The sequence below is a fragment of the Haemaphysalis longicornis genome, unplaced genomic scaffold (genome assembly GCF_048455015.1).
Source record: "Haemaphysalis longicornis isolate Haplotype H1 unplaced genomic scaffold, Haemaphysalis longicornis Haplotype H1 scaffold_10, whole genome shotgun sequence".
Classification (NCBI taxonomy): Eukaryota; Metazoa; Arthropoda; class Arachnida; order Ixodida; family Ixodidae; genus Haemaphysalis; species Haemaphysalis longicornis.
Genome location: NW_027526204.1, coordinates 102,056,062 through 102,128,150, shown reverse-complemented (window position 1 = coordinate 102,128,150; position 72,089 = coordinate 102,056,062). Strand labels below are relative to the sequence as shown.

The following is a 72,089-nucleotide window of genomic DNA, read 5'->3' as shown; positions in this document are numbered from 1 at the left end:
ACCAGCTGAAGACGTCACTTTTAAGGAATCAATGACATTGGTCATAGCATGGTAATGATGCGACGGCACACTTGGAAATACATAGGGCACACTTGGAATTGTTCACTTAAAATTGTTCACGGCACATCTGCGGGTTGGCAGCAACCCGCAGATGTGCTACTGCAGCCCCCTGTTTCACAAGTGCGCAGTTTTAGAGCGCTGCAAATTGGCACGTCCAAAAAAAAAATGAGTAACGTCCGCGCTATATTTAAAAGAAGCAAGCTTCCATCACACAGACGTAGTTAAACTAGATACTTCAACAGCAGCTTCAAAAACATGTCGTGTGAGCCTCTTTTGGGACGATCGTATATGCTAAAAATGTTAACAGGGATTTTTTTCCGAGGTCTTTATCTGTACAAAGTTGCCTCGATTATTGCCAGTCATTCTCTGTTTATCTGAAAGCGCGTTGCTACGCCGTTTAAATACGGAGCCCTTAACCGGCGATATTTTGCCATTTTACAGTGTTTGCATGCCTTCTGGTGTACTTCATTTTTATTTAAAAGTCCTGCGAATACTTGGAGTCACCATGCCAATATGGAAGGAGAAAATCAGATGGAGTGGATTGTAGGAGCTCTTGGGGAGGTTAGCCCGAGCTTTATATCGGCGGCCGAATTTGGTTGAAAGTAGCGGTGCCTGTTTGTTCTTTGTTGACCTGCCATGGCAGCTGCGGGCGCTTCCTATGTGGTAGTGTCCGCCAAACTCCAAGAAAAACAGCAGGCATTTTCACTCGTGCATAACGATGCGTAGAAATCTACGTTGTGTAGTATTACACCTGCTTTAGATTGGTGGAACACTTGCAGTTTTGCGCTGTTGAAGACGTCCCTTGCTTCGGGAAGTCTGTCTAGTTCTCGCGCATATGTGGATGCGATTCCCTACGAAGATTGTACAAAAGCCTCGTCCCCTGATTGGCGAACGCGCTGTTCAGGTTTCGGGCTGTGGCTTGTTGGGTGCCTAGACCTCTTCATCGTAGGTTGCTACGGCGGATGCGCATGCGCACTGCACTCAGACTACGCGATAACAGTCCCTCAGAGTCAGCTGCGTATGTTTGTCGAGCACACACATAGGTAGAGTTGATGATGGTTGGATGTTTATGGCGCAAGGCCAACATAGGTAGAGTTGCGAGCGCCGTTGCGAACACCTCGTATGTGCGTGTTCCATATTGTGTTGTGGGCACCTTGGGATCTTGTGCCATGTGGAGGAATGAAGGGACGAATTCCTCGGCCTCTCACGTCCATATGGAGGTGGTAGAGGGGATACGGGAGCAGAGGGGTATACCGGGCTTTGTCTTAAAATTGCATGATCGGCCTGGCTTTGTCGCTTGGCTTGGTTACGTTCACCATGCCGGCCTCTGCCTTCTGCCCCTGTGGTCACGTGACATTTCACGTATACTGTCAATGTTGATACCGCTTATGCTCCGGCCCAATGAACAAGCCGTTCCCAGTGAAACTGTTGTTAAGAGTTGGAGAAAAAAAGCGAACAGTGCTCTTACGCATGCTCTCCTTCCTGGTAACTGGTGCTGTCGTTGAAGTGTACAAGACGACGCAAGCGGTCCTACCTTGGAACTAGCATAAAGATTCTATCAGACCAAGTGTTCTTTAGTGGTTGCGCCGTGTCGGTGCGACTTTTTGACGCACTGAGTTTCAAGTGCTCTGACCAAATGAATTGCAGGTTTTTGACTTTAGACACGTTTAAATCCTGCTCAGAAACGACAAAAAAATAAACCTACCACGCGGAGCGACAGTTTTGGAAGCTATTACAACTTAATTTACAACCAAGATACAGCACGAGCTCCCGACGCAAACAAAGAGTGCTTTATTGTATTCTAGAAGAGGTGTCAGCAACCTGCAGCCCCCGTCACGAAGTGAGAACACCACCTACCCTTGTAGCTTTTTAATTGAAGGCCGTAATGGTACTTTTGAACTTAGATAGGGTTAGACAAGAACGAAGAAAGATGGCTTCCTTTTGGCATTGTCCCCAATGTTCATATTTGTCGAGATAACGTCCTCATTTACTTTCTTTGAACAGGTCCATAGCAGGGAATCAAACTTTAAACTTTTAACTTAAAAAACAAAAATTCAGAATAAACATTTCTATTATAGTTTTGTGCGGTATAATTGTAAATTAGCAGAATCTATTCCCTTTGACTGCAAAATGCACCCCTCCCCTATTTGCTTCCGGCCACCGCTGTGCGGCTTCATTTAATTAGGCCCTCCGCCTCGAAAATTGCCCACCACAGTTCTAGAAAGTTGTGGAGTTCAGTTGACTGGAGCGGCCCTCTTGCTCGTATAACCTGCAGCGCCCAAAAGATATCCAGTGGGCGTGGCGAATCAGCCTTTTAATAAACTTTTATAATAACAGGCTTCGGTGTTTTCTTTATAAACAATGACAATCCCAGGCACGAGTTCATTCTATTCTTTAACGCCAAAGACATTTGGGGTTACGAAACAACGCTCCAGGCAAAACGAAAAGCAAGCCCTGGCTTTGTATGAGGGTAATGCATACTTGCTTTTAGCATTTCTATAATCGACACACTCTGTCCCATTCGCCGAAAAACTTATTTGTGATGCAAACAACACAAACTTGTATTATAATCGGTCAAAAAGACATCCCAACTCCGCTTAATAACTGGTAAAGAAATCATGGAAGGCAAAGTACACGAGTAGTTATTGAATAACAAGCACGACTATGTCAATTAGCGCGTGAATAAACAGTCGCAACATGCTTGTTTCGAAGTCAAAGAAGTCACAGGTAAATATTTTCCTTGCGAATTCAAAAACAACCATCAACAATAAGTTTTGACTCAAGGTTTTTTCCTCCGCTACGTTTTAACTTAGTTATGCTGCAACCCGCCCCCACTTTCTGAGGCCGTTCGATGATTGCAGCATACTCTATAAGTAGACGATCTTACCATATGGACCACTGAAGAGGGCATAGGCTTGATCAGCAGAATTCCCCATAAGAGGCAAATAACATGCCGAATACAAACATCCGCGCCCGCGGTCTACGCTGCGCGCACGACAAACCGAACCTTCTAGGGTTGCACGCCCTCAGGGCCGACGTTAAAACCACGTCTCAGAACATTAGGTTCCCCTACTGGACACGCGCGTCCCGCAAAACAGAACTACCTTTGTCTTATGCTTTAGTCTTCAATAAAACGGGGAAGTCATGCACACTATCTATGAAATGCACGGAACACTCCAGAAAATTAGATACCTTGTAAACTGCATCACCAACTCACGTGAGGGACGTAATTAAACCGATATAGCTCGTCACATAAAACCGCTACTTGTGTGCTGGATCGCCTATGGCACCCCTATAGCGCTAAAAATTATCGACGTCACAGACTTTAAATTATCATTCGATGAGCCCACAAACTAGGTTTAGAGGTTCCCGCAACGTCTACCTTGAGCAGAATCCCGGTTGTTAGGGTTCAATACTCAAGGTACGAAATACAAGAGGACCACCCTGTGAACCAAAACGAAGTACTGAAAATCACAGTAAATGGCTGCAAGCTAACTCGCATTAGTCATGGTTTTCAAGGTACCGTAAGCCTAATACGACGTGTCCCGCTTCACCTCCGCACAAATCGATCTGTTCCCCTTTTCCCCAAAACATGCAAACCACCCTGTATACGCTACTGTACAGGCGCCCGCAAACTAGCATGTATACGCGCTACTCGCAAGGCCTCAGCCACCAACAAACAAAATGTCGGTTACGGGGGCGCCAATCGCCATATAAGCCAGCCGGACTACCGCAGCGCGGTGACCGATCATCAAGGCAACAAATTTACATCCGCCACTATGCTCACCACGAGTTCTGCTACCGTTGAGAAATCGCCTGCTGGCTTTGCGCCAGTCATCATCATCTTCATGTAGACTTCCCGTGTCATTATATCTGTCATCCCGCTAAGGGCACCCATGGCCCAGGTATGCCTTGCGTCGTTCTTTCGCTGTATTGTTTGGTGCCGAAACCCGGGAAGATGACCGCACGCGACGAAGGAGACCACCGACGTCCCCTCCGGCTTGAGGTTCGCAGAACCCCGTGCTTTTGACTGTTGGTTACCCTGCTCAGCCCTGCCCTCAGCCGGAGGTCAGGCTGGCTGGCCATGACCAACTAGTAACGACCGATCTAATACGGGCGATGGATAGGCTGCGCTGACAGCAATGTATCCTTCGTGGCACAGTGTAGAGACTGCTCAAGGCAGCGACGATTTTTCTGGATGCCACCTCAGCGTCTCCTCATGACGTGCAAGAGGCCATTGACCAGCTGGAGAGCCAGTACACCGCACTTCATGAGGTAGATCAGAAAATCATCGATCTTCTTGAGAGTGATAAAGTTGAATGTGACATCTTCGAAGCCTTGACGTACCAAGAAAAGATATTTCATGCCATAAACCAACTGCGCTCTGCCTTGAAGTCTCCGAAGGCAGTCGGCCTGAGACAAAACTGACGTCACTTTCGCCAATACAGATGACCCTCGTCAATGCGGCTCACGCACATCGACCTCGGCAGTTGTCTTGCCGAAGCTACAAGTCTCTGCTTTTGACGGCGAGCCACGTGAGTCCACGTAGATTGGGGTCCATGTGGAGACGACGCCCGACAGTAACCCGAACCGTCCTGATTCGTCAACATGAGCACTACGAACCGTTTCGAGCTCTACTTGCCGTCCCTAACAGGGAGTCAACGAAACAAAGGCAGATGCGAGTGCTTTGCGCCCACCATGATGTCCGCAACCTCGCCTCAGGCTATTGGGAGGCCAGAAGCGCCTCTCGAGAACTATTGCTCTATTGCAGTGGTACAAAAACCCGTTCCCTGCAACGCTACGCGCGACGCAGAGCAACACTGCCTACCTCGGACAGAACAAGATAAGACGATCAAGAACAATTTGTCTCGTAACGTCCCGCAAGGCTTTGTGCAGGACCAAGCCGTCGTTTCAGCGCAGTATTCTTCATACCAAAAGGCCAAAGATTGGGCTAAACTCAAGAACATGGATGTTGGACCCAGAACCGAGATATGTTTCAGCGTCCCAATTAGAGGCATTTGTGAAGAACGTGAGGCTACGGCAGCCACAGACAAGGACATCTCAGCTACTTCGGTGTAACTGGAAGGAAGACAAAAAACATGAGGTTAAGTACGGGAAAGAAAAGATACAGCCTCCTCTGTTTGTGTTTAAGTACATCTTCGTTGCCGACTTCATGAAGGGCAGATCCTTACCGGAACTTCTAGTAACTCGACTATTAACAAACGTTGCATCTTTTCTGGCGCTCTTTGCGCTCGTTGGCCTTGCGCCATGAAACACCAACCATCATCATCAACAAACGTTGCAGCAGCGGGCAAGGTCGCACCCATCCAGGAGTCTGAGCCGTGTCATCCGCCTGAAGGTCTAGAAGCGGAATCACCCTCGCTCATCGAAAAGTCGTATTGTGACCTGACAGCAAGAACGAAAATAAATTCTGCGGAATCACAACAAACTATCGAAAAGCGAACCCGAGGCATGCGCAAGAGCTATTGGGGAACACCGCTATACTCGCCGCTCAGAGGCTACCGCAACAGCGAAAATTTGATACTTTCCCGACACCCCTCCCACTACACTTCCTACCGACGACCTACTGGATTCCAAACGTTTCAGCGAGCTGGACGCATAGTTTTGACCCCGTCCGCTTGGGCTTGGTGACTCCAAGCTCTGCTGAAAGTTGTTCGACGGCGGATGCACCGTTGGAAACGCAAGAGGGGGCAGCGCTTCACGACTGCTTTACACGGATTGAAGTCGCGAAACGAAACCCAAGAATTTAGGGTTGTGGGCTTCTTGACATCCTCGCAGCAATTGTCTCGCGGGCGGAGGGAGGGATATGATCATGTCGTTTATCTTAAGCGCAGAAAAAAAAAACAGAGACACACTAGACAAGGACAAGGAGCGCTTGTCCTTGTCTACTGTGTCCCTGTTTTTTTCTGCGCTTAAGATGAACGTTATGGAATACCAACTAGCCCTAACGCAAGCCCTTCTTCAAGGATATGATCAGGCGTTTTGAGCAGATGAAGCATTCAGCGACCTTGGGCACCATCATGATCGTATCAGCCTCTGCAGCCAAAACAAAAACGCGTTCTCTGCAGGTTCGAGACACCGGGAATGGAACAGTTTCCTTTCCGTCGTACTCCGACCGCTGCGACTTTCTTTGGAGTCTGTAGGAAGTTGAGAAGTGAAAAGAGACATATAAAAGCAGACTCAATGAACACTGGCCAGTCTAGATAGGTGCCTCAGTGTGCAGAAGCCGCAAACTTCTCAGGAGTGGAGCAACAGCTCGTGTCTCTGCAAGGAGCCCGATCATCCACTCAAGCGTTTAAATGGACGGCGGGACTCAGTTCGCGGATCGTTCGAAAAGAGACGCCTGAAAGAACACGACGAAATTTGGTAGAGGCGCAGTAACGGTGCCACGTGGAGAAGCCAGCGACTAGCCGGCATGTTTTATGTGCGATACAGTGTGTGTACAGCGGCGGGCACGAACGTTGCGCGTGCGGGAGAATGTTAAATCTCCCGCTGGCTATGTGCCAGTCATCATCATCTTTATGTCGACTTCCCGTGTCATTAAATCTGTCATCCCCGCTAAGGGCAGCCATGGCCCAGGTCTGCCTTGCATCGTTCTTCCGTAATAACCGTCGGAGAAACTGCCATTGTTTTCGCCCCAAGCAACGTCACTGGCCTTCTTACGATCGGGACCGACTCTCACGAGACGGGTCGCCATTACCGTGCTGCCTCATCCTTTCCTTCGCATTCTCGTGTGTGCTCTTGCTCCTCCCAACTTAAACCTCATCTGGACCCTGGGAGACGCGTCCCCGGAAGGGAATGAGGCCACATGCCGCGGTCCATGCGCATATCCTCCGAGAATATATAAAGACTATGGAAGACTAATTCATTTAGAAGCATTGTCTATTGCAGAACAATGAATGCAGGGATGATTTTGCACACCGAGAAAGCAAAATTCTCTGAAAGGGCCAGGAGAAGATATTGGAATACACGTCACGAATCAATTGTCTATAGGTGCAATTCAATTGGGTTCTCATCAAACTGAGTGTCTGAGGGACCGAGCATTGAGGTGTGTTTGTTCTTTCGCTAGTTTTAGTTTCTACCCACCTGTATTTTAAACTTGCTCTGTTAGGGATCGGCGTTCCTTTTTTGTATATTGCCGCATTTGGCTGTAATAATGTCTTTTAACCAGTTAATTTCCCGTTATTGGGACTCGACTAGTCGCTTTGATGAGTCAGGGCTGTCGTGTTTTGATTTCATCATTATGGGTTATTTTCTTACGTCGTCATCCTGAAATTGCAGACAATTTCTGGTTTTCGAGAGGCTAGCGACAACGTTTGCCGGAAATACCATTACAAGGAAATTTCTTTCGCATCCAGGAACCCTACCATTTCCTTCAAGCGGCAAATAAATGTTTCCAAAAATTAGGCTTACATTTACCCAATATCCTGTATTTCACACAAACCACTGTTGCAGAAGGAAAATTGGCGAACAGAGGAAATCTTTCTGTGGTAATCCTCAAACAAGTACGGAAAGAATGTGAAAAAAATGTACGCGTATGTAAAGAAAGTAGTAAATTGGAGTGTCGTTGTTACAGAAGCGTTATGTGAAAAATATTAACGTAATTCACTGATTTTTGCTAATGGCTTTGATTTAAGAAATTTGTGGTATCAGTTGTAAGAATAACGTTTATGAAGATTGTTCTGCAAATCTTGACTTGTGTCTAAAAGGTCATTCCAAATGGCAAATACTTACTACGTCGTTTTTGGGAAAAAACAACGTCCCAAAATTAGGGCTGCGTACATTACCGGAACCAATAAACTTGAAATATCCAGTGAAAACATGCGAATGTTTCGAATTTCATGACAGCTTGGATGACACATAAGTGGAAAAGAATTCAAATTTAAATGTCAGAGCTACTATTTAGAGCTACTCACACGCCATAAATGCCTGCCAGGTTCTCCTTATGTTTGTTTTGATTAAATATCACGGTATATTATCCTTCTCAGAGAATTATTTGTCCACACTCCGTCGGCAACCTCGGCTAGTGAGACCGGGGTCGTAGGGTCTGTGCAGAGCAGCGTGCCTTCCCACTGCTCCTCGTTCGTAATTTGTAATAAAATGGGGTGCTTTTCAAGAGTTTCAAGGAGCTTTTCTTCTCAGAACCAAATCACATGTGGTAGGCCTGCATATTGATGGCAAAGAGGGCATCGATTAGAGTGCAACTCGGGGTAGTAGAGTGATAGGAGGGCAGGGGTGGGAAATTTTGATGTTTGAAGTTGGCGCCATACAAAAGCGTGGCGACGGGAAAGGGAGGGGTCGGGAGGGGGGAAGCGAGCTCTGGACAGTCGGTAGTGATCGAGTGCCATCGGTAGGTCAAGAGGTGGTCCCTATGGGAGAACGGTTGAGGAGATTCTGCAGCGTCACTGCGCTCTCGGATTACCAGTTTTCGAGCAACCTCGTGTGCGAATTCATTTCCTGGGAGTTCGAAGTGGCCCGGTGCCCAAACAATATAAATTTTTCGTTTCGGGAATTTGCGTGCCTGCATGAGAAGGCGTAAAGTTCGGGGGTCAACTCGCCCGTTGGAGTAATTGGCAATAGCCGATTTGGAGTCGCTTATTATAGTAGTAATCTTGGGGCTGGAAATAATGGCAAGAGCGACAGTCATTTCTTCGCCTACAGTTGGAAGTTGAGTAGGGAAGGAGGGGTCGGCTAGTGCTCGGGGAGATGAATCAACTACGACAGTTGCCATGGCTTCGCGTCCTGGGTATTCTGCAGCGTCCACATAGGCTACTTGTGGGTTGGAGGAGTGTTGCTTGTGTAAAGTCGGCGCTCTCGCTCAGCGCCTTTCCCCGTTATGAATCGGGTGCATGTGTTTAGGGAGGGGGTGGATTACCAGTTGGTCCCGAATAACTGGGGGAATGTCGACGTTGGTGTCAGAAATAGTCTGGTGACTGAGGCCAAGACTCTGAAGAATGTGGCGTCAAGTGTCACTCCTCGTGAATCGCTCAAGGTGCGAGACCCGTCGGGCTTCGATAATTTCGTCTAGTGTATTGTTATGACCTAACGATAGTAGTTTGTCTGTTGAGAGTGTAATAGGGAGAACTAGGGCCTGTTTGTAGGATTTAGGTATCACAGTTTCAATTTTGTGTATTTCGCTGATTTAGAGGTTTAGGAAGGGGGTGACGTATGCTATGCGACTGATGACGAAGGCTTGTACGAGATGCATTAGATTGTTTTCTTTCACTCCTCGATGTTTGGTAGCTATACGGAAGATGAGTAGTGTAGTCTGGTAAACCCATTTTTCTAGGGAACGGAGAGTATCTACATTATGTCCGTTTGCCAGTATACGGAGACCTAGAATCTTGATGCAGTAAACTATTGTGATGGGTTGGCCGTTAGAGGTAGTGATTTGGATGAGGGGGAGCGGGGAAAGTGCTAGTTTTCCTGGTCTTTGAGGTCTGAATAGAAGAAGCTCGTATTTATTTGGGGAGCAGGGCTGACCATGAAAGGCAGCATATGCTTCGACGACATCAGTTGCCGTTTGGAGGGTATCTTGGATGTGACCATCAGATCCTCTAGTAACCCACAACGTGATGTCGTCGAGCAGCTGGGGTAAACCTCGTAGGGCCATACACGGTGTTAGATATATTTTTAGGTGTGGACACAGCAGCCCAAAAGTATGACAAATAGAGTTGGTGGCGCCGTGGCGCCGCGCGTGGACCTTTGATTGAAAGGACATCTGGTGGCAGAACTCTTAACTAAGCTTCGAAGCGACCGAGGCTTCAAGTGACTTGAACAACGACTGTCCGAAGCCAGGTGGTTCGCAGGCACCAGCGGCATGCGTGTAAAACAAAATTGTTTGAGCTCACCGTGTAAGCTCACACAACGCGATCTTAACGCGTAATTTATTGTATTGTTTAAACAGCTGCGAGATTTCGGGCGTCCTAAATTTATTAAGACGCGCGCGCAGCTCCTCAGAACATTGTACACCGGCAGTGAGTTTGACAACATCGATTCATCGCCGCTGCTTCGTGCATGGACTTACCCCAGTTGTGCAACGTCATTTACGACGAAGAAACATCAGCGTACTCGCCGCCAGTTTAATCCATTTCACCAACTGCCTACTTTCCTTGTATGTTGGGGCGTTCCGGCAGCGGACGCTTTCTTTTGCCGCTGCTTGTACGGAGTAGCTTGGGGGGGCTGTAGCCAACGGTAAAGTCGACGGCACTGCATCGTCTGCGAGCGCGCACCTCTTCATTCAGTGTTACATCCCCTCAAAGCACCAAAAAGAACCCTTTCGCGCAACCGCACTCTCAGAAAAATGATGACCGCAAATAGCATCATTTTCTGCTGGGAATGGCTGCAGAGCACTCATTCATTCGTTTAGGATCGCAGGTAACGTTAATTACTGCAACGTTTTCTTGCCATCCGTTGCAGTACGTACTCAATAAGACATTTGTGCGCCATTTTTTCTTTGCGCAAGCATAAAAAGCGCAGCATAAAATCTCATTTCTGTGAGCGCTCAACGGCTACCGCGGCACACATTCCCTTCGGATTAGTGTTTTATACCTTCTTTTGATTGTTACCGACTCAAAACGCATGCTTAGAACACGTTGAAACACTGGGGCGAGCGCAAAGGCTTCCGCACGGCTTTCTTCAAATTATTGTCTGCACCCCCGGCCGGCGGAACCAGCCAAGCTGCGGCGAGCAGAAATCAAGCAGACGACCGGTTACGGAAGCTGCCGAGAAGGCCCGACAAGGAGCCGAAGGGATCCGAACACCTCCGAGTGGGCGGTGCTCGGGCAGCTTCTTTTCTCTGCCGCTGGAGGGCGCTGTAATCAACGGACTCAGCGGCGCCAGTTTGGCGACTTTATCAAAACGAAGAGCACACGTTCGTTTTGTAAGCTGTGTCCTCACCTAATAATTTTTCTTACACCGTGGGGCCATATTAAAAATTTCCCCGCATTTCCCCGAGGGGAAGAATGTGAAAGTGCGAATGCAGGAGTTGAATTTGCGCGGTTCGGTAATGTTCGCGAAAGAGAGATCACACACACACACACAACTACAAAGAAAGAAAGATGAATTTATTCACAGACATCTAATTGTGTTGTCGTTGTACTTGATTGCTAGAGCGGATCTCAGCTTTGAAATTTCGTGTCAGTACTCCTTTAAGCGGTTGCATTAGCCCTTCTCACGCCCGATTCTTGGCCAATCGCCCTAAGTGGGTATGTGCTAAAGAAATTACGAACTCTTCTTGGCCAATCGCCCTAAGTGGGTATGTGGTGCGGACGGACGGACGGCGGTAGACGCGTTATTCAGATTACTTGGCCAATCGCCCTAAGTGGGTATGTGCTAAAGAAATTAGGAACTCTTCTTGGCCAATCGCCCTAAGTGTGTATGTGGTGCGGACGGACGGACGGCGGTGGACGCGTGATTCAGGGTCGCTTAAGAAGTGCATTCGCACTTAAAAGAAAGGGGGAAAGAACCGATCCTTGGGGGGTACCTTTGTTACCGAGGGGTATGGGGCGTGTAGTCAATTGTCCAAGGGTGAGTGTGGCTGTTCGACCCGTGAGGAAATTACTGATGTAGTTGTATGCTCGCGCACCAACTCCAGCAGCGGCTACTCCTTCCAGGATTACTGAATGGCTAACGGAGTCGAACGCTCACGTTAAATCGAGGCCCAAGATCGCCTTGGTATTATGTGTGGAACTGAATCGAGCATCTACTATGTGGTGTTTTAGTTGTAGCATGACGTCCTCAGTAGAGAGCTGGGGTCGGAACCCCAGCATGGAGTGAGGGAGCAGGTGGTGCTTTTTCATATGACTGTTGAGCCGGGTGAAAATGACGTGCTCTAAGAGCTTGCCTAGGCACGGTGTTAATGATATAGGTCGGAGGAGACCGACGTGTGGCTGCTCCCCGGTTTGGGGATAAAAACGGTTTCGGCTGTCTTCCATTGAAGTGGGTGGTACGTGCGCCGCCATCCAACACTTTAAAACCAAATCGTCTACGGGCCGCGAAAAAATAACTAACAAGCTACTTCGAAACCTCGTGACCCTACCATCGCCGATCTGACTACACATTTCTATTGCACCCCTATAACGCTAAAAATTATCGACGTTACAAACTTGAAATTATCATTCGACCAGCACACAAACTAGGTTTAGAGGTTCTCGCAACGAATATCATAACCAAACTCCCGGTGGTTGGGGTTCACCACTCAAGATACGAAATACAAGAGGACCACCCTGTGAACCAAAACGAAGTATTGAAGATAAGAGTAATCGGCTGCAAGCTAGCGCGCATTAGTCATGATTTTTACGGTACCGTAAGCCCCATACGACATATCCTTCTTCACTTCGCACAAATCTCTCTGTTCTCTTTTCCCCAAAGCATGCAAACTGCCCTGTATACGCGCCCGTAAGGCGCCCGCAAACTAGGATGTATACGCGCTACTTGTAAGGCATCAACCACCAACAAACAAAATGTCGGCTACAGGGGCGCCAATCCCCATCCAAGCAAGCCGGGATGCGCCAGCACGGTGACCGATCATCAAGGCAACAAATTTCATCATCATCATCAAAAAAGGCAACAAAGTCATCATCATCATCATGTAGACTTCCCGTGCCATTATATCTGTCATCCCGCTAATGGCAGCCCTGGCCCAACTCTGCCTTCCTTTGTTCTTCCGGAATAATGTTTTGCCATGGCCCAGGTCTGCCTTGCGTCATTCTTCCGCTATATTTTTTTGTGCCGAAGCCCGGGAAGGTGACCGCACGCGACGAAGGAGACCACCAACGTCCCCTCTGGCTTGAGGTTCGCAGAACCCTGTGCTTTTGACTGTTGTTTACGCTGCTCCGCCCCGCCCTCAGCGGGAGGTTAGCATGGTTGGCCATGACCAACTAGTGACGAGAGATCGAATACGTGCGATGGATAGGCTGCGCCGACAGTAATGTATCCTTCGTGGCGCAGTGTTGAGACTGCTCAAGGCAGCGACGAATCTTATGTATGCCACCTCAGCGTGTCCGCATAACGTGCAAGAAGACACTGGCCAGCTGGAGAGCAAGTACACCGCACTTCATGAGGTCGATCAGAAAATCATCGATCTTAATGAGAGTGATGAAGTTAAATGTGACGTCTTCGAAGTCTCGACGTACCAAGGAAAGATATGTCACGCCATAAACCTCCTGCGCTCTGCCTTGAAGTCTCCGAAGGCTGTCGGCCTGAGACATAAAACTGACGTCACCTTCGCCAATTCAGATGACCCTCCTGAACGCGGCTCACGCACATCGACCTCCGCAGTTGTCTTGCCGAAGCTACAAGTCTCTGCTTTTGACAGTGAGCCACGTTGGTCCACGTGGATTGGGGTCCATGTAGAGACGATGGCCGACAGTCACCCGAACTGTCCTGATGTCGTCAACGTGAGCACTGCGAACCGTTCTGAGCTGTACTTGCTGGCGCAGCAGACAGATGTCATGACGTTCACGTCCCTGACGGGGAGCCAACAAAACAAAGACATATGCGAGTGCTTTGCGCCCACCATGACATCCGCAACCTAGCCTCAGGTTAGGTGAGGCCAGAAGCTCCTCTCGAGAACTGCTACTCTATGACGGTGGTACCAGTACTCATTTCCTCCAACGCTACGCGCGACGCAGAGAAAGACTGCCTACCTCGGACAGTACTGGATAAGACGACCAAGAACAATTTGTCTGGTAACATTTCGCAAGGCTTTGTGCAGGATCAAGCCGTCATTTCAGCGCAGTATTCAAGGCTGAAGATGGGGCTAAACCCAAGAACGTGCATGTGGGACCCAGAACCGAGATAGCTTCCAGCGTCCCAAAGAGAGGCATTTGTGAAGAACGTGAGGCTACGCCAGCCACAGACACGGACATCTCAGCTCTTTCCGTGCAAATGGAAGACAAAAAACATGAGGCTAAGTACGAGAAAGAAAAGATACAGCATCCTCCATTTGTGTTTGAATACATCTTCGTTCCCGACTTCATGAAGGGCAGATCCTTACCGGAACTTCTAGATTGATTGATTGTGGGGTTTAACGCGCCGACGCAACGCAGGCGATGAGGCGCGCCGTAGTGGAGGGCTCCGGATTAATTTTGACCACCTGGGGATCTTTAACGTGCGCCGAAATCTCGTACACACGGGCGTTTTTCGGAACTTCTAGTAACTCCACTATCAACAAACGTTGCAGTGTAGGGCAAGGTCGCACCCATCCAGGAGTCTGAGCCGTTCCATCCGCCTGAAGGTCTAGAAGCGCAATCACCCTCGCACATCGAAAAGCTGTATTGTGACTTGACACCAAGCACGAAAATTAATTCGGCGGAATCACAAACTATCGAAAAGCGAACCTGAGGCAGGCGCAAGAGCTATTGGGGAACACAGCTACACTCGCCGCTCAGAGGCTACCGCAACAGCGAAATTTGGTAATTTCCCGAAAACCCTCCAACTACACTTCCTAAGCCCCTAAGCTCCAATCCACTCGACCACGCCGCAAAACAATGCGTGGACCCAAGAATTTGGTACCCTAACAGAGGCTGCCAGCGAATATTGTCGGGTGATTCGTTTTAAGTGCGAATGCACTTCTTAAGCGAGCCTGAAGCGTCCGCCGCCGTCCGCATAGCAACAGCTGCGGGTGCGCGCGCTCCTCGTCTTCCTTGGCAACGGGGGGAGATGGGCGCGCGCTGCCTGGCCGCTGACATGGACATACCCACGTGGGGGATTGGCCAGGAATCGGGCGTGAGAAGGGCTAATGCACCCGCTTAAAGGGGTACTGACACGAAATTTCAAAGCTGAGATCCGCTCTAGCAATCAAGTACAACGACAACACAAATAGGTGTCTGTGAATAAATGCATCTTTCTTTCTTTGTAGTTGTGTGTGTGTGTGTGATCTCTCTTTCGCGAAGATTACCGAACCGCGCAAATTCAACTCGTGCATTCGCACTTTCACATTCTTCCCCTCGGGGAAATGCGGGGAATTTTTGGTCGTATCTGACAAATTTCGGCAGTGCTAACGCTTGTTTCTTCTCCACCGATCTTGGAGGCGAGGTCAATTATGCTAATACTGCAAGTGATGTAACCAAAGCTCCCTTATGTAAGCCAAGAAAAGCTATCGCGCTTCATCGTTCCCCCTATGCAAGCTACGGTAGCCGCGGATGAAATTGAATGCACCTCTAGATTTCTTGCATTGATAAACTTTGTTCGTTAAGCACCGATCTTGCAGACAAGCTCATAATGCTAACACTACAAGCGATGTAACCATAGCTCCCATATTCAACTCGCAAAAAGCTCTCCAAAACCACCGATCTCCCCAATGAAAGCCAAGCTAGCCACGGAGGAATACGCACTTTCGAACAGAAAGAGCTTGTTATTTGCCTCAAGGCATAAATTACCGCACGTTATAAAAATGATTGTTTGCTTCGAACGTAATGACCCCAAACCAGGAGACGGACATGGAATCCGGACGATGTCGCCTGCTTTCGGATGCTTTCTGGCGCTGCGTCGACGGTGATTTCTGGCGAGCACCATAGACATCGGCGTAGCTACATTGAAACAGTGGGGGAGTGAACTTGGTAGCTCGGACCTAAGTAAGCAGCTTTGGCTCGCTGAAAGGGCAAAGACGGCAGGCCGCACCAACGGAGTCCTGGACTGAGGACCCCGCCCAATTCGAAGCTCGATCTACATGTTAAATTTTAAAGTTTCCTCCTCCTCCTTCCCCTCCCGCGTCAGCTCACGTCGCCGTGAATTTTGCCGACGCCGTCAACGCGGGGCGATGTCGACGCGCGAAAGCACAGAAAATACGCTGCAAGTGGTTGCGGCCTCAGAACAAACCGTAAAATTTCGGCACCCACAACCCCACGGCCGCTGTATTTCCACCGCAGACACTGAAATTGCCTTAAATGCCGTAATCTAGATTGTCGGTACAATTACTGTTTTCTTCAAAAAATACCCACGATCATGCTTTTCTTGTATATAATTGGCAACTAATATCTGTATTTACCAATAAATTGGACATCTATTTCGCAACGCGTTTTATCAAGGTGGGTGTCTTTCAGGAACTAGTTTTTCCCTCGGACGAACACGAGACAGGAAGTCGCTGCGCGGCGAGTCCGATCGTCCGTTATTAACTGCACTTCGTATCGATACACGCGCTACAGGCCGGTGACGGCACGGGTGTGCACTTCAACTTTCGTTATTTCGGTGATTTGACTACCATTGATTTATCTACCGGACGAAAAAATACTGCCAAGTAGTGAAGTTGAGTGAGGACTAGTGAACCTTGTTTTCTTGTCATATGTATTTAAAGGGGCACTGACACAAAATTTTGAAGGCGAGATAACGTCGGAGATAGATTGGTGGGAACACATATACATCATCTGCAAAATATCAGCGGCGAATACAGCCTAGAACATATTTAAAATCAATTTTGAAGTGTGCGAAACGCAACCGAGCAGCCAGCAGAGGACCACGCGCAATTGTAAATAAACAACATCCAAACACGTCACGAGTTTGTGTTTGCCGCTTCCGCACTACCGGCGTTTTACGCGGGCTCGCTGCTCCAATCGGAGGGCCGGAGGGCGGAGCTTCTGCTCTCGAGAACGAACGACCCGATCGTTGGCGGCGGAGGCGCCGTGATTTCGTCAGCTAATCGGGCAGCTGGCCGCGACCAAAGTTCTACAGCGATTCCAGGCACTCTGTTTCTATTACTGTTTATTACCATTGGATGCGAAAACGCGCCGGAGGCACGAAAAGCCCACTGAGCTAGCCGCACGGTCGCTGTGCAGGCGGCGGCCACGGCCGCGAAGTGGCCCAGGCCGGCGCAGGTAGCTCGAGTGATAGCTTGTTACCGCTGCACAAAATTGTCCCCAAGTCCCGACCATAGTGGCTTAAATGAGAAAGGAGCTAATGATGCGATGGCGGGTTGCATTAAAAATTCTCATCTGCACCGCTTACGAGAGCGGCACTCGAATATCCGCCGCAGTGCTGAGCCGAACACATCTGTAGGCGGACCTGTAGGCAGACCGGCCGGCTGCTCCCAGCGCGCGTCTTGCCACCCACCGCCTCGAGCGTCGCGCGTCGTTCTTTAGCCGCGGTAGCATTTGCACTCGCAGCGCCTGCGTCACATCCACGGTCGCTTTTTAATTAAGCGCCTCACGAGATCAGTACGTGGGGGCATTCGCAGAAACTGCCATCGATGCGGATTCGACAGTGCTACGGCGGCTCTGCTCTGTGATATCCCTCCGACGGTCACGTGGTCAGCTTTGTTCACACAAAATCCACAAAATCCATCGTTTCGCGGCACTCGCTGAAACCGAAACTGCGACTGGCCGCATTTAAAATCCCTCTAATTAAACAACCGTCGCACGCTGAAGCAAATGAGGTTTCTACAGGTTATAAGTAGGTCACTAGCTACTTATCGCAACGAAAAAAACAAGATGCTAAATTTTTGTGTCAGTGCCCCTTTAACGTAGCATAGTTGCTCTCGAACTTCGGTACGCGTAAGCGGTTAGCGCTGACGATTTGAGCGACTTGCTTTGTGCGTTGCGGAGATTTGTCGGTAGACCTTTGCACCTGGCTGCTGCCTTTGTAACTAGATTCAATTCTCGCGCAATTTCTAGCCCTGTGTTTGGTGAAGTGTTTGTGTTCTGTCCTGTGTTGCTAGGCGAATGTTTTGATATGAAATGAAATAAGGGAAACTGGAGAGTGCGAATATATGTGCGTGTGCGAATATAAGAGCGTGGGCGAATATAGGCGTGTATGCGTTACACGCACATCGTGCACTGTTAGCGGGATATTGGTTTTTGTTTAGTTTCTGCAGATGCCGTTTTTTTTCGTCATAATAGTTTTCGGCTAAAAATCGTGCACAATAAATTGAATGATTGCAGGGCGTGTAGCATGAAAATAAAATAATAAATCGAGTGAATTCCGAGAGTACAGCATTTGATTAAAATACCATCTGGATGCTTTTTTCGCGTTTCGATTGAGTGTTCAATCTTTTCGAACGCTCAGTTTGGTCGTGAAATGTTGGAATGAACAACGTGTATGCAACTCGAATTTATTTGTAACGTCAGAACTACACGCATGTCGTAACTGGTACAGTAGTATGAGCAGCGCTGGTTGTGCTTCGTACTTTAATGCAGCATCGCAAACGTAAATTAACCTTTCAGAACCTAGTAAAAATATTCAAAAATGGCTGTTAAATTTCTGTCACTTATGGAATTTTCAGCTTAATGAATTTAGTGTGTAACACACCTTGGTGATCAGAGTAACACAGCATTTGGAATTTCGCAGGTTTAAGGCAGAGTATGATTCTGGTGTATGGCCTGTCGTTTCCTAATAACTTACATGTTGCAGGCTGCTGACTGGTGCAACTTAGACTATGTGTGAATGTGATTGTGCTGTAAAAATTTCTTGCACTACTGTGATGCTTCCTGCTGTACAACGTATACTTCAACTAAAAATGTAGGCCTAGCAGGACAAGCGAACAGGACCACATGACGAGTTTTTTAGCGATGTGCTTTTTGAGGGTTTAGTTATGCATATATACCAACTAGCCTACCTCACCATTCTACTGCAGGAAGTATACGTCCATGGCAGTGACGCTGTCTGGGTTTGTGCATGTTTCCTTTTGCAACATTTTGTGGACATGGCTTCATCCGTGTACATCTTGTCGCTTCAATCCACCAAGCGGTTAGGATAGACACAGAAAAATATTTTGCAAGTTCAGATGGGACCTGTAGCTGGGCTAAATTGTCCACAGAGGTTCACGAAGAAATTCACGAAATATAATTCTTATATATAGTGGTACCTCACATTAGCGGTCATAGTTAGTGTTAAGGTTGCCTTAGTAGTGCCAGTGCTGACATTAAATTATATCCACTCCACTCTCTTCCTGTCCCTTAATGTTACACCCATCTTCTAGCGTTCTGTTGCCTGCTAAGTCGTCCTTAATTTAAGTTAGACCCTTTTAGGTAGCCTGGAAGTTTCTGCCCCGTAGGCGAGTACCGGTAGGATGCAGCTGTCATTTCATGGACAATGGTAGGCGGCCATTCTGTATTATACCAGTCTGAAAAAGCTGTATTAACAACACAGATTTTCCTGTACCCATGCCTAGATTGATGAACTGGCTTGCAAGGGAGGTGCTACTGCAACAGTCTGCACAAGGCGCCTGATCAAGCTACGGTTGACGGTCAATTAGCGCAGGAATTCTCCTGGTTCGGGAAAAAGAGAAGCACCCTTTTTTCCACCTGCGAGTGGCATCCTGCATTGTGTGTAACTAGATATCTTCAAGTTGTTACAGACATCAAATTCTTTCACCAGACAATGTATAGGGCCCAGATTATTATTGTCAGTCACACCCTGCGCAAGTATCAGCTTTCTCGACAACCTGCGTCTTCTCAGTTTTTATTGCTAGAACCGGTAATAAATTTCTTTCAGCCTTTGGACCATGACATTTTTACTCACTTTCCAACCAATCCGGTCTGCAACTATTTTGGCAGTTTCTGGAACCACAACAAAGAACGCGAACTGTTCAACAATTCCCTACCATAACTGATGATGAAGGCATGCATCATTGAACCATCATTAAAATTATTTCCGTGCTTCTATGCGTTTTTATTTTGTGTTGTTGCTCTTTGAGCGTATCACTTGGTGTGAATCATGTAGTCTGTCTTCTTATCTGTCTTCTTGTAACTAATAATCAATCATTTCTGTGTTCCCCGTTTTTTCGTTTGTTCCCAAATCATATCACTTTGTGTGAAATATTGAAATAGTGTAACTTTTTGTTTTCCTAACCAAAATTCAATGAGTTGTTTCTAAAGCTTTTGTTGTTTTATTGTTGTCCTGCCATTTTACTAAGTGTGAATCATTTCATCACGTAAATTTCTTCTGCTCTTGTAACCCCCGTACAGTCATTTCTTTATACACACCTTTTCTATAGATCATAACTATTTTCCTAGATGTTGGTTTGTTTAAGGTAGCTTAAATTTGTATGGCACTCACAACCACCACTCAATACCATTTCTGTGCTTCCTGGGTGCTTTTGTTTTATTGTCCCACAAACTTTTCACTACATGTGAACTATTTAGTTTCCTAAATTTGCTGTGTTTTTATAACCACCATTTCATCATTATTTTGTTTTCACACTTTTCTTGCGTTGTTTTTCACCCAAATATTTTAATGTGCGATATTTCAAGTTGCATACCTATCTTGTGCTTGTACCCTGGGTTTACATGTTTGCTTTTCTTCCTATTTTTCTGTCAACCTTTCTGTTATGTGACCTATTTAGTCATGAATCTTTCTACCATTCTCGTAATGGTACAATGTGTACCCTGTGGGCCAGGGCAGATAGGGTGAAAATTAAAGTGGTTGTGTTGCGAAAGCATATTAGATAATTTGGAAGTCAATATAAACTGTTTTACCTGAACTCTTTTGTGTTTTATGTGTACTTTGAAAGCGTTCTTACTACCCAGCTGCAGGCACTTACAGATAGGATTGGAGACTGTCATTTTAACTTGTTTAATTTTTGAATTGTTTCTGTGATAGTTTATGTGCATTAGGCCTTTACAGCTGTGCTGTATGGTACAATTTGATGACGCTACTGTGGTTGCCTTAGTGTCCAGGGCGCTTGTGCTGATCAGGACTGGTTTGCTGTTACTTATTGCCTCTTGTTTTCGATTTGACATTTCTTGTTTAGAGCTGTGCTTCGTGTGCTTCTCCGAGAGTGTCTGGTCAGCTTGGCACTTCACATATGAGTCTTCATGCAGTATGCAGCACTTCAAATGTAGAAACACATTATTCTAGAAACCAGGTGACAAGTAACAGCAAACAGTGCTGAATAGCTAGTAAGACATGTATTTGAAGTATAAAAACCCCCAACACGTAGGCAACCTTGGAAAGGGGGCTGGCCAAACTTCCAAATAATGTATAAAGAATGTAAATTTCAGGCATACAGGTCCATATCAACAATATCATACTAACGTACACAGGTCATGAATATAACAAACTGATTGTTCCAAACACAGAAAACCAATGTAGAACAGACATCTATATACGTCTTGCATGCGTACCACTACAATATCCATAAGACGTACCACTAAGGTAACGTCCCGTAAACAGCATATAGAAGTACCATGAGACGTCTATTGGACGTATTCCTTCGTGTGATTTGGATGGGTTTTTCGCGGTTGTAGCAACGTTGAATACATGTAACTCCGACCCAAACGGTACGTCTCCTGGACATCTGCAATGTCGATTGCTGACGCCTCCGGGATATCTGTACGACGTAACGTGGTTTGCTGAGAACGTTGAAGGGTTCTCATCAAGCTGAGTGTCTGAGGGACAGAGCATTGAGGTGTGTTTGTTCTTTCGCTAGTTTTAGTTTCTACCTACCTGTATTTTAAACTTGCTCAGTTAGGGATCGGCGTTCCTTTTTTGTATATTGCCGCATTTGGCTGTAATAATGTCTTTCAACCAGTTAATTTCCCGTTATTAGGACTCGACTAGTCGCTTTGATGAGTCACGGCTGTCGTGTTTTGATTTCATCATTATGGGTTACCTTCTTACGTCGTCATCCAGAAATTGCAGACAATTTCTGGTTTTCGAGAGGCTAGCGACAAGGTTTGCCGGAAAAACCATTACAAGGAAATTTATTGCGCATCCAGGAACCCTACCATTTCCTTCAAGCGGCAAATAAATGTTTCCGAAAATTAGGCTTACATTTACCCAATATCCTGTATTTCACACAAACCACTGTTGCATAAGGAACATTGGCTAACAGGAGAAATCTTTCTGTGGTAAACCTCAAACAAGTACGGAAAGAATGTGAAAAAAATGAACGGGTATGTAAAGCAAGGAGTCAATTGGAGTGTCGTTGTTACAGAAGCGTTATGTGAACAATATTATCGGAATTCACTGATTTTTGCCTATGGCTTTGATTTAAGAAGTTTGCGGCATCAGTTGTAAGAATAACGTTTATGAAGATTGTTCTGCAAATCTTGACGCGTGTCTAAAAGGTCATTCCTCATGGCAAAAACTTACTACGTCGCCTTTGGGAAAAACAAACGTCCCAAAATTAGGGCTGTGTACATTACCGGAACCAATAAACTTGAAATATCCAGTAAAAACATGCGAATGTTTCGAATTTCATGACAGCTTGGATGACACATAAGTGGAAAAGAATTCAAATTTAAATGTCAGAGCTACTATTTAGAGCTACTCACACGCCATAAATGCCTACCAGGTTCTCCTTATGTTTGTTTTGAATAAATATCACGGTATATTATCCTTCTCACTCAATTATTTGTCCACACTACGACGTCAATAATGACGTTTCATTTTGTGCAAGTTGTTTGAGCAAAATAAATGCGGAGGGCATACCTACATTACTTAGTAGGGCTGCATCCAGCATATTATTGGTCTAGCATTATCGTTCAAACTTTATTCACTGATTAACTTATAAGCCGACGCTAGAACAGCTTTCATTTAAAGAAAGCAAAACGGATACTTATCTTGAAGCAACTGCAAAATTCACAGCATTTTAGGTCGCTATGCTGTTCTTGATTTCATGCGCATGCGCTTTGATAATTCTGGACGGAAGAATCTTTGCGGACGACACAGGTTTAGTCTCTTTAGATGTTGGCTCCTCACCCGTTGTGGATTCCATCCCGGTAAGATTAACTGAATTTTGTTTCGACGGTGCAAATTAAAATCTCAGTTTGTGCACAGTAGTAATCAATATTCGCTGGTCATAAAAGAGCGATTTCTAGTGATAAGTTACCGTTGCGAAAGTGTCAGCATAACAGTGTACTTACACCGTTACGGCAGTGTAAAATAACATGTATGTTCCATCTGTTTACGAACCTGTGATAATTCGGATTGGAAAAGGTGCTTGACGAAGACATTATTTTGGTGACTTTTGTGTCATCTGTGGGTTCTTAAACCGCACGGCATGAAATATTGGATGAAAAATGAATTGTAACATGAGGTCTACATGAAGAAATGTAATTTGCGTTTAACAAAGCCTTTCAGATTTGTTTCGCAGCACGAGAACGCGAGTTCGATTTCCGGCCGCGGCGGCCGCGTTTCTGATGGAGGCGAAAAGCAAAAACGCCCTTGTGTACGAGATTTCGGCGCACGTTAAACATCCCCAGGTGGTCAAAATAATCCCGAGCCCGCCACTGCGGCGCGCCTCATCGCCTGCGTTGCGGGAGCATGTTAAACCCTACAATCAGAATCACATTTTTTTCGTGACTTGCAATTAACGGGCTGAATTTTGCTAGCAGTACATTTGTGATAATCGTGGTTCATTCCCAAACCAACTTACAGGGCTTGCCGAAAATTGAAGGCGCTCATGGCATATACTAATGAATTAGGCCAGTCTGCTACGCGGCATTATACTAGCTTACTTGTGCCTAATGAATGATTAGCCATTGGGTGCCGGTAACTCTTGCCCGAAGCGAAGATTCCTTCATCATATTTTTCTGTGTGATATTTCACGGGTTCTACTGTTCAAGATCGGAGCTCGGGGGCAGCAGAAGACACTTTTTATTAACTCCCGAAGCGTTATAATAAAATTAAGCAATGCGGCTTGCTAAGACGGGCATGCTATAAGGCATTAAACGCTTAGTTAGAAACCAGTGTGGTAGAAGAATCACCGCAGTGCACCTAGTCTCCGATTTGCCTATTGTGAGCGAAATAATCCTGTCTAAAGGCATTCATGCGGAAATAAAACTCCTCGACGTCTTCGCAATTGCCTGAAAGTGGACGCCTGTGGGGTGAGAGAGAGAGAAGAAACATTTAATAGAGCAGACGGTGGTGGTTGAGCCGTCACTCGGTGGGGTGGGTTCACCTCAGTCCAGGTACCCTTGGGCCTTGGCTGCAGCCCTGGCACGGGTGACCAGAAAGATCTGGTCAGCGTGACGGGATCTGGTCAGCAGGCCCTCCCACTGCTCTGGGGAGGGTCTGGGATTTAGGGTAAGCGATGGGGTGTTTTGACAGGCCCACACCATGTGGTAGATAGTATTAAGAGAGGGGCAGAATTGGCAGGTGAGGGTGTATTGGGTAGGGGACATAGCGTGGAGGATGGGTGCGTTGTAATATATGTTTGTTTGTAATCGACGCCAGATGACTGCTTCCTCCTTGGTTAGTTGAGGGTGTGGTTGAGGCAATTTATTTATTTATTTATTTATTTATTATACATCAAAAACCCAACGGTGGGGTGTTACAAGAGGAGTGGGCATTTTATACAGGGTTTGTAATATGGGCGTTTTGAAAAGATTAGGTTTGTAGTGGTGCACGACGTGGGGCGGAAGGTTATTCCAACCCTTCGCTGTCTAAACAAAAATGACCGAAGGTGAGAAGTTGTACGGGCATTCGCAGGGTAAACTGTGTTGTGGTCCTTCGTGCGGGAAGATATGCAATGCGTGGGCATGATAACGAATGCGTCGGACAGTGAGTGAAAAAATTTTCCAAAGAGAACTAATCTAGTGGGTTTGCGTCGCAGTTCAAGGTTGGGAAGATGGGGCTTCATCTTTGAGTTACTAATGCTAGAGTGGCGCGAGTAATCCAAATATATAAACCTAGCTGCTCTATTTTGGACTGATTGTGATGTTTTGGATAGATTAGATTGGTGTGGGTCCCAGACTGCGCAAGCGTATTCAAGTTTCGGACGGACTAATGTTAGATATGCCAAATGTTTAACAGAAGGGGGAGAGAGTCGTAGATTTTTTCCGAGCTATCCAAGAACTTTGTTTAGTTCGTTAGAAATGTTTGTTCTGTGGGACGACCAAGTAAGATCTGGCGTAATGTTTACACCTAAATATTTGTAGGAATTCACGGGGGTATCTCGGAACTAGAAAAGAAGTATGAAAGAGCCAGATGGAATTTTCTGCGATGAACAGAAATGACGGATGTTTTCTTAATGTTCAGAGTCATGAGCAAATTTTCGCAGCAGGTTTCAATAGTTATTAGATCATTTTTAAGGATCTGGAAGTCATTAGGGCAGTTCATAGGACGCTAAAACACGCAGTCGTCAGCGAATAGACGGATTTGGACGATATTTTGGTAGGTAGGTCGTTAACATAAATTAAAAATAGAAGGGGATCGAGCACCGCACCCTGAGGTACACCTGAAAGGACGGAACGCCTGGTAGATGACACCTGGTTGGAGTAAACGAACGGTTGCTGGTTTTGTAAAACATTTCTTATCCGTTCTAGAACTGCTGGGTCAATGTTTAAGCGCGAAAGTTAAAAAAAGGCAATTATGGGGTACTTTATGGAAAGTTTTTTCGAAATCTAGGAAGATGGCATCTACAGGAATATTGTGATCAATACTTGAGCTGATGTTCTTAATAAAGAGCGCTGGTTGTGTGTCACAGGAGAGGCCTTTCTGAAATCCGTACTGACTGGGATGAAAAAAAATGTACAGAGGCAAGGCATTTGACTGTTTGATATAAATTATGTGTTCCATTATTTTAAAGCACACGTATGTTAGTGATATTGGGCGGTAGCTTGAAGGTGAGGATGACGGACCTTTCTTGGGTATTAGAATGACCTTACTAACCTTCCATTCCCGTGGCACCACTCCAGATGGGATTGATTGCTGAAAGATGTGCGACAATATAACAGCAGAGAGATGTTTCGTGTTTTTTAAAACTCTAGAATTTTTACAGCCAATACTAGCTGAAGACTTCACTTGTAAGGATATAATGACATTGGGTATAGCACGGTAATGATGGGACGGCACACTTGGAAATACATAGGGCACACTTGGAATTGTTGAGAATGTTCATTCGTTGGCAGCAACCCGCAGATGTGGTATCTGCAGCCCCCTGTTTCACAAGTGCGCAGTTTTAGAGCGCTACAAATTGGCACGTCCAGATAAAATGACTAATGTCAGCGCTATATTTAAAAAAAAGAAGTTTCCATCACACAGACGTAGTTAAACTAGGTACTTCAAAAACAGCTTCAAAAACATGTCATGCCAGCCTCTTTTTGGACGATCGCATATGCTAAAAATTTTAACAGGGATTTTTGTCCTGAGGTCCTTATCTGTACAAAGTTGCCTCGATTACCGCCAGTCATTCTCTGTTTGTCTGAAAGCGCGTTGCTACGCCGTTGTCCTGCACTTGAAATACGGAGCCCCTAACCGGCGATATCTTGCCATTTTACAGTTTTTGCATGCCTTCTGGTGTACTTCATTTTTATTTAAAAGTCCTCCGAATACTTGGTGTCGACATGCCAATACGGAAGGAGAGACGCAGATGGAGTGGATTGTAGGAGCTCTTGGGGGAGAGGGGGGGGAGTTTAGCCCGACCTTTTTATCGGCCGCCGAATTTGGTTTAAAGTACAGGTACCTGTTCGTTCTTTGTTGACCTGCCATGGCAGCTGCCGGCGCTTTCTATGTGGTAGTTGCCGCCAGACTCCAAGGAAAACAGCACGCAATTTCACTCGTGAATAACGATGCGTAGACATCTACGTTGCGTACTATTACACCTGCTTTAGATTGGCGGAACAGTTGCAGTTGTGCGCTGTTGAAGACGTCCCTTGCTTCGGGATGGCTGTCTAGATCTCGCGCATATGTGGATACGGTTCCCTACGGAGATTGTACAAATGCCTCGTCCCCTGATTGGCGAACGCGCTGCCCAGGTTTTGGGTTGTGGCTTGTTAGGTGCCTAGACCTCTCCATCGTAGGTTGCTACGGTGGATGCGCATGGACACTGCACTTAGACTACGCAATTACAGCCCCTCAGAGTCAGCTGCGATAGGGCGTATGTTTGTCGAGCACACACATAGGTTGAGTTGCGAGCGCCGTTGGCAACGGTGTGACCTGCACATTTCGCTGAATGCCTTAGGTGTTCCTCCCGTCTTAGTAAACGCGAAGAATTTGTTATCAGCTCTCCGAAATGGCACTTCAGTGTAGCACTTGGGTCACGCATGAGCTCGCCTGGCGAAGGGATGTCATGGGATACAGTTACAAAGGTTGGGCGAATGGTACGTCAATTCTAGTGAATCAGTACGGCTATACGAACTTCGTGGTACTGTATATGCCTCTGTTTTTGATGGTGCCCTTGACGTAGTTTCCGCCGTGAAGTGGACAGTGCGAGGTAGTCTTGTGTACAGCACGTGAGTGGTGCGTGCTGTGACATTGCGTGAAATGATGGTGCAGCAGATCTGAGGTTCTGACTTGTTTGTTTAGCTGATTTGCTGTGATTTCGTGGCTGTGCACTGCCATTGCTGACCACGAATGGCGATTTCTTGACCCTGGCATTCTATCTCCACTGCTTTAACAAGCACGCACCGCTATAGCTCGGTACTTAGCTATAGCGGTGCGTGCTCGGCTATAGCTCGGCCGAGCTATGGCTCGGTAGCCCGCTATAGCTCGGCACTCGCCCATGTTCTGTTCTTTACTACCGCGAAAACGTCGGGCCTCACGGTACGCATCTTCTTTCCTTTTGCCCTATCCGGCCGCCCCACCTTTGTAAGTCCAGAAAAACAGCAATGTACAACGTGTTTTAAATCAAAAGGGTCAGGGGGTGAAACATCGGCCACTCTAGAGTCCTCGCGAAGAAGATACCAGTCCAAGGCCACGGAGAGAGCGTGTGGCACTACAGCCAGGCAGGGCCACGCGACCGCACACTTTCTGGGCCAGGTGTGCGTCCCAACTCCGCAGGCACATCGTTGAGGAAATAGGGAACTGCGCACTCTCGCGCTCTCTTGTATGAATCGGAAGGGTGATATGGTATGGTATGCGGGTGTTTGTGGCGCAAGGGCAGCCAAAGCCAAGGAGCGCAAAAATGGTATTCAGTGGTTGTTGACTGGTATTTTAGTGTCTAAAACGTGCACGGTACACGATACCATTAACAAAAGATCTTAAAGGGGCACTGAAGGCTGGATGAAATTTTGTTTTAACTGAAATATCACGTATTTTGTAGCTTTCTCGGCTTTTAGACGAGCAACGATGCGCTATTTGCCGAGAAATAAGTAAAGAAAGCTGGTGTTTCTCTCACCCTTTTGCATTTAATTTTTTCGTGACGTAATATTGCGTCTCAAAGTTGGAGTCAAGCCGCCAAAGCCTCGGTGCGTTTAAGAACCTAAACGCTGACATCGGTAGCTTTTAGGTCTCTAAGCCATGGCCAACTACGCAAGCGTTTCTCTGACCATGGAGGCTAGGTTGGATTTTAATATTTTCCTCCGTTGGAATGCGAAACGCGTTTACATGCTTGAGCGGCCGGTGTGCCCGCCTACGCTGGCGTCATAGAGGTCATCGGGGCGGCTGCGAGCGTGGAGGGCTGCAGCGAAGCTGCTTTTGAAGCAACAAGCGCCGTTTCGAATATCACGTGCGACGTTTCGGGTTCTCGGTTGGGGCCACTCAGATGGACGGCTTCACTTCACTTCATCTGGCGATCACAACCACCTCATGTTATCTTCACTCACTCGGCGCGAACACAGCGTGGTATACACGCTCTTCACGGAAGCCGTGTCCAGGCGCGGTATTCTCGTGTTTTGTCCCTTTTGTGTCCCTTTCAAAAGTGTCCCTTTTGAGCGAGCCCTGATTGGCTAAAAACGAACACCCGGATGTGACGCCATGCAATCACGGCGGAGCTGTGAGCCGTGACTACTCGGAGCAGACGATTTGGAGCAGACGATTTTTCGTCGCCTTATTGTTGGTTCGCTCGCGGAACAATAAACACATAAAAGATACTCTGATACGGTTTCAGTTCTTTATAAATGCGTTTGCAAGAACAGTTACGGTATTTGAATCGAAGGTCCACTGCTTAACCGGAAGTACGTCACGATGAAAGGGACGCAAAAGGGACGTTTTCAAAAGGGACAGTTACGAGAATACCGCCCCAGTAGTCGTCGTTGCCCACGCTCCCCTGGCTCAAATATAACAAGAACGGAGCGACGCACGCTTTACGGATTATCAACGGCGGTTCTAGGTGAACGGGCGGATCGGTCAGCTAACCACTCGCAGTAAGTTCATTTCACGGACGATTATGTGCGAACCGTGGGTGCGTTGCCGATAGCAACATCTAAATAAAGTGTTTTTCCGCCTCCCGGTCCTCCTCGTCCGCGCACGGAGAAAGGGAGATGAGAAGGTCAGGCGAGTCGCTGAGCCACCTGGAGTACATCTTGTTCCTTTTGCCGCTTCTAATGAAGAGACTCTAGCTGCTTCCTGCGGGGTATATTGCTCCCAGAAGTCCGGCCGTTCAGCGTCGTAGGTTAGTGACTTCGCTAACTGCGCACCAATGATTTTCGAAAACAACACTGAAAGCTGACTGAATAGTGAGGAAAGCAGCCTCTGTTTCGCAGTGTATACATTAAAGCTGTAGCCGGCGTTCTTGATATACAATGAGCTGAAAGAAAGCATTAATTTACGTTTATTTCACATGCTCAACACTTCGGAACGGTTTTTTGAAGGAAAGAGATCTATAGATGCCTCTCCAATGAGCTCTCGCCGTTCACCACTTTTGTGACGTCACAAACAGTATGTCCCAAATGCAAAGGGGGCGTCGTCCCCTGTTTTCATGTTTCTGTCATTTTGTGCCTTATAAAACAATGGCTAGTTGCAAGAATGGTGTATTTATATTCTCGGCATCGTAATCCACCGATGCAGGCCATCTTGTTTGCACCCTTTAGTGTCCCTTCAAAAAATGTGGGTGTAAAGGGCCCTGATCTAAGACATGAATACGGGTATAATGGCGTATGAAGGCGACAATGATTGGTACATAACCCAGGTACCTCCCTGAATGCTGATAAAAGCTAAATAAATAAATAAAGTAAATAAAGTAAATAAATAAATAAAAGCTGAAAGTTACGTGCGGTACAAGATGAGATTTAAAAAAGTGACTTCAGCGAAATTGGCTAAAAGACGTTTTTTGGTGACCGTTGGTTAGTCTCCTAAAAAAAAGAGAGATGAAGTTGTTGTTGTTGTTGTAATCCTTTATTTAGAAGGGAAGGCCATGCGGCCATAATAAGGGAGGAGGGGTAAGAGGCAGGGAGGAGTAGCCGAGTAGCACAAATGGTGGGTCCTTGAACGATTTAGAAGAGAGCACTGCCGTCAGCAGAGCCAGGCTAGGGTTACTGGGATCATCTGAGTGCAGTCAAGTCAACTTTTACGACCGGGGTAGGCCCCGGTTTACACTAATCTCGAGAGACCACTCTCTAGGCCGAACACCCCGAGAGATGAAGTGAAATTCTGCACTTGTATAAGTCAGGGAAGTATCGCTGTCTCACATAACTTAAGGATGCGCATTCAATTAAGATATGAAGAACTGAAATCCGTTCTCCACACCTTCTGCAAACTGGAGGCAATGTACTGGTTAAGAGATATTAGTGTGCCTTGTGTGTGGCATATTCGAATCCTGCCCATGGATATTTAAGTGGATCTATTTTGTTGGTCTGTCAACTGCTTACCGACCTGTAATTTTATTATGTGTAGTTTTTCGTGCGTTTGCTCGCCCTATTGTGGTTGGCAGTGTTCGTGGCCGCGTGTGCAGTCCTCCTGCTCACCCTTTTCCAGACGCTTCTCTCTGTTTTCCTCCTACCGTCGCTGCTGCGGTCAGGACGGCGCCCCGTAAAAGCCAGTTGACGGCTGCCAGTCTCTGGCTTCGTTCATTGTAGAGCCATGTGTGTGAAGTCAAATGACGTCGCATGGGTAATCGTTGTGGGTGTCGTTTACAGGTTCGATGTCCAGCTATCTTCGCAGCCTCAATTAGAGTCATATTATTTTCATTGCTTTCTCTAACTGGGAAGTCGCAAATGAATGGTGACATGCCCCAGGCTGCACCAAGGTCTCTTAAACTCGTTTTGAAGAGTTTATTGAAGGATATCTTTAGTACTTCAGCTTGTCTTCTCCCTCGCAAAGCAAAAGGCGGAGAAAGTGAATGACGGTTTGAAAACAGGCTCATAGTGGATGTGCCTTTGATAATAGTATTACACGAATTCTTTATATTTGAACACGTCTTAAGAGCATATGTTAGGGCCGTAAACATGCGCTGGTATTCCAAGAAACACCGATCCCATGCTACATACAAGCTGCCAGCGGGAATTTTCCGGAAAGCGCCAGACGCAAGATAGAATCCATGGTGTAGAACGGGGTCTAGCACTTTTAAAGCGGTTTTGATGGACGAGCTGTATACTAAGCTTTCATAGTCGATACGGGACCCAACTAGGCTGGTACAACGATGCAAGAGGCACTCTTTTCTGCACCATAGTACTGATAGAACAGGTATTTCAGCAGGTTTGTTGTTTTAAAGCAGTTTAGTTTTGTTTATACATGATATGAACGTCAGTTTTTCGTCAAGGAGAATGCCGCGAAACTTGTTTTCTTTTGTAGTAGGCACTAGTACTCCATTTACAGATAGGTCATGTAGGTGCAGAGCGCCCACCGCTTTGAGAATAGGACACTTGTACTTTTTTGAGGAATTAGTTTAAAGCGGTTCTTGTCTGTCCACATGGGGAGTTTATTTATGCCCAAATAAATCTGCCTCTGACACATTGGGAGGTTGCACGACTTGTAACTCATTTGGACATCGTCAAAGTACATGAAGCATGATATTGTCACGGAGCAGTTGGAAGAAGACGATGAGGGCAGCTACGGCTATGTGCCGTTTGGGCTGAACTTTAGAAGAGGACGAAGGGCTTACAGCTACCGGTCTCTGTACTCTCTCGCTGGCATTGCTCAGCATTGTAATTTTCGTCAATACACTGCATTTGCGTGATTCTGCCTCGTAACATCTTGGTGGAGGTTGCGGGCTTTTCCCATTTACCACGGAACTCCGCAGCGGTCGTCAAATTCCGCCGTTCAGGATGCCTAACAGCACCGACCCTGCTCCAGGCGCTGCCATTCCCCCCATCATCGTGTCTCACCCTCGAGAACCTGGAATGTTTACCGGCAACGATGGAGTCGACGCTGATGAGTGGATCCGTATGTTCGAGCGGGTCAGCCGACTTAACAGGTGGGATCCCACAGTGATGTTGGCCAATGCTGCTTGTTGCCTGAAAGGCACAGCACTGACATGGTACGACACCAACGAAGAGACATTGACCAGCTGGGACGTCTTCAAGGAGAAGCTACGGGCAGCATTTGGAAACGCTCCTCACCATCAGCTTGCCGCCAAGAACGACCTCGCGTCTCGTGTTCAGAGTGCAACCGAATCGTACAGCGCTTATATTCACGACGTACTTGCTCTGTGTGTCAAGGTTGACCGGGCAATGCCTGAGGAAGAAAAGGTTGGGCGCATCTTAAAAGGCATTGCGGACGACGCTTTCAATTTACTGGTTTTCAAGAACAGCTCACGCGTGGATGACATCATTGCAGAGTGCCGACGCTTCGAGCAAGCCAAAAGCCGCCGTATTGCCAAAAACTTCGTCCGCCTTCCGAATACGGCCGCTACTTCGTCCTGCGAGGATGTGCTGCTTCGCCCACGGGACGTCGCCCCACCCGCTCCACCTGAGACGCTCACCAGAATAATTCGTCGAGAAATTGAGGCCATGTCGCCAGCCCCGCTCACGCCACCAAGCGGTGACAGCCCATCCATTTCTGTTATTCAAGCTGTCGTCCGCCAAGAACTTGACAACTTGGGCCTTCACCCGGTTTGCGCCATGAATCGTCAGGACGTCTACCCGGTTCTGCAAAGCCCCGCACCCATCTATCATACCGCACCTCGTCGTTTCCGCAATCCCGCTGCCTGGCGGACCCCTGACGACCGTCCTATTTGCTTTTGTTGCCACCGTATCGGACACGTTTCCCGCTACTGCCGCAATCGCCCTTACGATGCTGTCCGTACTTTGTATTCCAGGCGACCTGAGAATGCTCCCCGACGATTTTCACCCGATCGTGATACCAACAGCGCCGACGACCCTGCTTCGTTCACCAGACTTAGCCGTTCGTCCTCGCCTCATCGTCGCCAGTCCCTGTCCCCCGAAGCTCGCCGTGCGACGTCACCGTCCCGCCCCGGCCGCCTCTTCCCGGAAAACTAGATCATGCAGCTCCTAGAGGTGATGCTGCATCGACGACCCCGACCGAAAATCCTCTGCCCACTTTATCTGCACCTTGCAACCTTCTTGATGTCCTTGTTGATGGAGTTCCTGTCCAGGCGCTAATTGACACGGGCGCGAACATATCTGTGATAAGTGCGAACCTTTGCAGCCGACTCAAGAAAGTGCTCACTCCTGCCCCATCCCGTGTTCTTCGTGTTGCTGATGGAACTTCCCCTACCGTTGTCGGTATGTGTACCGCCCGCGTCACCATCGCCGATCACCCAGTCCCCGCTTTGTTTACTGTTTTGCCCCACTGCCCCCATGACCTCATTCTGGGCCTTGATTTTCTTTCGGAGCATTCTGCGCTTATCGACTGTTCGGAAGGCGCCATCAGCTTTGATCTACCTTGCCCCGAAAGTGTGCCCGAGGAAGTGCAATGTCGCTTACATTCGACGGAGTTCATTCGTCTCACCCCGCGAGCTGCTACTAATGTCCTGGTTTCAACTTCGCCTCCTGTTCCCGACGGTGACTATTTCCTTGCCCCACAAACTGACGCTCTACTCAGCCGAGACGTGGCCCTCCCGCACATAGTGGTGCGTGTTTGCAACAACCGCACTACTCTCCCTTTGCTTAATTTTGGCGCTTGTCCGCAAATTATTCCTGGTGGCATGACCATCGCGATGGCTCACCCATTGGACCAGTGTGACCTCTTGACCCTACCATCTGCCTCGCCCGCATCCGCTGCCGGTTCCTGTACCTCCCCTTCAGCGAAAAATGCCTTCAGACCAATGATTTCACCCGATCTCTCGCACGAGAATACTGCAGCCCTTTATCGCCTCCTGCTCTCTTACAGCGACATTTTTGACTTTGGCACTCGCCCTCTCGGCCAGACAAGTGTGGTCAAGCACCGTATTCACACGGGTGACGCCCGCCCGATCCACCGCAGGCCATACCGCGTATCCGCCACTGAACGTCGCATTATACAAGACGAAGTCGACAAAATGCTCGCTAAGGACATCATCGAGCCCTCTTCCAGCCCTTGGGCGTCACCGGTAGTACTGGTTAAAAAGAAGGACAATACGTGGAGATTTTGCGTCGATTACCGTCACCTGAACCACATAACGAAAAAGGACGTGTACCCTCTTCCCCGAATTGACGACGCCCTTGATTGCCTCCACGGAGCAAACTATTTTTCCTCCATCGACCTACGTTCCGGTTATTGGCAAATCGCCGTGGATGAAATGGACCGAGAAAAAACCGCCTTTATTACACCGGATGGTCTCTACCAATTTAAGGTAATGCCTTTCGGACTATGTAACGCGCCTGCCACGTTCGAAAGAATGATGGACGCTCTCCTTCACGGCCTTAAATGGACCACCTGCTTGTGCTACCTCGACGACGTCATCGTTTTCTCTCCGACCTTTGAAACGCATTTAGAACGTTTATCCACGGTCCTGTCTGTTTTCCGTCGCGCAGGTCTTCAACTGAATTCATCCAAATGCCGATTCGCCCAACGTCAACTTCAAATTCTCGGTCACGTCGTGGATGCTCGCGGCGTGCAGCCCGATCCCGCCAAAATACACGCAGTCAAAAACTTTCCCCAACCGCACACCGCAAAAGACGTCAGAAGCTTTCTTGGCCTATGCTCCTACTTCCGCCGGTTCATACAAAATTTCGCCCATATTGCCAGGCCTTTAACCGACCTCCTCAAGAAAGACGTTCCATTCACGTGGGAATCTGCGCAAGCTGAAGCTTTTTCCACGCTTATTGATAGGCTTACTACCACTCCTATTCTAGCCCACTTTGACATTTCTGCTCCAACCGAACTACGCACTGACGCCAGTGGTCACGGCATAGGAGCGGTCTTAGTGCAGCACCAGTCTGGCGAAGTCCGCGTGATCGCCTACGCCAGCCGCATCCTTTCGGCCGCCGAGCGCAACTATTCCATAACCGAACGCGAGTGTCTCGCTCTCGTGTGGGCAGTGGCGAAGTTCCGCCCATACCTCTTTGGCCGTCCGTTTTCTGTGGTCACGGATCATCACGCCCTGTGCTGGCTGCAATCACTAAAAGATCCTACGGGCCGCCTTGGCCGCTGGGCTTTGCGTTTGCAAGAATACTCGTTTTCAGTCGTGTACAAATCGGGACGGTTGCACCGTGATGCCGACTGTTTATCGCGTTATCCCGTGGATACTCCAGACGTAGCCTGCAATGACACAGAAGCCTGCATTTTTTCCATCTCCGCACTGCTGCAAATCGGTGCGGAACAATACCGAGACCCCTTCCTCCGATCAATAATTGATCGCCTCCGTACAAATTGTCCTGATCGAACCTCCCGGAATTACGTACTGCAGGACGGCGTCTTATACCACCAGAACTTTCAAAACGATTGCCCAGACCTGTTGCCTGTCATACCTCCTCACTTGCGTTCCACCGTCCTTGAACAACTTCATGACCATCCACTTTCTGGTCACCTTGGCGTTACGCGCACATACGCTCGCGCACGCCGCCGTTTCTTTTGGCCTGGCTTGTACCGTTCGGTCAAGAAGTATGTTCAAGCTTGTGACCAGTGCCAACGGCGAAAGGTTCCCTGCAAATGGCCTGCTGGACTCCTTCAGCCCCTTCCTATCCCTCACGAACCCTTCGCCCGCGTCGGTATCGACCTCCTGGGGCCTTTTCCTGCATCCACTTCTGGCAATAAGTGGGTTGCCGTTGCAACAGATTATGCAACACGCTACGCCATAACGCGGGCCCTACCTACAAGCTGCGCCACTGACGTCGCTGACTTCTTCCTTTACGACGTCATTCTGCATCATGGAGCACCTCGACAGCTCTTGACCGATCGGGGCCGCAATTTCCTCTCTAAAGTCATTGCCGACATTCTTCATTACTGTTCCACTAAGCATAAATTGACTACCGCTTACCACCCTCAAACGAACGGCCTCACGGAGCGCCTAAACCGCACGCTGCTCAACATGCTTTCTATGTACGTTTCCTCCGACCACCGGGATTGGGATGCCGCCTTGCCATTTGTAACCTTCGCCTACAATTCCTCCCGCCATGACACAGCTGGTTACTCCCCTTTCTACTTGCTCTTCGGCAGGGAACCCGCTTTACCCTTGGATACCCTTGTCTCTCCTGCCTCAGCTCCTCCTAGTCAGTACGTCAGCGACGCCATTGCACAGGCTGATCTCGCTCGTCAGATCGTTCGCACACGCCTCACTTCGTCACAAGCATCCCAGAAGTCCCTCTATGATCGCCACCACGTCGATGTCCAGTTCCATCCAGGTTCATTGGTGCTACTGTGGTCACCCCAGCGTCATGTAGGACTTTCGACCAAACTACTTTCTCCCTACACCGGCCCTTATCGCGTGTTGCGCCGCGTCACCGACGTTACGTACGAAATCACGCCGCACCCGCCCTCCTCTGCCCAGCCTCCCACGGACCTTGTCCACGTGGCCCGGCTCAAGCCTTACCACCCCAACCCCTAACCGTTATGTCCCCAGACGCCGTGGCGGCGTCTTCCCGCCGGGGGGGTTGTGTCACGGAGCAGTTGGAAGAAGACGATGAGGGCAGCTACGGATATGTGCCGTTTGGGCTGAACTTTAGAAGAGGACGAAGGGCTTACAGCTACCGGTCTCTGTACTCTCTCGCTGGCATTGCTCAGCATTGTAATTTTCGTCAATACACTGCATTTGCGTGATTCTGCCTCGTAACAATATTAAAGATAGTGCCAATTCATGATTCTATTAATCGTGATAATAAATAGCGCACAGCTCAAGAGTCCGCTTTGAGGAACACCATTTCTTGTACAGATAGTCAGAATAGTGTAGCCCCAACCCTCACACGAAATGTCCGTTCCGACAAGTAGCCTTCTATTGTGTTAAGCCTCTTTCAAGATATACCAATAAATTTGAGCTCACGCAGGATGCCGTAGTTCCAAGTAGTGTATAAAAACACAGCACTGTTTATGTAAAAAGGCACCTTTCAGATAGACTCAAATGTTACCACTGGTCTGTTGTTCACGAACCTAAACGAAAACCAGACTGGGAACCGTCCAGATTACCATTATACTCAAAAAAATATGTCAGTGCTCAAATAATTTTTTCAACAACTTTATTGAGATAGCTGGCTAGTGCAATTGGCCGATTGCTTGCTGAAATGGAAGCATCTTTCCCGCCATTTAGTATAGATCAAGTGGAACCCCAGTAATACGACTTTCAAGAAAGCGTCGTATGACCGGGGTGTCGTACGACCGGGGTGCGGGTAAGTGCCGGCGTAGTAGACGGTCTCACGCAACAGGTGGGCTAAGAATTTATTTAAACCACTATATTTAGCGCGTTCATGCGGGATTAGCAAACTTTTAGCTGAAATCCCAAGTAAAAAAATGGCAGCATCTCCACTCCGTGGATGATGGCGAGGGTGCGCAGTACGGGAACTCGAAACGACATCCAAGTCGCACCCCGAGTGACAACCTATTTGCGCGCCAACCGTCAGTCGATTTGAGTCGTGAGTTGCACCTTGATTATTCCCTAAATGAAACTGCAGCTCACGGCTCAAATCGAATTTCGCTTGATTTTCGCTTGATGGTGGTGTGGGCACTTATGTACGCGGACGGACTTCGGGAAGTCCTAAGGAATTTCGCACTGTTACAGACGAGGAAGTAAGCCGTTCGACTTTCGGGTACTAACTTACGGTCGTGGCTCAATGAGTAAGACGACTGACACTAGCTCTGTCTGGTCTACCAGACACAGGCTTGGGTCCTGCGGGTGCCTGTGTGATTTTTTGCGATTGTCAATGCTATGCGGACAGACGCGGACTGATATTGTGTGGTCCTAAGGTACTCCGCACCTAAAAAAACACGTATGTTGTGCCCCCTCCCCTCCATCGCCTCCAGCTAGCCCGCCAGCCAAGCGCCGTGCGCTATGCGAAATAAGGCCGATGTTGTCAAGTGAATTGAGAGGGGAAAAGGCGAGTGTGAAACTGCCAAGGCCAAGTAAAACGAACGATAGTACAAGGCGGAAATGATCAAAAACCGGCATTGCCGTACATGATGCGGACACCCTTTGAACGGTCCCGTGCCGTAGTTGTTGGGTCATAATGCTGAACACATAGCTTTTTTAGATGCGACGCATCTCTTTAACTCGCCTTGTCCCTCCATGCATGCATCCAGCGTCCATCCGCACGCCTCTCCCCCATTCTCCTCGCCACGCCAGCTGCGCGGTAACGCCGCTCCCACCGCAGCGCCATCTTGCGTTAGCGCTCACTCCCCTCGCCATGCCAGCTGTGCGTCAGCGCGCGTTACCGCTCCTTTAACACATGCGCATGCGCTACTATCTCTCATTCCCCTCACCGTTACGCGCGGCACATATAAACGCGATAACTGCGCCGCTCCGCTCAGTCGCTCCACCACCACCGCTCCGATGACATCCGATGACCACCAATGATTTGAATGGAGACTAACAGGTCTGGTACCGCGATGGTCGGCGCAACCATAACAAGCACCGGCCAGGTGCGTCGCATCACCCCATGGTTTCCCCCCGCGGAAAGATGTGGTCAATTTTTTTGTTTCCCGCAAGACCCAGCAACGCGAAACAGATAATATAATTCATCCTTCGTGAGCTAACCCTGTTGCGGCGATTAGAGAGATTTAGCTGACCGTTTTCGACGGTCCGCTCCGGTATCGGCGGCTGGTTCAGCGCCACCGGAGCCAATGCGGATAGCGGCCATGCGCGCCACTCCCGCTTGCTATCGGAGCGGAGCGGGCCGTGAAAAAAGGTCAGCTGCGTTGCGTCGGCGCGTTAAACCCCAACAATCAATCAATCAAAAACGGTCAGCTAAAACCCGCAAAAAGCGCTGTATTGCTACAGTGAATTGCTGCGGCGGCCGGTGAGTGATCCAAAATGGCGGTGCCAACGGGTACGTGTCGCCACCCTTCGCCTCCTGTATTTTGCTCCAACCTTGCTGCGGCTCTCAAGCAAGGAATTGAGGCAAATTGAGGCTCTCAAGCAAGGAAAAGAACGGAGTGACAACGCGGCTTTGAGAGACATTGGGCAGCAGAGCACAGATATCGGGAGAAAGAGCGTCGTAAAAGGTAGAAACTTGGATCGAGCGGGGGGGGGGGGGGGAAAGCGGGTGGTCGGTCATCGCCGTGGGGTTACGTGGTATGTATTTTTGCGTTCGTCGGCGGCTCAACGGGACCTTCAAGTTCACGGTCCACCTGCCACCTGAACATCGGCTTTTGGCGGATGGTGCGTTGGCATACTACTGCCGCGTGGAGCCGTCGTAGGTAAAGTCCCGCTCACGAGTACCCGTCTGCTTGCTTGCGTCTGTTCAGTAAGTGGTCTGGCCCGCCGGCGGACCTTTGCAGATCAAGCAGCCTCCAATGGGGTTAAAAATAAAGAAGGTCAGGACGGGGGGCGAAACAGTATGAAATACTCAAAACGCACTGGTTTATATGCGCCAAGAGTCCGTCGTATGAAGCGGACCGTATGCACCCGACCGTCATATCATAGGGGTTTTTAATGCATTGTTTCCATGGGGAGTTTTCCGGGACCGCGGTGATCCGTCATAAGAAGCGGGTCATCGTAAATCCGGGGGACGTATCAGCGGGGTTCCACTGTACTACAATTGCCTCCCTCTAAGAAGTAGGGAAGCGTACTGCGAGTCATATTTTGTTGCGAAGACAAATGAGCGTTTCTAGAGTGTCTCGGTGAAGATTCTGGATCATGGAGTAAGTAATGCTCTCCGGACCAGGAGAAGGAGCCCTACACGTGCCGATGGCAAACATAAACTCTTGCATAGTGTTTCCGTTCCGCCGAATGTTTAGGTTGAATAAATGTCTTTGCGTAGTAGGCGGTGCTCGATATCTATTCAAAATGTTGGGTGTGTTTGCTTCGTCTAGAAGAGAGTCAGCAGTAGCATACACGGAGAACAGGTTATGTGTTTTTGTCCTTTGAACTTTCCAATTCTGTTCCACACTTTTGGCACGTCTATGCACGCATTTATTGAAGTTTAGAAGAATCGCCAGCTGTCTCTTTTAGCATGCCGACGATTACATCAGCCCAGAGATTTTGATCGTTTGAAGGCTACTAAGTTGTCGGCCATTCGATCAAGGTTGCTCCATTCGCTGATAGAGAAGGAAGAATCCTTTCATTTAGTCTGTTATTGGCCTCCCCAGTTCGGTCTCTCCCATATCGAACCTGCTCACCTTTTAACAGCGAAGCTGTTTAGCAAGTCCAAATTTTTTGTGTGCGCAGTTAAAAATACCAAGAAATTTGCAAGCAAGCGCACGTGAGCGCACGTCTCGCGGCGACCGCTGGGCAGTCACCAAAACCAAGAAAATGGTGAGTGATCGTGCATGCATGCCCCGTGCGACCAGCCAGCGTCCCCGGCGCACTTTTGCAAGCCGAGATTACCCACTTATGTAGATTTTATAATATTGGCCGAAAAACTCAAGCGTTCATGTAAGCGTGGCAACACTTCCTCGGAACGAGAAAAACACGTCATAGCGTATGCCCGTCCAAGGTGTTGTCCAATGATTATCACTTCCAGAAAAGCGAAGGAAGCTCACACTTATTCCAACAATGATGGAGCAAAGGTCATTGCGGCAGCGAAGAAGAAGCAAACCGTCTGCAATCGTGCACTTAAACTGTTGTGATGTTTGTGAACGTTGCGTACAGCTTCGCTACCTTCTAGTCTCATTCGTTAGTGTGAACGTCCTCCATTTTTGTATCTTTTTGCACCTATTTAAACTCTCAAAGCTGGTCTTGTCTCATCACTTTCAACTTCCTTTGCATTTGATGATGATGATGGTTGGTGTTTAATGGCGCAAGGCCGACGAGGGCAAAGAGCGCCAGAGAAGTTATTTAATGAAAACAAGTGATTACCACAAAAGCTATGTATAAAATGTGTAAACTGGACATAGTAAGATCAATAAAGATAATGGTGATGGCTGGTGTATAGGGCCAGATATGATTACGCATGATAGGAAATGAGGTTTAAAAACTTAACATCTGACAAATATTTAAAAACGCGTTTCACAGAAACCATGGCATCGTCACCTAGAAACAGAGATGGGTGTAGGGGAATATGTTGTCTGTAGAGTTCTCTGAAGTGTTTGTGTCGTGTTGTATCAAGTGCCTTGCATTGTATGAGTATGTGGACTACGGATAGGCCCTCCCCACACCTGCTACACAGGGGTCTTGGAGATCCCGTGAGCAGGTGCGAGTGCGTTACATGCGTATGGCCTATCCGTAACCTAGCTAAGGTAACTTCAATGTGCCTGTTGTGTGAGTCAGTAATGTATTGTCCCAAGTGTGGTTTTATTACGTGTAGTTTGTTGTCTGTCTGTTCGCTCCAGTCTGCTTGCCAAGTTTTACGGAGTTGGTGTCTAATGTGTGGCTTGAGGTCTGTGTAAGGTAGTGTTGCCATGTCGACTGTGTTTCGGAGTGCAGCATTGGCGGCCATTTCATCCGCCACTTCATTACCGCCAATGCCACAGTGGCCTGGCACCCAACACACAGTCAACCCAAGGTTTGAAGAATAAGCTACCATAATCGTTTTGAAGATAAGATTAATGACATGGTTTTTTGATGACTTTCCGGATGATAATGCACGGACGACGCTCAACGAATCTGTATAAATGACGGATGTAGGAATATGATGTTCAACTATGTGACTTACAACTAGAAATATGCCATATGCCTCTGCTGTAAAAATACTTGTATTAACATTCATTGTTTTACATGCTTCAAAATTAGGCCCATGCGCAGCACAAGACACCGCAGTGGACGTTTTAGATGCATCGCTGAAAAACTCTGCAGCCCTGTATTTATTCTGTAGATGCATGAAATGCTGCAAAATCCCACTTCTTGGTGTCCTGTTCTTGTTGTATTGTACGAAAGACAAGTAACATGCCACAGGACGAAGATGCCATGGTGCTACAAGATCAGTGTGAGATGATTTGAATGTGTCTAAGAGGGAGACGTCATGAATAGTTATCTCGTCCCTCACTCTCTGCGAGAAAGGAACAGCAATAGATGGGCGGTTTAAAAAGAGTTTAGTTGTGGACGTATCATTAAAAACCGGTTTAAAGGGATGGTTATTCATTGATGAGATTTTGGAGGCATATAGAAGGTCAACATAAGTTCGCTGGTACGCTAAGCACCATTTGTCGCACTCTGCATAAAGACTGTGGACAGGACTGGTACGGAACGCCCCACAAGACAGGCGAAGCCCTAAGTGAAGCACTGGGTCGAGCATTTTAAGTGCTGTTTTTGTGGCTGACCCATACACAACGCTTCCGTAGTCCAACCGTGACCCTACCAACGCGGCATAAAGTCGAAGCAGGAGTTGTTTGTCTGCACCGTACGATTGGTGAGACAGGACTTTTAGGATATTCATTGTTTTTAGGCATTTTTGTTTAAGTCGTTTTATGTGGGGTATGAATGAGAGTTTCTCGTCAAACACCACACCCAAAAACTTGTGTTCTCTTTTTACTGGAATCGAGTCACCAAAGAGTTTTACGTCGGGATCGGGCAGGATGCCCCGCCTTTTTGCGAATACAACGCAGGTACTTTTAGAAGGATTAAGTTTAAATCCATTTTCATCTGCCCAGCGAGAAAGTTTATTTACCCCAAGCTGGACCTGACATTCACAAATGGATATGTTACACGATTTGAAAGATATTTGAACGTCATCTACATACATCAAGCAGGATATGGTTGGCGGCAGTGCCTTTCGGAGAGAGTTCATCTTAGCTATAAACAAGGTGCAGCTCAATACGCCACCTTGAGGCACGCCATTCTCCTGCACGTGTACATTTGAAAGTGCCGAACCGACCCTGACACGAAATGTTCGTGAAGACATGTAACTACAAAGAGTGTTCAGCATGTTACCCGAGATACCAAAAGCTTTTAGGTCTCTAAGAATGCCGTAGCGCCATGCTGTATCATATGCCTTTTCAATGTCAAAAAATACTGTCATACAGTATTGCTTATGAATGAATGCATCCTTTATGTAGGCCTCTAGAGAAACCAGTTGATCATTTGTGCATCGCCCCGCCCGGAAGCCTGCCTGGCAGCCCTCGAGAAGACCATTGTACTCAAGAAAGTACACGAGCCTACGGTTTATCATCTTCTCGAGGAGCTTGCACAGGCAGCTTGTCAAAGCAATGGGCCGGTAACTGGATGGAGAGGAAGGGTCCTTCCCTTCCTTTAGGATAGCCACTACTATGGCCTTCCTCCAAGAGCGAGGAATGTGCCCCGAAAGCCAAATCTTGTTATATAGGTGGAGGAGTGTTAGAAGAGTGTCTGAGTGTAGGTGCTGTATCATTGTATATGTGATGTTGTCTGGGCCTGGAGCTGAGGGTTTACAAGTGCTCAGAGCGGTCCTCAGCTCATGAAGTGAAAACTCCGAGTTATAAGAGGAGGTTGACTTATCATTATCACGTAAAGACTTCTTTTCGGCCAATTGTTTGTGTTTCATGAAAGTGCTAGTGTAGTGTGCTGAACTGGACACGTGTTGGAAGTGTTGTGCGAGTGTGTTAGCCTGGTCTTCCAGTTTGTCCCCTGTTGTACTGACCAGGGGCAGGCTGTGTGTCTGTTGTCCTTTTAGTTTGCGTATTCGTGTCCATACTTTCCTTGTGTCTGTGTAGGAGTTTATTGATGTTATGAATGTACGCCAACTCTCTCGTTTTGCCTCACGGCGCACACGTTTTCCTAACGCCTTGGCCCGTTTGAACAAGAGGAGGTTTCCCGACGTGGGGTACCGACGAAGGATACCCCACGCCTTGTTCTGGGCCTCTCGCGCCCGCCTACAGTCCTCATTCCACCACGGCCTCCGCTGGTTGCGCGGGGCACCAGAGGCGTGGGGAATGGACCTTTCGGCGGCGTCGAGGATGTGCGCCGTGAGGAGTTGGGTAGCTTCTTCGACGTGTAGGTGTCCTATGGATGTGTGGTGTAGTTTGGATGTCTCTGTAAATGTATTCCAGTTAGCTCGTGCTTCATTGAACCTATTATGGGAAGATGGACTGCATGGGCCTTTACCTATGTATGTGAGTGAGGTGGGGAAGTGGTCACTACCGTATGGGTCAGTGCCCACACCCCACTCGAGAAGAGGAAAGAGAACTGCGGAGCCAATCGCCAAGTCAAGACATGAGTATGTGTTGTGTCCTATGTTATGGTATGTAGGCTGTTTATTGTTGAAAAGGCATGCTCCTGAAGATGTAAGGAACTTTTCTATAAGGCGACCTCGGGCATCCGTGCGAGAAGAGCCCCAAAGAGTGTTGTGAGCATTAAGGTCGCCTGTCAGGATGTATGGTTCGGGCAGCTGGTCAACCAGCGCCTCGAAGTCAGAACTCAAAAGTGTAACATCAGGAGGAATGTATATGGAGCATACCGTTATCAACCTATTAAATATTATTAAGCGTATTGCTACAGCCTCAAGGACGGTGTTCAAGGTGACAGGGTGGCATGCTAAGGATTTGCGGGCGATTATGGCCACACCGCCAGAAGAGTGTGTGCAGCCAACCCTGTCCTTTCTGAAGACCATGTAACTATTCAAGAAATTTGTGTGTTTAGAATTCAAATGTGTTTCCTGAACACACATTACACTTGGCTGATTAGCATGCAGTATTTCGTATACATCGTCAAGATTTTTAAGAAGGCCTCTACAGTTCCATTGAATTATGTTTTCTCTTCCCATTATTTAGTGTGAGAGCTACTGGAGTGTGTGTGTTTTTATGTGTCGTCTTTCGGGGCTGTGACTCTCGCCTTTTTTGGCTTGTCGGGAGGCTTTGGCGTCGGGACGCGTTCCTTGCGGTGCACCGCCGGCAAGAACGCCCCGACATCCATCTCGTCGTCGGATGTCCGAGGGGTGGCCGACGGACCGGGCCCCCCGGACTTGGCCCCCCCTCGGGAGCCCTTCGTTTGAGCCGCCACCGCCGAGGGCGTCCGGGGCGCCAGAGGTGGCACGGGCGGTGCGGTGGCAGTGGGAGCCGGTGCGGGGCCCGTGGTGTCCATCACCTCAGTACCCTCCAACGCACTGGAGGGTTGGGAGACAGAGGTGGGAGCGGCACCGGTCCCGACGGAAGATGTTGCCACCACAACCGCTGCTGCCTCAGCAAGCGGCGTGGTGGCGGGTTGGGATGCCAGAGGCAACCCAGGGGGGGGCGGAGGAGGGACCAGGTCAGACTCGCTGAACTGGGTCCCTGTGGAAACCAGACGCCGCTCCGCCCCCCGGCGAGCTGCGTCGGCGTACCTCCCCAGAGGGAAAGAGGCAACCCTCTTCCGCGCCTCTGGGTAGGTGATGTTCTCTGTCACTTTCACGTTGATTATTTTCTTTTCAAGATGAAATTTCTCGCACTTCCTGGAGTAGGCCGCATGTGGGCCCCTGCAGTTTGCGCAAGTGAGGTTATCAGAATTGCAATTGTCGGTGGGGTGGTCCTGCGCTGCACATTTCGCACAGGTTGTTTTGCCGCGGCAAGAGGTTGTGCTGTGCCCGAACCGCTGGCACTTAAAGCAGCGGCGCGGGTTCGGTATGTACGGGCGAATAGAGCATCGGATGTAGCCTGCATTTATGTACTGCGGAAGTGTCGATCTGTCGAAGGTCAGGATAATGTGCTTGGTGGGGATTATCTTATCGTCCCTGCGCATCGTGATGCGGCGCACGGCTGTGACGCCCTGGTCCTTTAACCCTTCAAGAAGGTCAGCATCTGTTTCCGTCAGGAGATCTGTCTCAGAAATCACACCCTGGCAGCTGTTTAGGCTCCTGTGGGGCGTGACCCTGATGTCCAGATCATGGATGCGAGTTTGGGCAAGAAGTGTGCGGGATTGTTTTTCAGTGTTGAGTTCGACAAGGATTTCTCCTGTCCTGAGCTTTTTGGCCTCATACTTTTCACCTAATGTGCTTTGCAGAAATTTCGAGACAAGGAATACCGACAGTGAAGCGACGGGTCTCGTTGGGTCAGCTGATTCGATGACAAGAAAACGAGAATAGTTATCCCCGTTTGTTGAAGAGACAGTTGCTGACAGAGGTGGGAATGGAACTTCGGTGCGGCCCCTTTTCGGGGGCCGATCACGTCTGGGGGGGGGGTTTAGAAAATGCCATATATCATAGTATAGAAGCAGGGGACGGGGGTACTTTCTTCCACAACCTTACCCTGATAGCTGAGGAGGTCCCGGAGCTCCCTGTCTGGTAAACAGACAGGGAGCCCATCCGCCGGAGCTTGACCTGGGCTCCGACGGCCACCGTTCGTGGTTTCTAACCCTTCACCTATAAACACATTGCCACGGTTGGATCCAGCGTATGTTTGGGGGCTCGGGGTCCGCGGTATCGCCAGTACCGTCACCAAGATTGCTCAAGGTGCCCCGTGCGGGGTTCCTTTGCATTTCCCCGACGCTCCTGCTTTATGTGAACCTATGCCTGGAGCCCCATTTCTAATATTCAACGGTTTCTTTCCAAAATAACGATGTCAACTTCGACGTTTACCATGCCGCGTAGTCTGTTATTCCTACCACCCGCCAGAACAATTGGGTGTGCTTCTGTGTATGCCAAGTAATATTTTCTTAGCATTGGAAAATCAGAATGCAACTCTAAACGCGCCTATTAGCCATCGCGGCGTGGACCGCAAGTTCGAGGAGCTGTTACTCAAAATTGTAGACACGCATAAGCACAAGCAATCTCCTCGGTTAAGGTAAGGAGAACGGCGATCTTCATGCAGGTGTATGTAAATTCTCATAAATTAGAGTTTGCGACTTCAAAACGGTTCAGGGCTAAAGATTCCTTACGCACAGCACTGTTATGTATGTTCGTGAAATAAACTTTTTGAATGCACAGTCTAGTAGCTGGGTCTCCGTTTTGCGTTGCTACGGCGTCAGTCATCAGTTTGGAAGCGTCAGATCGTCAGTCAGTCCAGTGAAATATATGACGGCGGATTCTTCTGGTAGGGCACAGGAACAAAAAATGCCTGCATATCGACTTCTCGCAAATGTACACCGAAGGGCGATAATGTTTTGGCCGTGCCAAATCAGATATCCTACAACTTCTGCCAGCAAAACTTATCCCCCTTCCTGTCTCTCCTGCACTGCTGTCCCTCCTGTTTTAAAGTGATACTAGTATTTTATTTTACTCTGGTAATATGGATATGAACTTTTTTTGTATTCCCAGTCGTCTAGACCCACGTTGCCAATCAGCTTCGCTCTCTCCCCGGCACCACCCCAATTTAAAATTTCTAACAGCGAAGGTGTTCACCAAATTGTAACTTTCCGTGTCTGCAGCTAAAAATACCAAGAAATTGCTGAGCGCGCGCACGCTAGTGCGGCCCTCGCGGTGACCGCCCGGGAGTTAACTAAACCAAGATAATGCCTATCGCTCTTCTGTGCATGCCTGGCGCGACCACCCAGCATCCCCTGCGCATGTTTGTCTAACCAAGCATACCCACTTAGAGAGATTGGCCGAGATTGCTGCGAGCGCCCGGCAGGTATTAAACCAAAAAAATGCCGAGCGCTCGTGTGTGCGTGCCTCGCGGCGACCGCCCACTGTCCTCGGCGCCCGTTTGTCAAGCCATGCATACCCACTTGGGGTGTTGACCCGGATTGTCCAAAAGAAAGTCCAGCGTTCACCGCAACCAGGGCAACACTTTCTCGGAACGAGAAATGCTCCAGCGTTCGCTGTAATAGTGGCAACATTTGCGTGGAACGATAGAGACACGTCAAAGCGTACGACCCTCCAAGGCGATTTACAATGATTTACACATCCCTAAGTATTAAAAAGAAACCTTACACGAGATTATCACATCCCAAAATATGAAAAAGAAGCCCTACACGTATAGCAACAGTGATGGAGTAATGGTCGTTGTGGCAGCGAAGAAGCAGCAAATACTCTTCAGCTGTGGATTTGAACCTTCATGACGGTATGGAAGGTTGCGTATAGCTTCGCTACCTTCAAGTCTTACGCGTTAATGTGAGCTTCCTTCGTTTTTCTCGTCGTTTTCTATCCTTGCCTTGTCTCGCTATCAAACCGTCTTCCTCCTCTTCGCCTATCCACTGGACTTCTCTGACCATCGTATGAATAATCGAAACACGCGTACATCACAAAATCTTCCTTTTAGATGCGACTGCATCTCGTTCACTCGCCTTGTCCCTCCATACGGCGTTGTTGTTGTCCGTCCACACCCCTCCCCCATTCTCCTCACCGCGCGAGCTGCGCTCTCCATCGCTCACCCCCTCTCCTCTCCGATAGCGAACACTCTCTCGCGAGCGGCATTGGATTGGATTGGATTGGATTGGCTTGGCTTGGCTTGGCTTGGCTTGGCTTGGATTGGATTGGATTGGTTTGGATTGGATTTGAATTGGATTGGATTAAAATGGATTGTGTTGGATTGCGTTGGGTCATAGCCGCGCCACGTTGCGTCATAGGCGCGTAAGGGGCTTCACGGCAATTTTTACCCGATGGGAGAATCAACCAAACGGAAACAACAACGGAACCCCCTATGCGTCGCATCTACTAAGGGGTTCCCGCGAGGGGAGGTGGGAGAAATTTTTTTTTCTGCCTTCTCATGTTCGCCACACTAATTGTACTCTCCTTGAACTTCGTTCCCTTCAGAGACCTTCCCTCTTTGTTCTCTTCTTGTTTCACTTTCTTCACACTGCCCTGTGCCTCTTTCTTTACCTCAACCTTATCTTCTGCTGAGTACTGTTTACCCTATTCGCCCCTTCTTTCTCTCGCTTCCGCTATACTCGTATTCCTGCCTCCCACCTGCAACATCACCATGGTTAGCTTCCCTTCAATTCTGCCTCCTTCCCTGCTATTTCCGCTACTGTCTTTATCACATCCTGTCTTTTCTGCATCTTCTTTACGCCTCATTCTCTATATTACAACTTTTCTTCTACATTTTCCACTCTACCTTTCCCTCTCTCACCAATTACTAACGCACCATTTCGAAGTGAGTTAGTAACACACTACTGAGCAGGCCCGCTAGCAACATTTCTGAATGTTTTGGGGTGACGTAATAACAGACCAGAATTTTCGCATCTACCTAGCTTAAAAAGGCTACCTTTCTATAAACATAGGCGAAATCCTTAGGCTACGATAAGACAGACCATTTCGAATTGCAGGCTGAAATCTTGTGGCTATGCTTTTCGCTCTTCACACTGATCTTAAATAAGGTCACGCCGTGCGCAGCGCACATGATGCCGTTATATTCTCACGTCCCAACTTTCGGCTGCTGCCACGCCGACTGCAATAGACTGCCCCTTTACAATTTTTTTTTCAGATGGAGTAGTTGCCAAATTTTAAGGCAAGTGTTCCATCTCAAAAAAAAAGGTGAAGGGAGGCTGATGGAATACTGGTATAACTAATGGGAACTTGCTCGTTTTTGGTTTTAGGTCTGTTCACATGATAGCTCTAAAACAGAGGTGCATTGCAAGTGCATTTTCTCGGCTAATAGTGTTTTGTACAAAGGGCTTGCTAAAGTTTAGTATTAAGTTTGAATGCCCAATTTTCCCCAGTACACAAGCGAATTGTCTTCTCTAGTGATCACTGTCGGCACAGATTGCTGTGCTTCGAAGTAAGGAAGTGGTGTACACATCGTGACGGTACATTTAACAACAGTGTAGTATTAAATGGAATCCTAACGTTGTTGTAAGAAGCATGAACCACAGCGAAAGGAAATGGTGAACGATTGAGTAGATATGGGGTCCTCAAGCCGGTTCCGAGGTGACGTTTTCGCCAAAAGTTTGTTTTCAGTTGGTGTTCGGCGCAAAATAGTCGTCGGGCACTAGTGAATGATAGATATGATTCTGGCTTACTCCCAAGATTTGCAATTAGGGTATACTTGATCTATGCTGGTGTTATTTCGGCTTCTCTTAACATGCCACGTTCATTTCTGCAAACTCTTTATAGGGAAAGAAGCGCGATGGAGACAATTGTACAAAATCATCTGAATGTAACTCAACATGCTGCCTGAAAACAACTGACGACGAACCACCTAAATGCACTAAACTTGGCAACATTGAGGCTAACTGCACCAAAACGAACGACCGTGACATTTATGACGAAGTTTGCCCCTGCCTACCACATTGTAAGTGAAAATTTCACATAAGCAAGCATCGGTGCAGATTCAATTTAAATTTTGTAAGGGACAATACACAATATCAAGCTTTACACAACTCGCTGATGCCATGAAAATATGTTCGGGCCAAGAACGTATTACAAGCCTAATAAGGGAACAAAAAAATGATGTCCGCGGTGTTAGCTTGATGAGATACTAGGAAATTTTCTAAGGCTGTGCGGTTCCTTTTCAGGGAATAATCCTCAGGGAGTAATCAGTCAATAATCCTGTCATATGTTTTTCGATCCCTTGAGTGCGTGCTGTGCCGATTGATTGGAAGGTGGAGAAGGTCGTCCCTGCATTCCAATCTGCTAACCCGAGCTCTCCCTTAAATTGCCTGCCAATATCGTTAGCTGGTATTTCTGGTAAACTTAGCACGTAATTTATTCTAACCTTGTATCATTCCTCGAATAATACTCATTATTCAGCTCGTTTCAGCATGACTGTCGCAAAATTGCTCAAGAAAAACGCAGCTTCTAACATTCACACACGACATTGCATCAGTTCTGGATCGCGGTTAATCTGTTGATTGCATCTTTGTAGATTTTCATAAAGCGTTTGACAAAATGTCTCATCAATTATTATTCCTTAAGCTCAGTTCCCTAAACCTTGACCCTAATGTATTTAAGTGGATGGAAGTAGATAGTAAATAGCAAGCTCTCATTGACTTTCTAACCAATCGTACACAATTTGTGACTACTATCGAATGCATTTCATATTGATGATGTTAAATTGTGTTTACCCAAGGTTCCGTATCAGCTCGTGTGCTATTTTTAATATTTATTAAGGACCTTCCTAATGGTATAAACTCCTCCATAAAAGAGTTCGCTGATAATAGCGTTATTTTTCGCGAAATTTATGATCAAGCGGATAACATTAATTTACAAGCAGATCTCGACACTGTCTCAAAACGGCGCAGCAAATGGCACATGACACTTAACACAAACAAATGCAGAAGCACGACCATTACACGCAAATTTTATTCCCAGCACCCCTTTAATTGCAACATTAGTGGAGCCATTCTTGAATGCGTACTTCATGCGAGGATCTTGGTGTTCTCAACAGCAATGATTTAACATGGCACACACACATTAATTATGTCTACAGCAGCGCAAATAGTTCCTTAGGGTATATTCGCCGTTATTTCTCTCATGCCCCATCCTCCCTTAGCCTAACGCTTTATCGGACACTAATTCGACTAAACTAGAGTGTGCTTCGGCAATAGGGACCCTGCACAACAAAACCCAATTTCTCTTCTAGAATCTGTACGAAATCGCTCAGCTCAGTTTATAGTTTCCGACTACTCCTGTATCTCCAGTGATTCACTAATAAAAATAACCTGGTTCTACCAAGTTTACACAATCGCCGAAAAACTTCGCGACCTTCTGTTTCACAAAATCTTCTTTCACGGCCCATCTATGAGACGCGGCCTTTTTTCACGACCCACGTAAATCTCATCCCGCATCGACCATCAGTTCAAGGTTGCCGTTCGATATGGCCACACAAACGCATTCTCCGATTCATTTCTGCCCAAAACGTCTGAAGAATTTAACCACCTTCCCAACCACATTGGGTCAATTGGAGATCCTGCATCATTCAAGAATGCAGTTTATGAATATCTAATGCAGAAACCTTGTTTGTGAATTTTTTGTCCACTAACTGCCCCTACTTCTACATAGTTACCTGTTTCATGCACTGTACCCACACCCTCTGTAACGCCGTAAAGGCCCTAGGGGTACTATAATAACTAACTAACCAAATAAATAAACAAACAAATAAATAAATAAATAAAAAAACATGGTTTAAGCAATTATTCGTCATGGTTTAAAGTTGCCGGAAACGAACAATCGATACTAATCTTAGCTATACCACTGCGGGCTTGTGTGTTTTAGTCAAAGGTGAACAGATCTACAGCTCTTTCAGTGATATCTGTTCGTGAAGGGCACGCACTGGTGTAGGGCGGTTTTCAGAACGTTATTAGCTATACAAGTGGGTTCTGGTGAAATGCATTCTACTGCGAACAGCAAAGCTTTTCGTGAATTGACTCAGTAGCGCAGTAATGCAATGGGATTACTTTACGCTTAATTCAAGGGGCCCCGAAAGAGGTTTCACAGATACATGGGTGTTGACATTTTCAGGTAACTCAATATCCTAGTAATCACCTCATACAAGAACTTTGTTAAAGCGACGAGAATTAGTGGTGGTATTGCGAAACAAAACATCGCATTTTCGCCCGCGCCACGATTTTCCCTCGTTTCGTCCACCTCGTTACACCGCGCGAACGTGAGGGCCCATGATGCCTCGCTTCTCTGTGACGTCTGAAAGAAAAAGCGGTGACGCGCGTCGTCTGCTGCGATATTTTGCGCTACAGCATCGCTTTGGGATGAAGCCGTCTGACTTTCTGCGTTCTGCGGCAACATGTCTTGGTACTTATTAGAGTCTAAAATATGTGATCGAATGACTAAAGAATCGCCTCAATATTTTGTAGAGTAAGCACGTACGTGCGTTTCCAAACCGACGTCGTTTTTACACTGCCCAATTGGCCACTCGTTTTCTCAAAGCAGCCGCGATGGCAATGCACTCGGATTCGGTGGAGGACACCACATGATCCAGGCGTGCTGCCCAGGAAACCTGGGACACAGTAATGATATACGCCGCTGCACTAACCCCTCTGTACGGATCGACTGAGTCATCCGTAAAAATTTGAAGGTGATTGGGATAAGTGTTCTCCCAATGTTCAAGGACCAGAAATCTGGCTGCTTCCACTGGCATGTTTCGCTTGACTCTGATGTGAGGAACAGGTAGCTGACACTGCAGGCTTTCGTAAGACCACGGCGGCATTGAGATGGGAAGTTTCCCCGGCCACTGATGGCACAAAATTCTCAGAGTGTTAAGAGCAGTGTGCACATGAGAGGCCGTCTTTGATCGAAGCCGCCCTATTATTGCTCTTCCAGCACTAGTTTCCCCAAGACGCGTTACCTGCGTCAGTAACCTCTGTGACGCCATCAAGCAGAGTGTAGCAGACTGGCTCTGCCGTATTACCTTCTCGTTTGCCGCTCCCTGAGGAACTCCAATTGCTATCCTCAGCCCTTTCCTATACAACGCTTCGAGGCCCTCATACTGGGATTCTGAAGGGCAGATCAGAGGCAAGTGGTAAAGAATGCGACTCACAATCAGAGCTGAGTGCAGCTTAATCATCGACGCCGCGTGATTCCCCCACTTAGCTCCAGCAATCTTCCGCGAAAGGTTCACACGGGGAAGCAGAGCTGAAACAGTCATGTCGACTGCCCGTCGCCAATACAGTCTGCTGTCGAGGGTGACACCAAGGAACCGCACGTGAGTGGCTTGACGCATAGACAGGCTGCCCAGTGTTAAATTAACACGGATGGACCGTTGCCTGTTCCCAGGGAAAAGAACAAAACAGGACTTCTCGGTTGAGCTCGGTTGAACCGACTTAATGCAACTATATGATTGTGCGCGAGTTGAACATTTAACTGCCGGCATACTACTTTTGTATTGGTAAGTGGTTTATTACTTGTAAATTTCAACTAATTATTACCTAATAAATATCTGTGTTTCAGTACGCTGCTTTGAAGGAAATTTTACTTCTAACTTGAAGGGCCCTGTAGCCTATACGGAAAAGTACCCGGGTATGAAGTGTGTAAGCCAACGTCCTACTACTGAACTGCCGAGTTGCTGATAAAAGCAGTGAAGCACCAAATGAAGATTATAAGAATCTTGGCAAGGCTGGTGGAACCTTCAAGCGTCGCAATGCCGAACTTTATGTACGTTGAAAATAAATGACTTTGCAGAACTGTTTAGCAATATGCTTCATTGAGCTTATTCACTGTGGTGGTGGCTAATATTGATGAGCCAAGCTCTTCCACTTCAATTAAGATATTCAGTTCCATAACTGGTGGTTTCGCTGATAGCTATATAATTGTTACGAGCAACTAACTATGATCGCAAAAAAACCTTCAATATGGTTACATTCAAGTAGTGCACCAGCGGGCACAATGAAGGAAGCATGAATAACATCAGAAAATTTAAATTTAAAGTGCTTCCACGACTGTGGTCACGTGCTACTGGATCATTAACGTATAACCTTCAGCGAGCTCATGTGAAATCTTTTAGCTCCTACATTTGTTTAGGCGTAGATATTTCGCCCAATCTATTTAAGAACTCCACTGGAATACCCCTATTAAAACTTCCATGAAAGTCTAGAATAATAAACTAGTACGTCCTCCTGGTACGTATTTCTCAACATTACACAAAATTCTAAATCTTGCACACAAAATATTTTTTCCTTCAAACCAGAGCAACCTAAAGGCATGAGTTGTAATGATTACGGAACCTCCAGTCATGCTCCTCGGAAGGCAGTCCTAGTTTTACGCTGGCATACAAAGGATTTTTATAGAGTTTAAATAATAAATTTAAGCACCATTCATGACTGTAGGGTGGACTAATACGTAATGCATTCTTTTGCAAATCCTGTAGATTGTTAAATGGATTGGCGTTATTCATTGTAACTCAGAATATTCCTCTGTGTATTCTTCACTTGCAACTTTGCCAATGGAAAACCTTTTCCCTTCACATTTTTGACAATAAGAATAACCTCCTCTTAAAACCTTCACGAGATAACATTTTCTCGTCAAAAGTTTCGAAATTTTGATCACCTATAACTGGAATTTGCGGCCGTCGCCGAGACCTCACGTATGGTGTATTTTAAGGGGACAGTTTCAGGTGCCTCATAAAATGCGAAAAGTGACAGCGGTCATCGTGGTCCTTTGGTGTCGTCGGCGTCCACACGAATAATATCAAAAGGGCTGCCGCTATTAAGCCAAAATAAATTAGGTTGGTGTTGGATCTTAACCTTGGTCGCCCGAGCGTAAGGCTAATCAGCGAAACACAGCGCTAAACCTCCACTTTTACAGATTGAAAGAAGCATTAGCCTGATGCCTGCACCATGACAGGTGCACGTGGCGGCACGTGCATATAATGGGTTCATGCGGAGGAGAGCTCTGGATGTGGGGACGCTGTAGTGTGAATGCAGCCAGTCTGCCTGTAGGAGAAATTCGCGGCAAACACAAAGGGAAAGAACAAAAAGTAGTGATGATTACGGTACTACCTACTGCGAAATTTTCGCACAGCGCGAAATGCAGTCCTCTCAATCACGGCGCATATCTGCTGCGTTCCATCAAGCGGTCGCGTGATCAGCAAACGCACGGCGGCACGCGCTACTTTGCTGTTATCTCGCAGCCCGTTGCCGCCGCCGGCGAGCATTATGCTGCAAATCGTGTTTGAACCTGCCACGCAAATATCACCTGGTTCGGATGAACCACCAACGGATGAACAGCGGCTGGGGAAAGTGTGAGGGTAAGGGCGTACTTAGGCGGCGGTGCATGGCGAAAGTGTGAGGGGGAGCCAGCGAGAAAGATGTTGCCTTTGCAGCCCGTGCCACCCCCCCCCTCACACTTTTACTTGACACTCCTAAAGCGTTTCGTGGGGGCTCAGCATACTTCCCTCGCTCTCACACTTTCGCCACGCTTTTCTTCGCCGTCTTCTTTCTGTCTTCGCTTGCGCGGTTACGTCGCCGTCGCCAAACCACAGCCGAGGCTGCCAAAGTGCTGCGCATTAAAGCCCAAATACAATATAGCAGTTCATCACCAACAGCTTAGTCAGGTACATTGGAGGACAAAGGCCTTTCTCACGGACCTCAAACCACTCCTGTCCTGCGCTGCTCGAGTTTATTTTTTTATTCCCTAATACCCTTATCTTATCTGTCCATCGTGCTTTTGGCCTTTCCTTTTTTTCTAGTCCCCTCTTTCGGTAACCACTCTGTTATCCTCGTGGTCCACAGGTTGTCATTTCTTCTCAGTGCACAGCCAGCCCAAGTCCACACACTAAACGTTCTTACACATTTTCTGGCCGAAAAGGGTGTAAAAATCTGGTTCACGGCGCGCACCTTTAAAAGGTTATAGGCCTTATGCAAAATCTGCTGCCCTCTCGCGGCCACCGCGAGCGCGACAGCCATGTTCAAGGGCTCAACTGGAAATTTGGAGCATCGAACTGCAGCGAGTTCCCGGCGATCTATCGTTTCCTGTCGTCCAGGATGCCTACATACTGTTGTGTGCCATGTTGCACACAAAGTGGGAACAAGGATGTTCAAGGGGCAAAGGTAAGAATGCTAGAAGTCAAAGTATTATTGTTTATTGCGTGTCGCGCGCGCGTGTGTGCGTGCCGCGCGCGCAGCGAATCGTATCCGTGTAAAATTCGTTCATGTAACAATGACAACAACAAATTATGTCCGTGTGATATGAAAGGGGTTACCAAAGAACTGCCTGCTTGTCTCAAAATGCCAGAATTACCTCGCGATAACGCAGCGGCGATTGCGGACTATACTACTTCGGTGATCGGCGCGAACGCGACCTCGCGCTAACGCAACGGCGATTGCGGACTACTACTTCGGTGATCGGCGCGAGCGATCGAAGCTATAAAAAGAATTACAGCGAATGCTGAATGGAACGGCCAGCGCTCGTGCGTGTAATACTGATAAATTAGCGTTCGTTCTTGCTGGTCCGGTGTTTGAAATTATTTGATCCCTCGGAAGGCAGGAGTGTCAACTGGCTTGAACATAGAGGGTGCAACCGCTGTGTTTACATGCTTTGCGAGTTCAAGGCGAACGTCGCTGCTACAGTTCATGTCCGGACGTACTTTATGTACTGTTTGAAAGATTCCGTTTTTTACATTCTCACAACGAAGAGAAGTTTGCACGCGATGTAAGGATTCTGCGTTCACACCACCAAATGCAGGGCAAAATGAGTTCGAGTGGTCGCGTGAACGAACTCCATGCCGAACACGAACCATCGCTTGATCCGCGATTTTTCTTGCCATGAATGACGATTATCTGGCCAAAAGCACACGCAAAGCCCCTCGCAGCCGCACGGCACGCGCGCGCAATTCCTTTCTCCCCGGTCTGCCGCCAGCTCGACGACAGTGCGCCTTTGTGGAGGACGGGTATTGATGACGCCACCGCCCTCTTAGGGTCATTCCCCGCTCTCTTCAGCGGTCGCCTTTCAGGGGTGCGCCTAACTTGTTGTCCCGCTGACTCCTGGCATTAGTCCTGGCGCCGTTGTGGCCTGCTCGCTCGCGGAGCCCTTTACTGCAAAGCAGTATATGTCTTACCCCCCGAGGTTTCATTCCGGTGTCATCGATTTACTCGTCGCCGCTCCGGGGCACCTCCTCACCATCTATGACACCACTTTCACAACTATTTCCCCCTCGCCTCCACTGCTCTCCTTTTGGCAAGTTTCGCAGTCGACAGCTAACGGCGGTATGCGGTTATCAGATGATTGCGAAAAATAAACAGAAGCACGGATGGGGACGAAAAAATGCACTGACGATTACTACTCTCCCTAATACGAAAGTTGTCCGCAGCGCGAGCTGGAGTCTTCTCGGTCACGCCGCATTTATGCTGCATCTCAGGAAGTGCCTGCGTGATTAGCGAACGTACGGCGGCGTGCAATGTATACTCTGCTGCTACCTCGCAGTGCACCGCCGGCGGCGGCTAGCTTGTTCCAAATCGTGTTTGAACCTCCCGCGTATATGTCATGTGGTTTGAACTAGCGGATAAGGGTACAGCTTCTGGAGAATTGTCAAGGGGATGGCGCTCCTTGGTGGCGACACATGAAACGTGTGAGCGAAAGGCAGTGAGAGAGATGACGCCGTACCCGCCGCGGTGGCTCAGTGGCTAAGGCGTTGCGCTGCTGAGCACGAGGTCGCCGGTTCGATTCCCGGCCGCGGCGGCCGCTTTTCTAATGGAGGCGAAAAGCAAAAACGCCCGTGTGTACGAGATTTCGGCGCACGTTAAAGATCCCCAGGTGGTCAAAATTAATCCGGAGTCCTCCACCACGGCGCGCCTCATCGCCTGCGTTGCGTCGGCGCGTTAAACCCTACAATCAATCAGTCGAGATGACGCCGTAGCCGCACGTGTTGTACTCCACTTCACCTTTCGGTAGACGCTCCTCCACGTTTTCTTTTTTTTTTGTCGCTGCTCCTTTGTCTCACTCGGTTACGCGGACGTTAAGAAATGCCGCTACCGAGAAGCCCAGCTAACGGCTGCCGAACGGCTGCCCCCTAAAACGACCGAACCCCCTGTCACCGTTTCCACTCAAATTCACTTCGCCAAGTACCTGCGAATCCCTCAAGGTAGAAGAGAAACTCCCCCAGTTGGAACGCTGACTTAGGTCCACACTTCGTAGCTTGGAAGGCCTTCTGAGCGACATTTTCGGCAGTGCCTTTCACGCCTAAGTATGCGCCATCACCGTTTGCTGGTTTATGCGTGCATTGTTTGCGGTTAGAAAAAGGGGGGCCTGTACGCACAGCTACGCTTCATGCCGCTACCAATAAAATGCCAGTCGGGCTATTAGTTAGATGTCGAAATTAAATGGCTCAATGCGGCTAGTCAGCTGTCCTCCTCAATCCTCAATCGAGTGGTTAGGGTGTGGGTTGCTGAATGACAAGGATGTTTAAAAGACGCCCAGTAAGACGCATACGAGCGGGAAGGAAAACGGACACCCACATGTTTGTAGGCGTGAATAGAGCTCAAGGGCTTACAGGTTTTAAATCATTATGGGGAGGATGCATGCCGTTCGTTTGGATGCTGATGATGATGGTGTGATGTTAATGGCGCAAGGCCAACTGGGGCAAAGAGCGCAAAAACAGTGGTTATGTATGAGAGGTGAGAACGTAAACAGTAAAATCAGTCAGCAAGAATAAAAGTAAAATCAATAAAAGACACTGACGATGGCTGCTGTATAAGGCCAGGTTGTGATCATGCGTGGTATGAAATCAAGTCTAAGAATTTCACCTCTGCTAAATATTTAAAAACGCGCTTTACAGAAAATGTAGGATCATCAGAGAGAAAAAATGCTGGATGTAACTGGATGAGTTGTCGGTAAAGTTGGGTGGAGTGTTTGTGTCGTGTTGTGTCGAGTACTTTGCATTGGAGTAGTACATGAATTACAGATAGGGCCTCTCCACACCCGCTACACAGTGGTCTTAGAGATCCTGTGAGCAGGTGGGAGTGTGTTACATGAGTGTGGCCTATCCGTAATCTAGCAAGGGCAACTTCAGTGTGTCTGTTCTGTGTGTCAGTGGTGTATGGCCCCAAGAGTGGCTTTATTATGTGTAGTTTGTTATCCGTCTGTTGATTCCAGAGTGCCTGCCATGTTTCACGAAGGTGTTGTCTGATGTGTGGCTTGAGGTCAGTGTAGGGTACTGTTGCTATGTTCGGTGTATTTGTAAGTGCAGCAGCAGCGGCCATCTGATCCGCGGTCTTAATTCCCTCAATCCCAGAGTGGCCTAGAACCCAACACATGATCACCTGGAGATTTAATGCATACGCTGACTTAATGGTTTTATACACTACATTAGGAATATGGTTTTTAGAAGACTTGTTGGATGATAATGCATGCACAACACTCAGTGAATCTGTGAAAATGATAGACTTGGGTATTTCATCTTTGACTATGTGACTTAAAACAAGCAAAACTCGTTGGCTTCCGCCAAAAAAATGCTGTTTTTTGAGTTCAGGTTCTTAGAGACCCCAAAATCGGGTCTGTGCACGGCACAAGACACGGTAAGGGCAGTTTTTGAGACATCGCTTAACAATTCTGTGCACCTGTATTTCGCTCGCAGGAACCAGAAATACGGCAGAATTACAATTGTTGGCACTCGTTTTCTATCCATAGCTACAAACGGCATGTCACACGAGACAGCCCGAAGCTTCAATGGTGGTAAAAGGTCAAAAAGAGATGATATGCAGGTGTCTGAAAAGTGACACCAAGATTAGACGCTTCATCTCTAGCAGGGTTTGAGAATGAACCAGGAATAGATGGGCGATTTAAAAGAAGTTGGGACGTAGTTGCATCAGAGGTGACAGGTTTAAAAGGATGGTTTTCCAACGATGAAACCTTAAACGCGTATAAAAGATCCATGTATGTTCTCTGGTGGTCCAAGGATCGCATTCGACATACAGGCTCTGTACGGGACTAGTGCGAAATGCACCCGACGCAAGGCGAAGCCCCAAGTGCAGCACTGGGTCCAGAATTTTCAGCGCTGTTTTTGTTGCCGACCCGTAAACCACAATCCCATATTCCAAGCGAGACCCCCGCAAGCTGGGGAAAATTCGACGGGGGTATTATAGGATGAGGTCGACTTATTACTATCTCGCAAGGACTTCTTCTCAGAGGATGTATTGCGTTTTATAAAAGTGTTGGTGTAGGGCGCTGAACTGGACACATGTCGGAGGTGTTGTGCGAGTGTGTTAGCCGGGTCTTCCAGTGTGTCCCCTGTTGTACTAACCAGGGACACGCTGTGTGTCTGTTGTCTTTTAAGTTTTCGTATTCGTGTCCAGACTTTGTGTGTGTCTGTGTATGAATTGATGGAAGTAAGGAAGGTGCGCCAACTCTCCCTTTTCGCCTCACGATACACTCGCTTCCCAAAAGCCTTTGCCCGTTGAAAAGAAATTAAATTATCTGACGGGGTGTACCGGCGAAGGACACCCCACGCCTTGTTCTGGGCCTCTCGCGCCCGCCTACAGTCTTCATTCCACCATGGCATCATTTGGTTGCGCGGAGCACCGGAGGCATGGGGAATGGACTTTTCGGCAGCGTCGAGGATGTGCGCGTGATGAGTTGGGCTGCTTCCTCCACGTGTAGGTGTGTTATAGATGTGGGGTGTAGTTTGGATGCCTCTGTAAATGTACTCCACTTCGCTGTAGCTTCATTGAACCTGTTATGGGAAGGTGCAGTTCGGGCCTTTACCTATGTATGTTAATGTGGTTGGGAAGTGGTCACTACCATATGGGTTAGCGCCAACATCCCATTCACGAGAGGGAAAGAGTACGGCAGAGCCAATAGCCAAGTCGAGGTCTGAATAAGTGTTGTGTCCTATATTATGGTATGTAGGCTTTTTTAATAGGCTAGCTCCAGAAGATGTTAGATATTTTTCGATAAGGCGACCTCGGGCATCCGTGTGAGCAGAGCCTGAAAAAGAGTTATGTGCGTTGAGGTCGCCTAAAAGAATGAAAGGTGCGCGTAGCTTATCCACAAGGCCCTCGAAATTCGAGCTCGAGAGCTTGAAATTCGGAGGTATGTATCCAGAGCATAATGTTATTAGCCTATTGAAAATTATGGTACGAACGGCAACAGCCTCAAGGATGGTCTGTAACTGTATAGCGTGACACGCCAAGGACTTTCGGGCAATGATGGCCACACCCTCGGAAGATGTACCACCACCATTCCTGTCCTTCCTAAATACCAGGTAACTATTAAAAAAATTGTATGTTTGGAACTTAAATGTGCTTCTTGTAGACATAGGACACTTGGCTGATTGGAGTGCCGTATCTTGTACACATCGTCAACATTTTTAACAAGGCCTCTACAGTTCCATTGAATTATGTTTTCTCTTCCCATTATTTAGTGTGAGAGCTACTGGAGTGTGTTTGTTTATGAGTCGTCATCCGCGGCGATGACTCTAGGATTGGGCTTTTTGGGCCTTTCTGTAGGCTCGGAAGTCGGAGGCTGCTCCTTGCGCTGCGTTGCAGGCAGGAAAGACCCGACATCCATCTCCTCAAAAGATGTCAAAGAGGCGCCCACTGGACCGGGCCCCCAGGAATTGGCCCCTCTTCGGGTAGCCTTCGTTTGACACGCCACCTCCGTGGGCGTCGGGGGCGCCAGAGGTGGCACAGGTGGTGCAGTGGCGGTGGAGGGCGATGCGGGGCCCCTGGTGTCCATCCCATCCGCACCCTCCAATGCACAGGAGGAAGATGAGGCAGGGTCTGGAGAGGCACCAGTCCCGACGGAGGCGGTTGATACCACTGCCGCTGCTGCCTCAGCAAGTGGCGTGGTGAAGGGTTGGGCTGCCTGAAGCAATCCAGGGGGTGGCGGGCGAGGGACCAGGTCAGACTCGCTGAACTGGGTCCCTGTGGAAACCAGACGCCGCTCCGCCCCCCGGCGAGCTGCGTCGGCGTACCTTCCCAGGGGGAAAGAGGCGAACCTCTTTCTCGCCTTTGGGAAAGGGATGTTCTCAGTTACCTTGATGTTGATTATTTTTTTCCATTTGAAATTTTTCGCGCTTGCGGAAGTACGCCGCATGCGGCCCCCCGCAGTTCACACAAGTGAAGGTGTCGGACAGACAGTTATCGCTCGGATGATCGTGCGCCGCGCATTTTGCACAAGTCAGTCGGCCACGGCAGGAGTTTGTACTTAAAACAGCTTGCACTTAAAACAGCGCCACGGGTTCGGGATGTAAGGACGTATTGAGCAACGGATAAAGCCCGCATTTACATATTGTGGAAGAACTGCGCGGTCAACAGTCAAGATGATGTGCTTGGTGGGAATCTCCTTGTCGTCTCTGCGAGTGGTGCTACGTATCAAGGCAGTAACGCCCTGATTCTTCAAGCCCACAAGGAGATCCGCATCCGTTTCGTTCAGAAGGTCTGTCTCGGATATCAAACCCTGCGAGCTGTTGAGGCTCCGATGGGGTGTGACCCTGATGTCTACATCAGCCCGTGTAGTCTGAGCTAGAAGCTTTGTGGACTGCTGCTTGTCAGTTACCTCGATGAGGTGATCCCCAGACCTTTGTTTTTGGCCTGATACGATTTCCCTGTTATGGCTCCAAGATATTTGGGGGGGGGGGGTTGAAAATGCCATATAGCATAATATAAAATCAGGGAGACGGGAGCACTTTCTTCGTTAGCCTTACCCTGATAGCTGAAGAGGTCCCGGAACTCCCTGCCAGGTAAACAGACATCACTGAGGACAAGGTCTCACAGCCCATCTGCCGGAGCTTGACCTGGGCTGTGACGACCACCGTTTGAGATTTATACCCTTCATCTTAAAACATATCGTCACGGTTGATCACAACTTATGCATGGCGGCTCGGAGTCCGCGGTGTCGCCAATACCGTCACCAAGATGGCTCAAGGTGCCCCGTGCGGGGCCGTTCGTTTGGAGGAAGAAGAGCAAGAATCCAAGCGTTGGCCAGAACACAAGCGTTAATTGGTGCAAAAATAAGGGAACGCTGCTGGCATCGCCGTTACCGCCTCAAGTTCAGCTCGTGGAGTAGTGGCGAATCTCTCCCCAGTGAATAGCAAATTTCCCGCTTGGAACGCCAGCGTGAGCCAATATCACGTCTTCAGAGGGTTTTCAGGGGATATTTTCGACGGCGTCTGTCCCTTCTACGCACGCGCACATGATCGGTTGCCGGTTTATGCGTGCAGATGTTTGTAGTGGAGAATATAGGGAGGGAGGAGGGCAGGCGTGCACGCACAGCTGTAGGTTTTATGCCTGTACTGATGGATAGGATGTCCGTTTTTCTGGTGCGAGATTTAAACGCGGACATTAAACGACAAAGAGGGACCGGTCAGCAGTCCTTAGTGGTAGAGCGGATTGTGTTTGTGTGTTAGGCTATGTTCAGATTAGCAACGCAAAACCCGTATCGTGATCTATGGACGCAAAAGAATGCCATGTCACGCAGCTCGGTCGGCTGAGACGCGAAATAACGTCATTCCTTAAAGTTAATACAAGAGTTGCGGCAACAGTCTGAACCCGGCCTCACACAAACAGTATGATGCTTAGGACGCGGGAGGGCCACACGCAGTTTCATGTTTATCTGCAAGAAGAAAGCTTGGATCCGTCAGAGGTTCATTCAGCTAATTGGCTAGGAAATATGGTCCAAGGCAAATTACGATAAACGTGTTTTGTTTCGTGCACTCCGTGGACTGCGTCCAGCTTTGCAGGTCATCCTTCTTCACAGAATGTCAGGGCACTAATTTTTCCTCTCTCTTTTGAAGTACGCGAGGGTTCCCCTTCTTTTCCTCGTCGGGGATAGGTCTCGGCGCACGCATCTTTTGATAATAAACAGTGTTGTCTTGAAACTGCAAACCAGCTGCACGTCTGTGTTCTCGCCAACTTCAGCAGCCAACATTCCGGGCTGCTACAACTCAAATAAATAGCCTCAAAAAGAACAAAGCAAACACGAATAAAAAATGGCGAAAACAGATCAACCCTGACTATGCTTTGCGTCTTCGGAAAAATAAATTGCTGGGGAAGTAAAGGCACTTAATCGCTATAATTTACGTGATACTTTACGTCATATATATTAGTATACATAAATTTCCGTCATTGTAGAAAAGAAAGTAAAGACAACGTGCAAACAATAAAATATCCAAAGTATTTCGTGATTCATAGCCAAAACTTCTGCATAAGAACTCAAAATCTAAACAAGCGGTGTGAGAATGCTGTGCATTAGTACACAATTCTCTGAATTTTGTAAAATGTTTTTGTTAACGTCCACTCGACACAATGATTGTGGCATAACAGATCTTGCTCGGGGTGCAGCTGCCCTCCCCCCTTATTTCAACTAACCTTCAACTAAGCTTTTACTCAAGACGACTTTCACTAAGCTCTTTCGCACGCCGTCCACGTATGCTGCATCTTTCCCACCCAAAGTATTTCCTTGTGCTCTCATTGTTCACTCTCCCACGTAATAAGGGCTGGCAGCGTAATCTACCGTAAACGTAATTCATGCTCCCTGTTGTGACAGGGGGAGAGAAAGCTGAAAATCTCTCACCCTGAGGACAAGGTCTCACCGGGTCCACCGGCGAAGACGGCAAGAAAGTTCACCAGAGTCTGGGAAAGAAGAGACTGCGAGAGATGCAGACTTTCTTTGTTCAATTCTACCTCCCCCTCCCTTCTCGTTATCGTAATCTCTACCGGCGTAATAAGAGTATGGCCAGAAACCAAAACCCAACAAGCGATTGTGGCTGGTGCCTTCGCCGTCTTAAAAAAATTGTCAACCCTAAGCGGTGCCACCACGTAAATGCATCATTGGAGAATTTCAGCGCCTCTACGATGAAGCACAGTTGCAGCAACACGTGAGCGTGTTATTCTACCACAGTATTCATTTTTTACACTAGGACGACTCTACATCACTGGATTAAGTAAGCCGTGTATCATTGCTCTCAAAATTGCGGATTTGGGTGGACCAAAGAGAACCTGCGGCCGGTGTAACATGGAGATCTCGAATAATATTGTGCCGGTCTTTTCGTGAAATCACCCTTAAAGGGTACCGGTTCCAATAGTTTTATACAAAACGCGCGTTGGTTTGGATTTTCGACATGAAGACATAGCTGGTTATGGCCGGAAACGTCGGAAGAAATGAAGGTGACGGCATTGCTTCGCAAGAGTTCCCATTTTGGCTCGTGGGTGGGGTTTCTGCTTTACTAAGGAACCACCGTCTACTTTTCGAAGACCCTGGTTGGGTTGGCCTATTGCATACATTTACAGAATTATCATATTCATTCATTGTCTGATCTGAGGTATCCTAAAATGGGCGTATTCTAAACGTGTTTTCGTGTAGGTTGGAAATAGGTCTTGAAATGCCAGGTCGAACTGTGCGCGAAAAGTTGAATTACTTTCTGCGTGCGGAATCGGAACTAAAAAATGGCAGCGGGCCTGCACAATAATAAGCGTGGCAAAGGACAAGTATTTTTCTCGTAAATGCAAAAATCAGAAGCCATAAAGCAAACACCATAAAAAAGCTGGTGCAAAATTGCAGAGGTTATTAAATACTTCAGGATCGAATACAGACCAAATATAAATAATTCGAATTCCACGAAAAAAAGGTGAACCAAAAACCAACTGAACCATAGGAGTCATGTTTAAATTTAAAGGAGTACTGACACCAAATTTTGACGCCTAAAAAATGATATAATTGGCTTCAGTAGTTTGTACAGATGCCTCACAGAAATTGTTGCAGCGATCCGAGGCTGGCATCACATCTAAAATCGATTTTGATTGTCCCGGCCGCGAGCTTCCGCAAATCGGCAGCACTAGCGAAATCGCTTTCGGCGTGACGAAACATCGGCCTGCGTGTCTGGCCGGTTCAGGGTGACGTCATATAGTCGTTTTCGGAACCGAAACGATATCCTGCGCTGCTGTTGTCGGTGGTATTCGTTTGGGCAGGAGACGTGGGCGTAGCTGTGCGAGCAATGCTTGTAAACTTTGCGTGTTCGACGTCTTTGCTCTTCAGTTCGTGGCCGGCGCATGGTGTGCCCTTGCACTGGTACCGAAAACTGCGCGGTGCGCGATGTCGACGGGCACCGCGGCGACGCGGCGGTGCGCGTCGCCGAGCTCGCCCAAGTTGTGCTATGGCAAGCTCGCGGAATGCGAAGTACTCTTTTGGAAGCCTGTCCGAGCAAATCGAATACGACGCTAAGATTGCTATGATGCATAATTTTCGACGCGACGACATGCAGCGCTAAACGTGGACTGAGTTTGTGCGCGGCGGCGGCCGCAAGAACTGTCGCCCAAGCCAGAGGGCTCGAGGTTCCAGCAGTTTCAGCGATCGGTGACCAAGACATCTGCCGCAGCCTGTTTTGATTCTAGCACGCAGGTGGCGCCATCTTTCGGCCGGTCGCCGCCCCGCAGTACCGGCAGTGCTGGGTCGGAGCGCCGAACCTCCGCTGCCGGTCAGCGTAGGCTTACCATCGCGGCAAATATCTGAACGCCACTTTTAAATGCAGCGCTGATAACAACACCTAGCACAATTTTTCAACACACTAACATCTACTTTCTAGCATGTGGAACTTCTTTTTCGCGATCAGATTGATTAGAAGAGTGGCGACAAGCTGTTGCTATCACGGTCTGAGCCGGTTCGAGCCGCAGTGTTATTAAAAAACGGACGACGGCGAAGACATCGCTGGCCTAATCGCCTGGCCAAATAAAGTTGTTCGGTCTGTCGGGTGGCAGCGACTCATCCGAGTCTGACGATTCAGACGACATGTCGACTGCGCGGGTGAGAGCGGACCATGTGGAAGCGTAGCCGACGATGCGGCGAACGTCCCTGACGTCACGGGTGAGACCATGACGTAAGGCCGGCCCGCTTGCAGGCTGGCCTTCGAACGGCCATTTTCCCGCGCGGCGACCGAATTTGAAACTGGTTGCAATAAACGTGCTATAATTAATTCTATGTTGGCGGCTGACGGTTTTCAGTTCGGTTTTCGTAATTACTGGGCCAATAGGTATTCTTTACAGCATAAAAACTGAAAGCGAGAAATTTAGTTTCAGTACTCCTTTAAACGTCATGTTTAATGCTTATCGGGCGCGAGTATTTTTAAACACTTTTTTCAGTTGACATGAAGTGCACTTACCCGAATATGCTTACATAACCTGAGGAGTTTTATTTGCTACCTACCTGCATTTGGCATTACGCGATTTTACCAATACTAGTGCTCTTAGGCATATTTACCTATAATACAATATTGTATTCAAAAGTTTAAATTGCCTTGAAGACGAAACCCGAGCTTTGTTCCTGAAAATCCGTGTTCCGTGTTTTAGGAGCGACGAAAAGTTAACGTCAATTGAAAACGAATGTTTCAGATTCTTTCAGATTTTAACAAGTTATTGTGATTGCTAGTTTTCGCCTCTGGCTGCCAATGTATGTGGCCGCGGTCACTAAACGTACGAGATTATAGCAGAGTTCTGTTTTGGACTACCGCTTGGCTACTAACACGCAGAAGAAAATACGCTGGCAACCCCGTTTTTATTTTATCACCGCTAGGCCCTTTTACACGTAAGGTACCGGAAAATATAGCAGGGTTTTTGTTGACATTTTGTGGTAAAACCACATTTTCGTTTGTTTATTGAAGTTTGGTAGTTACCGAGGGCCAGTTGTAGCAAATTAGCAATGTTTAGTTTTGTCTACATGATCTATTTGTAGCGTCCGGCATGCACCAGATCCTGGGCCGTTGTGCAAAGTCGAGCGAGCTGGCGGGCCTCCTCCGCCCACTGAGGGCATCCTTCGACGTCGGAGTTGAGGTCATCGTCCTCTACGTGCAGAAACATAGAGTCAAGCATCGTTGTCCGCCGTCTCTCGTAAACAAGCTCGAACGGTGCCATCAGAGTAGTTTCCTGGATAGCCGTGCTGTACGCAAACTTGACATACGGAAGGACTACGTCCCAAGTCTTATGTTCAACTTCGACGTACATAGACACCATATTCGCGATCGACTTGTTCAGGCGTTCCGTTAGTCCGTTCGTTTGGGGGTGGTACGCCGTCGTTCTTCGGTGATCCGGGTTGCTGTATAGCGTAATACGCCTTGCATCAGCTCCGCAGTAAAGGCCGTTCCGCGGTCCGTGATTAGGACTTCCGGAGCTCCATGTCGCAGCCCAACTTGGCTTATAAAGAACTTTTGGACTTCTTGTGCAGTCCCCCTCGGAAGAGCGGTGGTCTCTGCGTAGCGCATCATGTAGTCTGCCGCTACGGCAATTCAGGTGTTCTCAGATAGAGATGTAGGGAACGGGCCCAGAAGGTCCATTACAATCTGTTGGAAGAGCCTCGATGGGACGGCCATCGGCTGCAGAAGTCCAGCGGGTCTCGTCAGTGGCATTTTTCGTCGCTGGCAGTCATGGCAGCTCCGGACGTAGTGGATGACGTCAGATGTAAGGCGGGGCCAGTAGTACTTCGCCTTCATTTTTCCAATTGTGCGGGCTGTGCCGAGATGTCCGGAAGATGGGTCGTCGTGGCACGCTTCCAAAATTTCGTTACGAAGGTCTGCGGGGATGACAAGACGATAATTCGTTCTCGTTCCGGGGCTTAAATTCTTCATTAGGACGGAGTTTTTCAGGCTGAATGCTGGTAGGTTGCGTTTGAAGGTCCTACGCACGGCGACGTTGCATCGTTCGAGGTAGTCGATTATAACGCGTAAGATCGGGTTGGCACGCTGCTGGGCTGCTAGGTCGCTCTCCGTCACGACTCCGCACAACGCGCTGTCTTCATCAGAGTCTTGTGGTGGTGGGTCGACGGGAGCGCGGGACAGGCAGTCGGCGCCGAACTGTTTCCTGCCAGATTTATAGACGATTGTAACGTCAAACTCTTGCAGGCGCAAGGTCGAAAACCCAAGACGGGCTGAGAGGTCCTTCAAATTGGCGAGCCAACACAGCGCACGGAGGTCTGTGACGGCCTTGAATGGTCTACCATACAGGTATAGGAAAGTTTTGAAATGGCCCATATAATGGCGAAGCACTCTTTCTCAAAGGCTGAGCAGTTTTTCTTCTCCTTCGACAGACCACGGCAGGCAAAGGCGACTACTTCTTTGCAACCGCTTTACTTTTGGACGAGGACGGCACCCAAGTCTGTATCACAGACCTCCGTGTGCATTTCCTTTTCGGCGTTTTCGTCGAAATGAGTGAGTATGGGTGTGTTTTGCAGGCGTTGTTACAGCTCTCAGAATGCTTCCCCTTTGGCGCTTTCTCAGGTGAAAGGGGTGCTATCTTTCATCACCCGCGTGAGTGGCTCTGCAATGCGTGCTAAGTTGGCGACGAAGCGCGGGTAGTGTGCGCATAGTCCGAGAAATCTCCGCACGCATTTCTTGTGTTTCGGTCTTTGGAAGCTCCCTATGGCTGAAGTGTTTCCGGGTCAGGGAGGACTTTCGTGGCGCTGACGACATGGCCCAAAAACGTGAGTTCCTCGTACGCGAAGCGGCACTTTCAGGCTTCAGCGTTAGCCCCGACGAGCGAGTAGTTTCGAGTATAGACTCCAACCTGGCATGGTGTTCGTCGAAAGTTCGGGCGAATACCACAACGTCGTCGACGTACACGAGACAGGTGTGCCACTTCAGGCCAGCTAGAACTGTGTCCATGACTGTTTGAAACGTTGCTGGTGCAGTGCACAGCCCGAACGGCATCACCTCGAACTCGTAAAGGCCGTCCAGGGTTATGAATACAGTTTTCTCTCGGTTTCTCTCGTCCACTGCTAATTGCAGGTAGCCTGTCTTTAGATCCATCGACGAAAAGTAATTCGCGTGGCAGAGGTGGTCGAGGGCATCGTCGATTTGTGGCAGAGTGTACACTTCCTTTTTGGTGATTTCGCTCAGTCGCCGGTATTCAACGCAGAACCTCAATATGCCGTCTTTTTTCTTCACGAGTACGACCGGTGCAGCCAAGGGGCTATTCGATGGCTGTATAATGTCACCGCTTAGCATGTCTTCCGCTTGTGTCCGGATGGGTTCCCCCTCGCGTGAAGATACACGGTACAGTGACTGTAGGGTAGGTCGGGCTCCATCTTCGGTCATAATTCGGCGCTTCACTAGAGGTGTCTGAGCTAACTTTGAGTTCGACAAAAAACATACGCTATAGCGACGTAGCATAGCCAACAAATAGTTCCATTCTTGTTCCGTTAGCTCTGGATTCAGGTCGAAGGAATGCGGAAGCTTGAAGGTATCTCCGTGTGTGCTTTCAATGTCGGCGACCGGGATCCCGTCACTGGCTTCTTGTATTTCTTCGGGGAACGTAATTGCAGCACCCTTGTTTAAATGCTGGTACTCCTCGATGAAATTAGTGACCAAAACGTGGGATTTACGTGCTTAAATCGCGCGATGCCTCTTGCGACAGAGACACCACGGTCAAGAAGCAACCTTTGGTCACTCTCTGCGATAGCGTCGACGTCAGGATCCGCATCTTCACAAGAGACGGTGATCATTAAGCTTGCTCGATTTGTCAGGGTGAAATGATCACCGGCGATCCTTAGAGGAGCACGTGTTTGGGGTTCCGTTCTGGTGTCATGGAGTGATCGGAGAAAAAAGTTATAGACTTGATCTGTAGATCAATTATTGCACCGTTGTGCGTCAGAGTCCATTCCAAGAAGTACGTCGCGGGAATGGTAAGGCAAACGCCGAAAGCGACAGTGTACGTGGGGCCGGCTATGGTGTCGCGTGATGTGCACGTTCCACTTGGCGTTACGAGATGGCCTCCTGCTGTGCGTATGTGCGGACCGTCCCATCTGGTCGTAACTTTCTTTAGCTTAGACGCAAATGATCCGCTCATTACTGAGTAGTCGGCTCCCATGTCGGTGAGGGTGACTACATCAAAGCCGTCGACGGGCAACTGGACGTCTGACGCCGCTTTTCTCAAGTTCTGGGTGCGTTGGGTCGTCGTATTTTTGCTTCTGTAGGTTGATGGTTGGGCACTATGCGTCGCCGTTGCGGCAATCGTCTTCCCAACGGCAGGCTCGGTCATGTCAGGTACCCGTCGGGTATGCGTGGGGCGATTGCGGACGGTTGAAACTGGATAGGGTCTGGTTTGAGATAGATATATTCGCCGATCTCACATGATCGTTTCCCACGGAGATGGCGAGGTGCATTAACGGAGAAACCATGCTGTCCGAGCCTCTTGTATGGGCAGTGATGAGAGATGTGGTCGGCCTCTCCGCAGTGGTAGCAAAACACACGATTATCGGGAGTTCGCCACACGTCGGTATTTCTCGGCGTCTGGTATGGGTCTACAGGGGGTCGGGCGGGCGACAGTGGACGGCGGTACGGCGGGGCCTCTTGACGATTGGTTGGAGCAGGGTGGGGTCGACGAACAGCTGTGGAGTAGGTGGAGTAGCTTGTGGCTCGCAGGGTGCTTCGGATGGCGTAAAGTCCGAAGTTCCTGTTCAACCTCTCCTCGGATGTCGTCAGTCAGGGAAGCAACTTGAGGTGGCGGCGTCGTTGGGGAAATTTTCCGAAGCTTCTCCCTGGCGATTGCGCGGATTGTCGCAAGTAGTGTATCGGATGTAATAGTCCAGGCACGGATCGTCTCCGAAGCTCGTGCATTGAGGGGGTGGTCGTACCGGCTCGTACGAATTTCCAGCTTCTTCAATGAGGCAGCCTCAGACTTGAATACGGCCACCGTTTCAAGGGGTTGCGGACAAAACAAGCAAATGGCTCTTGCTTTACTCCTCGCATCAGAAACTTGAGATTCTTCCGTCATTTCGGGTTCGGTGAGGCGAAATAGTTGCTTCATCTTGTCAACGAAGATCACGACTCCTTCGTTGGGGTGTTGCGTGCGCGTTTCCAACAAAAGTGCGGCTCATTTT

General features: G+C 48.2%; 1 long non-coding RNA gene across 1 annotated transcript; it reads left to right on the top strand.

Moving 5' to 3' along the window:
• Positions 1 to 22,472: 22,472 nt before the first annotated feature.
• On the top strand, positions 22,473 to 53,972 carry LOC144157879 (uncharacterized). Its single transcript, XR_013319898.1, has 3 exons — positions 22,473 to 22,739; positions 49,959 to 50,136; positions 53,748 to 53,972. It is a non-coding gene; the product is annotated as an uncharacterized LOC144157879 (long non-coding RNA).
• Positions 53,973 to 72,089: the final 18,117 nt, after the last annotated feature.